This window comes from Protomyctophum parallelum (assembly GCF_964188405.1).
Source record: "Protomyctophum parallelum genome assembly, chromosome: 1".
NCBI classification, from domain to species: Eukaryota; Metazoa; Chordata; class Actinopteri; order Myctophiformes; family Myctophidae; genus Protomyctophum; species Protomyctophum parallelum.
This window is the reverse complement of record NC_139697.1, coordinates 68,677,185-68,749,273: the sequence shown is the minus strand read 5'-3', so window position 1 is coordinate 68,749,273 and position 72,089 is coordinate 68,677,185. Positions and strand designations below refer to the sequence as shown.

The 72,089-nt window shown below is 43.7% G+C and overlaps 2 protein-coding genes across 2 annotated transcripts; both read right to left on the bottom strand.

The window, feature by feature from the left end:
- Positions 1-20,552: 20,552 nt before the first annotated feature.
- LOC310865526 (RNA-binding protein Nova-1-like) lies at positions 20,553-56,633 on the bottom strand. Its single transcript, XM_083774673.1, has 4 exons — positions 56,170-56,633; positions 42,896-43,039; positions 29,288-29,454; positions 20,553-28,813 (listed from the first exon to the last, which is right to left on the bottom strand). The coding sequence occupies exons 1-4, from the start codon at positions 56,369-56,371 to the stop codon at positions 27,794-27,796; spliced, it is 1,533 nt and encodes a 510-aa protein (XP_083630799.1). The 5' UTR covers positions 56,372-56,633; the 3' UTR covers positions 20,553-27,793.
- A 2,056-nt stretch (positions 56,634-58,689) lies between these two features.
- On the bottom strand, positions 58,690-68,154 carry kptn (kaptin (actin binding protein)). Its single transcript, XM_083772096.1, has 12 exons — positions 67,860-68,154; positions 66,583-66,665; positions 66,346-66,430; positions 66,132-66,186; positions 64,557-64,635; positions 64,361-64,434; positions 63,824-63,930; positions 63,187-63,291; positions 63,033-63,096; positions 61,615-61,750; positions 60,918-61,094; positions 58,690-59,382 (listed from the first exon to the last, which is right to left on the bottom strand). The coding sequence occupies exons 1-12, from the start codon at positions 68,068-68,070 to the stop codon at positions 59,206-59,208; spliced, it is 1,353 nt and encodes a 450-aa protein (XP_083628222.1). The 5' UTR covers positions 68,071-68,154; the 3' UTR covers positions 58,690-59,205.
- Positions 68,155-72,089: the final 3,935 nt, after the last annotated feature.

Sequence of the window (72,089 nt, the reverse complement as noted above, 5' to 3'; positions counted from 1 at the left end):
AGTAATTTCACAATTGACATTGTAGGCAATAATTAATAACGGTATGGCACCAGGCCAAAGCCATGGGGATAGAGTATGTTTTGCACTCTGAGTGAGTGTGTGTGTGTGTGTGTGTCCGTCAGTTTGTTAACAGCTAATCTCCAGCACCATTAACCCGGTCGATGCCAAATTTTGCACACACACTCCCTGGATGCCAACGATGAACCTCTGTCCCAAATTTTCCAGAACGGCCTGTATAGCACCACACATTTTTGTATGCCCTCCGAGACTATGGACTATAGCCTTTCGCTTTTCCGCGATTTAACCTTTTTTCAAATCGTGAACAATGATGAAGAATCGCGCACTATAGCATGCCACTTAATGACCTTGGGGTCATCAAGGTCATTGATATTGATCAATAACCTTGAGCAGTATAAATGACCTTCAATAAGACTAGTAAATGACCTTGACCAGTATAAATGACCTTGACAAGTACAAATGACCTTGACCAGTATAAATGACCGTGACCAGTATATGACTGACCAGTATAAATTACCTTCATGAGACTAGTAAATTACCTTGACCAGTATAAATGACCTTTAGAAGACTAGTAAATGATCTTCACCAGTATAAATGACCTTTAGAAGACTAGTAAATGATCTTCACCAGTATAAATGACCTTGACCAGTATGCGGTCCGTGACCATGGACTATAGCCTTTTGCTTTTCCTTGATTTTCACCTTTAAAAAATCCTCAACAATGATGAAGAATCGCACACTATAGCGCGCCGCTCAATGACCTGAGACCATGGACCAATGAATGAAATACAACACATTGAGCAGGGCACTGCAGGGAGTTGAACCCCGTTCCGGTAAACCAGAAGTCCGACACCAGTGCCTTAGTTTTTGTGTTGTTGTTCATTTAAAGGTCCAGGTGTGCATACGCATGTGCCCCTGTGTGTGTAGGTGCATGTGTGCATGTGTGTGCACGCTTCAATGACCACTGTTGGACCCAATGGCGATCAAGGACCTCAGGGAGCCACCCATAATTCACAACGGTCACAGCGAACTCTGTTGCATCACAACTGGTGGCCAACAGTCGTAACCAACACCGCCACGACCCACAGGAGAATACCATCGCACAGTGGTATCAGACCAACCACAATCAGCCAGCCCTCAAACCAAACCCTTCGACCTAGAAGAACTCAAAACTGCAATGGGAAAGTTGAAACCCGGAAAAGCAGCAGGGATTGATGACATACTTGCAGAAATTATACAGCACCTGGAACCTAACGCAAAGACCTGGCTCGTGGGGATGCTGAACACATGCATGGCACAGAAAACCATCCCTTCTGTCTGGAGAAAAGCCAAAGTGGTTGCAATCCCCAAACCTGGCAAAGACCCATCATCCTCAAAGAGCTACCGACTCATTTCCCTCCTCTGCATCACCTACAAGAGAGGCTGCTACTCCAACGCCTCATACCACTCATAGACACCAAGCTGACTAAAGACCAAGCTGGTTTCCGTCCCGTCCTGTGCTGGACAGAGCTCAACCTCACCCAACACATTGAGGATGGGTTTGAGGGAAAACAAATAACTGGAGCAGCAACTGGAGGGCGAAGCAAGCACGCAGGCAGCTTGTGCCTGCCTGCGTGCCTGCCTGCCTTCCTCATGTGGAAGCTGCATAGTTGAGTTTGTGTGTGTGTTTCTTTTTCTGTCTTTCTTTCTTAGGACGAAGATCAAGGTAGACGCCGTTGGAAGGCTCAACACAAGCCGATGCCCCTAGAGATCCATCCCAAAGCTTCCCTCAGGGAGTCCAGCAAGCCAGCTAGCCAGCAAGCCCGCCCAGTCAGCCAACGCAGCCAGCCAGCTCCGCCAGTCAGCCAGTGTAGAAAGTCAGGCTGCCAAGCCAGCGCACATCAGCCCTTGCAGTCAACCATTGTAGCCATACCAGCCTTGCTCAGTCAGCTCAGCCAGGCCTCTCTCGAGGCCTGGCTCTCTGTCTGCCTGGCCCGGTCTGCCCCGCCCTGCCTTGCAGCAACAGAACCAGCCTTGCTGGCAAGCCAGCCAGCTCAGAATACGAGCTCAGCAAGCCAGCGCAGCTGGCAAGCACGCAGTTAGTCTAAACCAGTTTCAGACTGGCAGGCCAAGGCAGACAGACAGGAAGACCGAGGCGCCTAGGCAGGCAGACAGGCCAGGAAGGCAACAAAGTGCAGGCAGGGGGACTGTCCGGCCTAAGGCTGCGCTGCAAGGGTTGGAGCCTGGCCAGCTCCTGCTGGTCTAGACTGAGTGGCTGTGGCTGCACAGTAAGGCTGCGGTAACCTAGTCTGGGCTTGCTGCTGCACTGGCTTGCTCAGCTCGCATTCTGAGCTGGCTGGCTTTCCAGAAAGGCTGGTTCTGTTGCTGCAAGGCAGGGCAGGGCAGACCGGGCCAGGCAGACAGAGAGCCAGGCCTCAAGAGAGGCCTGGCTGAGCTGACTGAGCAAGGCTGGTATGGCTGCAATGGCTGACTGCAAGGGCTGATATGCTCTGGCTTGGCAGCCTGACTTTCTACACTGGCTGACTGGCGGAGCTGACTGGCTGCGTTGGCTGACTGGGCAGGCTTGCTGGCTAGCTGGCTTGCTGTGCTCCCTGAGGGAAGCTTTGGGATGGATCTCTAGGGGCATCGGCTAGTGTTGAGCCTTCCTATGGCGTCTACCTTGATCTCCGTCCTAAGAAAGAAAGACAGAAAAAGAAAGACACACAAACCCAACTATGCAGCTTCCACCTGAGGAACCGAGACGCGAGAAAAGAACTGAGCGTCACTTGGGATGGTCACAAACTCTCCAACCATACCCACCCCATGTATCTTGGAGTTACACTGGACAGGACACTCTTCTTCAAAAAAACACCTGGAGAACACAAAAGCCACGGTCAACACCCACAATAACATCCTGTGAAAACTAGTGAACTCCCAAGTGGGGCGCAGACCCACAAACAATCCGTGCAACTGCCATGGCCCTGTCTTTCTCTACAGCAGAGTATTCCTGCTCAAGCTGGAGCCGATCACGTCACACCAAATCGGTCGACACAGCCCTAAATGACACCTGTCGCATCATCACGGGATGGGTCAAGAAAACACCTGTCCCGTCCGTGCCTTTATGCGCTAGCCGGCACCTCCCCCCGCACATCAGACGACTGTGTAACGCTCAAGATGAATGGAAAACACAGGAGATAGACAGTGAAGTCTGGAATGAAATGATAGAGAACACCTCACACACACAGTTTCCTTTCGTGGCTGTTTACATTCGAGGGTCGCCGGTCCTCTCAAACGGAACAGTTTAACGTCATGCCCAGGACGAAAAGATATAGAGAACACCATAATGACAAATGACAAATAACAGCAGGAAGGCATGGGCCACAATCCACCGTCTTGGCAAAGACCACACCACCCATAATTCACAACGGTCACAGCAAATTCTGTTGCATCACAACTAGTGTAGGTATTGGATGGAGCCCGCACACCACAGGTATAAGAAAGACGTGATGCAGAGGAGGGAAATGGGTCGGTAGCTCTTCGGGGATAATGGGTCTTTGCCAGGTTTAGGGATTGCAACCACTTTGGCCTTTTTCCAGACAGAAGGGGTGGTTTTCTGTGCTGTGCATGTGTTCAGCATCCCCACAAGCCAGGGCCTTGAGTTAGGTCCCAGGTGCTGTATCATTTCTGCCAGTAGGTCATCAATCCCTGCTGCTTTTCCGGGTTTCAACTTTCCCATTGCAGTTTCAAGTTCTTCTAGGTCGAAGGGTTTGGTTTGAGTGATGGCTGATTATGGTTGGTCTGATACCACTGTGCGATGGTATTCTATGTGGGTCGGTGGCGGTGTTGGTTACAACTGTTGGCCACCAGTTGTGACCAAGACCGCCACCAACCCACAGGAGAATACCATCGCACAGTGGTATCAGACCAACCACAATCAGCCAGCCTTCAAACCAAACCCTTCGACCTAGAAGAACGTGAAACTGCAATGGGAAAGTTGAAACCCGGAAAAGCAGCAGGGATTGATGACCTACTAGCAGAAATGATACAGCACCTGGGACCTAACGGAAAGACCTGGCTTGTGGGGATGCTGAACACATGCATAGCACAGAAAACCATCCCTTCTGTCTGGAAAAAGGCCAAAGTGGTTGCAATCCCTAAACCTGGCAAAGACCCATTATCCCCAAAGAGCTACCGACCCATTTCCCTCCTCTGCATCACCTACAAGCCTATCCCGTCACACCAAATTGGTCGACACAGCCCTAAATGACACCTGTGGCATCATCATAGGATGCATCAAGACAACACCTGACCCTGTCCCAACACCTGTTTACATTCGAGGGTCGCCGGTCCTCTCGAACGGAACAGTTTAACGTCATGCCCAGGACGAAAAGATATAGAGAACACCAACATGACAAATAACAGCAGGAAGGCATGGGCCACAATCCACCGTCTTGGCAAAGACCACACCACCCATAATTCACAACGGTCACAGCAAACTCTATTGCATCACAACTGGTGTAGTTATTGGATGGAGCCCGCACACCACCAAAAAAAAGAAAAACAACATACTATAGTATGCCCTCCGTGACCATGGACTTTAGCCTTTCGCTTTTCTGCAATTTAACCTTTTTTCAAATCCTCAACAATGATGAAGAATCGTGCACTATAGCGTGCCACTTAATGACCTTGACCAATATCAATGACCTTGAGCAGTATAAATTACCTTCAATAAGACTAGTAAATGACCTTGACCAGTATAAATGACCTTGACAAGTACAAATGACCTTGACCAGTATAAATGACCTTCACCAGTAGAAATGACCGTGACCAGTATATGACTGTGACCAGTATAAATTACCTTCATGAGACTAGTAATTGACCTTGACCAGTATAAATGACCTTTAGAAGACTAGTAAATGATCTTCACCAGTATAAATGACCTTTAGAAGACTAGTAAATGATCTTCACCAGTATAAATGACTTTGACCAGTATGCGGTCCGTGACCATGGACTATAGCCTTTTGCTTTTCCTTGATTTTCACCTTTAAAAAATCCTCAACAATGATGAAGAATCGCACACTATAGCGCGCCGCTCAATGACCTGAGACCATGGACCAATGAATGAAATACAACACATTGAGCAGGGCACTGCAGGGAGTTGAACCCCGTTCCGGTAAACCAGAAGTCCGACACCAGTGCCTTAGTTTTTGTGTTGTTGTTCATTTAAAGGTCCAGGTGTGCATACGCATGTGCCCCTGTGTGTGTAGGTGCATGTGTGCATGCTTCAATGACCACTGTTGGACCCAATGGCGATCAAGGACCTCAGGGAGCCACCCATAATTCACAACGGTCACAGCGAACTCTGTTGCATCACAACTGGTGGCCAACAGTCGTAACCAACACCGCCACGACCCACAGGAGAATACCATCGCACAGTGGTATCAGACCAACCACAATCAGCCAGCCCTCAAACCAAACCCTTCGACCTAGAAGAACTCAAAACTGCAATGGGAAAGTTGAAACCCGGAAAAGCAGCAGGGATTGATGACATACTGGCAGAAATTATACAGCACCTGGAACCTAACGCAAAGACCTGGCTCGTGGGGATGCTGAACACATGCATGGCACAGAAAACCATCCCTTCTGTCTGGAGAAAAGCCAAAGTGGTTGCAATCCCCAAACCTGGCAAAGACCCATCATCCTCAAAGAGCTACCGACCCATTTCCCTCCTCTGCATCACCTACAAGAGAGGCTGCTACTCCAACGCCTCATACCACTCATAGACACCAAGCTGACTAAAGACCAAGCTGGTTTCCGTCCCGTCCTGTGCTGGACAGAGCTCAACCTCACCCAACACATTGAGGATGGGTTTGAGGGAAAACAAATAACTGGAGCAGCAACTGGAGGGCGAAGCAAGCACGCAGGCAGCTTGTGCCTGCCTGCGTGCCTGCCTGCCTTCCTCATGTGGAAGCTGCATAGTTGAGTTTGTGTGTGTGTTTCTTTTTCTGTCTTTCTTTCTTAGGACGAAGATCAAGGTAGACGCCGTTGGAAGGCTCAACACAAGCCGATGCCCCTAGAGATCCATCCCAAAGCTTCCCTCAGGGAGTCCAGCAAGCCAGCTAGCCAGCAAGCCCGCCCAGTCAGCCAACGCAGCCAGCCAGCTCCGCCAGTCAGCCAGTGTAGAAAGTCAGGCTGCCAAGCCAGCGCACATCAGCCCTTGCAGTCAACCATTGTAGCCATACCAGCCTTGCTCAGTCAGCTCAGCCAGGCCTCTCTCGAGGCCTGGCTCTCTGTCTGCCTGGCCCGGTCTGCCCCGCCCTGCCTTGCAGCAACAGAACCAGCCTTGCTGGCAAGCCAGCCAGCTCAGAATACGAGCTCAGCAAGCCAGCGCAGCTGGCAAGCACGCAGTTAGTCTAAACCAGTTTCAGACTGGCAGGCCAAGGCAGACAGACAGGAAGACCGAGGCGCCTAGGCAGGCAGACAGGCCAGGAAGGCAACAAAGTGCAGGCAGGGGGACTGTCCGGCCTAAGGCTGCGCTGCAAGGGTTGGAGCCTGGCCAGCTCCTGCTGGTCTAGACTGAGTGGCTGTGGCTGCACAGTAAGGCTGCGGTAACCTAGTCTGGGCTTGCTGCTGCACTGGCTTGCTCAGCTCGCATTCTGAGCTGGCTGGCTTTCCAGAAAGGCTGGTTCTGTTGCTGCAAGGCAGGGCAGGGCAGACCGGGCCAGGCAGACAGAGAGCCAGGCCTCAAGAGAGGCCTGGCTGAGCTGACTGAGCAAGGCTGGTATGGCTGCAATGGCTGACTGCAAGGGCTGATATGCTCTGGCTTGGCAGCCTGACTTTCTACACTGGCTGACTGGCGGAGCTGACTGGCTGCGTTGGCTGACTGGGCAGGCTTGCTGGCTAGCTGGCTTGCTGTGCTCCCTGAGGGAAGCTTTGGGATGGATCTCTAGGGGCATCGGCTAGTGTTGAGCCTTCCTATGGCGTCTACCTTGATCTCCGTCCTAAGAAAGAAAGACAGAAAAAGAAAGACACACAAACCCAACTATGCAGCTTCCACCTGAGGAACCGAGACGCGAGAAAAGAACTGAGCGTCACTTGGGATGGTCACAAACTCTCCAACCATACCCACCCCATGTATCTTGGAGTTACACTGGACAGGACACTCTTCTTCAAAAAAACACCTGGAGAACACAAAAGCCACGGTCAACACCCACAATAACATCCTGTGAAAACTAGTGAACTCCCAAGTGGGGCGCAGACCCACAAACAATCCGTGCAACTGCCATGGCCCTGTCTTTCTCTACAGCAGAGTATTCCTGCTCAAGCTGGAGCCGATCACGTCACACCAAATCGGTCGACACAGCCCTAAATGACACCTGTCGCATCATCACGGGATGGGTCAAGAAAACACCTGTCCCGTCCGTGCCTTTATGCGCTAGCCGGCACCTCCCCCCGCACATCAGACGACTGTGTAACGCTCAAGATGAATGGAAAACACAGGAGATAGACAGTGAAGTCTGGAATGAAATGATAGAGAACACCTCACACACACAGTTTCCTTTCGTGGCTGTTTACATTCGAGGGTCGCCGGTCCTCTCAAACGGAACAGTTTAACGTCATGCCCAGGACGAAAAGATATAGAGAACACCATAATGACAAATGACAAATAACAGCAGGAAGGCATGGGCCACAATCCACCGTCTTGGCAAAGACCACACCACCCATAATTCACAACGGTCACAGCAAATTCTGTTGCATCACAACTAGTGTAGGTATTGGATGGAGCCCGCACACCACAGGTATAAGAAAGACGTGATGCAGAGGAGGGAAATGGGTCGGTAGCTCTTCGGGGATAATGGGTCTTTGCCAGGTTTAGGGATTGCAACCACTTTGGCCTTTTTCCAGACAGAAGGGGTGGTTTTCTGTGCTGTGCATGTGTTCAGCATCCCCACAAGCCAGGGCCTTGAGTTAGGTCCCAGGTGCTGTATCATTTCTGCCAGTAGGTCATCAATCCCTGCTGCTTTTCCGGGTTTCAACTTTCCCATTGCAGTTTCAAGTTCTTCTAGGTCGAAGGGTTTGGTTTGAGTGATGGCTGATTATGGTTGGTCTGATACCACTGTGCGATGGTATTCTATGTGGGTCGGTGGCGGTGTTGGTTACAACTGTTGGCCACCAGTTGTGACCAAGACCGCCACCAACCCACAGGAGAATACCATCGCACAGTGGTATCAGACCAACCACAATCAGCCAGCCTTCAAACCAAACCCTTCGACCTAGAAGAACGTGAAACTGCAATGGGAAAGTTGAAACCCGGAAAAGCAGCAGGGATTGATGACCTACTAGCAGAAATGATACAGCACCTGGGACCTAACGGAAAGACCTGGCTTGTGGGGATGCTGAACACATGCATAGCACAGAAAACCATCCCTTCTGTCTGGAAAAAGGCCAAAGTGGTTGCAATCCCTAAACCTGGCAAAGACCCATTATCCCCAAAGAGCTACCGACCCATTTCCCTCCTCTGCATCACCTACAAGCCTATCCCGTCACACCAAATTGGTCGACACAGCCCTAAATGACACCTGTGGCATCATCATAGGATGCATCAAGACAACACCTGACCCTGTCCCAACACCTGTTTACATTCGAGGGTCGCCGGTCCTCTCGAACGGAACAGTTTAACGTCATGCCCAGGACGAAAAGATATAGAGAACACCAACATGACAAATAACAGCAGGAAGGCATGGGCCACAATCCACCGTCTTGGCAAAGACCACACCACCCATAATTCACAACGGTCACAGCAAACTCTATTGCATCACAACTGGTGTAGTTATTGGATGGAGCCCGCACACCACCAAAAAAAAGAAAAACAACATACTATAGTATGCCCTCCGTGACCATGGACTTTAGCCTTTCGCTTTTCTGCAATTTAACCTTTTTTCAAATCCTCAACAATGATGAAGAATCGCGCACTATAGCGTGCCACTTAATGACCTTGACCAATATCAATGACCTTGAGCAGTATAAATTACCTTCAATAAGACTAGTAAATGACCTTGACCAGTATAAATGACCTTGACAAGTACAAATGACCTTGACCAGTATAAATGACCTTCACCAGTAGAAATGACCGTGACCAGTATATGACTGTGACCAGTATAAATTACCTTCATGAGACTAGTAATTGACCTTGACCAGTATAAATGACCTTTAGAAGACTAGTAAATGATCTTCACCAGTATAAATGACCTTTAGAAGACTAGTAAATGATCTTCACCAGTATAAATGACCTTGACCAGTATGCGGTCCGTGACCATGGACTATAGCCTTTTGCTTTTCCTTGATTTTCACCTTTAAAAAATCCTCAACAATGATGAAGAATCGCACACTATAGCGCGCCGCTCAATGACCTGAGACCATGGACCAATGAATGAAATACAACACATTGAGCAGGGCACTGCAGGGAGTTGAACCCCGTTCCGGTAAACCAGAAGTCCGACACCAGTGCCTTAGTTTTTGTGTTGTTGTTCATTTAAAGGTCCAGGTGTGCATACGCATGTGCCCCTGTGTGTGTAGGTGCATGTGTGTGCACGCTTCAATGACCACTGTTGGACCCAATGGCGATCAAGGACCTCAGGGAGCCACCCATAATTCACAACGGTCACAGCGAACTCTGTTGCATCACAACTGGTGGCCAACAGTCGTAACCAACACCGCCACGACCCACAGGAGAATACCATCGCACAGTGGTATCAGACCAACCACAATCAGCCAGCCCTCAAACCAAACCCTTCGACTTAGAAGAACTCAAAACTGCAATGGGAAAGTTGAAACCCGGAAAAGCAGCAGGGATTGATGACATACTGGCAGAAAATATACAGCACCTGGAACCTAACGCAAAGACCTGGCTCGTGGGGATGCTGAACACATGCATGGCACAGAAAACCATCCCTTCTGTCTGGAGAAAAGCCAAAGTGGTTGCAATCCCCAAACCTGGCAAAGACCCATCATCCTCAAAGAGCTACCGACCCATTTCCCTCTGCATCACCTACAAGGCTATATGAGAAGCTGCTACTCCAACGCCTTGTTGCCACTCAGATACCAAGCTGACTAAAGACCAAGCTGGTTTCCGTCCCAGCCGCTCCTGTGCTGGACAGAGCTCAACCTCACCCAACACATTGAGGATGGGTTTGAGGGGAAACAAATAACTGGAGCAGCATTCAGAGATCTCTCTGCTGCCTACGACACTGTCCAACACCGCACAATGGTCAGGAAAAGCCTCCTCAACAACAGGCGCTTCTATGTCCAGTTAAATGACCAGAGGAGTAAATGGAAAGCCCAAAAGAACGGCCTCCAACAAGGTAGCGTGCTCGCCCCCCTCCTTTTCAATATCTACACAAACGACCAGCCACTACCCAATGCCTAATGCCAGCGTTTCATCTACGCCGACAACCTCTGCATTACGACCCAACAAGCAGACTTCCAGAAGATTGAGTCTGTCCTTGAAAGTGCCCTCCAAGAAATGTCAAGCTACTACAATACAACCACCTGAAACCCAACCTATAGAGAACACCTCACACACACATAATTTCCTTTCGCGGCCGTTTACATTCGAGGGTCGCTGGTCCTCTCGAACGGAACAGTTTAACGTCATGCCCAGGACGAAAAGATATAGAGAACACCAACATGTCAAATAACAGCAGGAAGGCATGGGCCACAATCCACCGTCTTGGCAAAAACCACACCACCCATAATTCACAACGGTCACAGCAAACTCTGTTGCATCACAACTGGTGTAGGTATTGGATGGAGCCCGCACACCACAGGTATAAGAAAGACGTTCTTTGTTGAAATACTGACAGCGTTTCGATCCATTTGATCTTCATCAGGTCATGTGTACACAAAACATACACTTTTATACTAAGGGAGTGCCCCCATTAAACAATCAAAATACCACATTTTGGTGCCCCTCCCATCACTGCAGGTGTGACACGTCAACCCTGAGTGAGTAGGTGGGGACCCAGACATATTGATGTAAATATAGTCTGTTCAGAAATTGTAGTGCCTCTCATAGAGCTTGTAGGTGATGCAGAGGAGGGAAATGGGTCGGTAGCTCTTCGGGGATGGGTCTTTGCCAGGTTTAGGGATTGCAACTACTCCAGCCTTTTTCCAAACAGAAGGGATGGTTTTCTGTGCTATGCATGTGTTCAGCATCCCCACAAGCCAGGTCCTTGCGATAGGTCCCAGGTGCTGTATCATTTCTGCCAGTATGCCATCAATCCCTGCTGCTTTTCCGGGTTTCAACTTTCCCATTGCAGTTTCACGTTCTTCTAAGTCGAAGGGTTTGGTTTGAGGGCTGGCTGATTGTGGTTGGTCTGATACCACTGTGCGATGGTATTCTATGTGGGTCGGTGGCGGTGTTGGTTACAACTGTTGGCCACCAGTTGTGACCAAGACCGCCACCGACCCACAGGAGAATACCATCGCACAGTGGTATCAGACCAACCACAATCAGCCAGCCCTCAAACCAAACCCTTCGACCTAGAAGAACTTGAAACTGCAATGGGAAAGTTGAAACCCGGAAAAGCAGCAGGGATTGATGACCTACTGGCAGAAATGTTACAGCACCTGGGACCCAACGCAAAGACCTGGCTTGTGGGGATGCTGAACACATGCATAGCACAGAAAACCATCCCTTCTGTCTGGGAAAAGGCCAAAGTGTTTGCAATCCCTAAACCTGGCAAAGACCCATTATCCACAAAGAGCTACCGACCCATTTCCCTCTGCATCACCTACAAGGCTATATGAGAAGCTGCTACTCCAACGCCTTGTTGCCACTCATAGATACCAAGCTGACTAAAGACCAAGCTGGTTTCCGTCCCAGCCGCTCCTGTGCTGGACAGAGCTCAACCTCACCCAACACATTGAGGATGGGTTTGAGGGGAAACAAATAACTGGAGCAGCATTCAGAGATCTCTCTGCTGCCTACGACACTGTCCAACACCGCACAATGGTCAGGAAAAGCCTCCTCAACAACAGGCGCTTCTATGTCCAGTTAAATGACCAGAGGAGTAAATGGAAAGCCCAAAAGAACGGCCTCCAACAAGGTAGCGTGCTCGCCCCCCTCCTTTTCAATATCTACACAAACGACCAGCCACTACCCAATGCCTAATGCCAGCGTTTCATCTACGCCGACAACCTCTGCATTACGACCCAACAAGCAGACTTCCAGAAGATTGAGTCTGTCCTTGAAAGTGCCCTCCAAGAAATGTCAAGCTACTACAATACAACCACCTGAAACCCAACCTATAGAGAACACCTCACACACACATAATTTCCTTTCGTGGCCGTTTACATTCGAGGGTCGCTGGTCCTCTCGAACGGAACAGTTTAACGTCATGCCCAGGACGAAAATATATAGAGAACACCAACATGTCAAATAACAGCAGGAAGGCATGGGCCACAATCCACCGTCTTGGCAAAAACCACACCACCCATAATTCACAACGGTCACAGCAAACTCTGTTGCATCACAACTGGTGTAGGTATTGGATGGAGCCCGCACACCACAGGTATAAGAAAGACGTTCTTTGTTGAAATACTGACAGCGTTTCGATCCATTTGATCTTCATCAGGTCATGTGTACACAAAACATACACTTTTATACTAAGGGAGTGCCCCCATTAAACAATCAAAATACCACATTTTGGTGCCCCTCCCATCACTGCAGGTGTGACAGGTCAACCCTGAGTGAGTAGGTGGGGACCCAGACATATTGATGTAAATATAGTCTGTTCAGAAATTGTAGTGCCTCTCATAGAGCTTGTAGGTGATGCAGAGGAGGGAAATGGGTCGGTAGCTCTTCGGGGATAATGGGTCTTTGCCAGGTTTAGGGATTGCAACTACTCCAGCCTTTTTCCAAACAGAAGAGATGGTTTTCTGTGCTATGCATGTGTTCAGCATCCCCACAAGCCAGGTCCTTGTGATAGGTCCCAGGTGCTGTATCATTTCTGCCAGTATGCCATCAATCCCTGCTGCTTTTCCGGGTTTCAACTTTCCCATTGCAGTTTCACGTTCTTCTAAGTCGAAGGGTTTGGTTTGAGGGCTGGCTGATTGTGGTTGGTCTGATACCACTGTGCGATGGTATTCTATGTGGGTCGGTGGCGGTGTTGGTTACAACTGTTGGCCACCAGTTGTGACCAAGACCGCCACCGACCCACAGGAGAATACCATCGCACAGTGGTATCAGACCAACCACAATCAGCCAGCCCTCAAACCAAACCCTTCGACCTAGAAGAACTTGAAACTGCAATGGGAAAGTTGAAACCCGGAAAAGCAGCAGGGATTGATGACCTACTGGCAGAAATGTTACAGCACCTGGGACCCAACGCAAAGACCTGGCTTGTGGGGATGCTGAACACATGCATAGCACAGAAAACCATCCCTTCTGTCTGGGAAAAGGCCAACGTGGTTGCAATCCCTAAACCTGGCATAGACCCATTATCCACAAAGAGCTACCGACCCATTTCCCTCTGCATCACCTACAAGGCTATATGAGAAGCTGCTACTCCAACGCCTTGTTGCCACTCATAGATACCAAGCTGACTAAAGACCAAGCTGGTTTCCGTCCCAGCCGCTCCTGTGCTGGACAGAGCTCAACCTCACCCAACACATTGAGGATGGGTTTGAGGGGAAACAAATAACTGGAGCAGCATTCAGAGATCTCTCTGCTGCCTACGACACTGTCCAACACCGCACAATGGTCAGGAAAAGCCTCCTCAACAACAGGCGCTTCTATGTTCAGTTAAATGACCAGAGGAGTAAATGGAAAGCCGAAAAGAACGGCCTCCCACAAGGTAGCGCGCTCGCCCCCCTCCTTTTCAATATCTAAACAAACGACCAGCCACTTGAAACCCAACCCATCAAAAACCCAACTATGCAGCTTCCACCTGAGGAACCGAGACACAAAAAAAGAACTGAGCATCACAAACTCTCAAACCATACCCACCCCATGTAACTTGGAGTTACACTGGACAGTTTAACGTCATGCCCAGGACGAAAAGTTATAGAGAACACCAACATGACAAACCCTACACTTAAACCCTCTATATTTAATAAAAAACTATTCTGGACAGGAATCCTGTATTGCAGGGGTGCCCAAAAGGTACATCGTGATCTACCAGTAATCACAAAGGCTGTGCAGGTAGACCATATGGCATGCCCCTGTATATAATCTATCACTTGAATTAAGGTGACTTGACACCAGCTCAAATGTTGCACACAAACATCAGTAGCAAAAGTACAAAGTTATTGTGACAGTAATAATTGCTATAGTGTGTGTTCAGTAACAGGAATATTCCTGTCTCTCCAGCTCTTTAATAAATAGAAAAGGGTTTAATCAGGAGTTGTAGTAGCCACAGGATAATCTAAGCGGTGGATATTGCTCTTTTCTTCATGTCTTTATGTATGTAAATTGTCTTGTTGTTTGTGTTATGTCAAATGCGTGTATATGTGTTCTGCATATACTTGGCTGCTGTGTTGCAAGTTACTGAACACACACTATAGCAATGATTACTGTCACACTATAGAGCTATTTAACACTGTTACTGAACACACACTATAGCAATGATTACTGTCACAATATAGAGCTATTTAACACTGTTACTGAACACACACTATAGCAATGATTACTGTCACAATATAGAGCTATTTAACACTGTTACTGAACACACACACTATAGCAATGATTACTGTCACAATATAGAGCTATTTAACACTGTTACTGAACACACACTATAGCAATGATTACTGTCACACTATAGAGCTATTTAACACTGTTACTGAACACACACTATAGCAATGATTACTGTCACAATACAGAGCAATTTAATTTAGGTAACCAAATTGACCCCAATAGTAGATCTTTACACTCTCAATAGTTCAATTGTTGTTAAGCATCTGCTTAATTTCCAAAAAAACTACACAATTAGAGAATGTAGAAGATTGCTACTTTTGATCCTTTGATTATATAATGCTGATTGTAGCATAGTGGTTAGTGACTGAGCTTTGTTAACATGAGTGCCCGGGATCGTTTCCCACCAATTTCAAAGAATGTTTGTTGCTTCGTGCCAATTTTCACAGAACGTTTGTCCTTTTACCTACCAAACAATACTATTTTCACCTCTAGTCGATTATTTATTCAGCGTTTGAGCCACGGACCACCATTTGAGGCCATCTAGTCTCTCAGACCCATTTGAGCCACTGACCACCATTGTGAGAGTCTATTAATGTGAAATGGTGGTCCGTGGCTCAAACATGTTATCACTTTTGAAGTTACTTGTTGTGTTTAGATATGTAAATACTACTCTTTAAAGCCGTGTTTCGGTAGTCGAGTGGGTACTGTCGACGGTTAGTAAACATTGAGGCCGGGCATAGTTGTTTATAAACCTTCGACACTAACCATTCGGCTACTGAAACACTGTTTTACAGTTTCGTACAAACATCATATATAAACATCATAACAAGTAACTTCAAGTGATAGACGTTTGAACACACAAACAACAACAGCGTTAAGTATTAAATAACATTTAATCACTTACTTGCTCCGAAGACGGACCCGCGATGGTGACGTGGCACGTTCCAAACAAACACTGACCAAACCTACCTCCACGCGTCTCTTCCGTATTTGAGGGCGGCGGCACTTCCTTCCGGTGTGAGGCCACGCCCGCGAGATTTAACCGCGAATCTATTGTAGTCCTCTTACGTTACATCCGGGTCCCTTGGTCCCATCCGCTTCTAATGCAAAATAGCTACATATGAACGCATGAATCTTTTTTTTTTTTACAATAACGTTATTTGTCAGAAAGGAAGCCATTGAGGGTTAAAATGGGTCTTAATGCTTCCAACTCATATAACTGTCACCAACAACACTTTTAATGATATTACATGAAGCAGACAGCCCTGTGATGAAACCTTTAGCATTACACTGTGGTTAATAGGTTTTTATTCACAATGGAATGTTATTGTACTCTTAATATATCATGGTGTAGCACAGCACAGTAGATTCATATTTCAATCGATCTGGCCAGGGATGTTAAAATTGTGCAAAACTCTGTTCAATGAATGGCCTCTTCTGCTACATTAAACATTACTAAACATTAAACGTTACTTAGGCCTATACCTGTTATTGAGACTCCTATAGATAGAGCATGTTGACATGGATAGCTTGGTTAGTAGTATCTCTGTTAGTTAATGCAGTTTGATTGATTAAATTAATAGCCTATTTTATTAGACAAAAATGTAGAACAGTAGTGTCATAGAGTGGAAAATGCCATTTGGTTTAATGTCACAGAATGCAGTGCCACGTAGAGCAGCATGATAAATGGTTAACTTTATAGTGTGTTCAAAAATGGCAGATCTGCAAGTTCAGTGTCTTGAATGAGATGTGCTGTGAGTTTGCATATCTGCTATTGTCCAGCATAGGACCGTTGCACAGTGAAGTATAAACAAGGCTTTAGGATTTATAAGTCGTTTTTAGAATATAATAGAATATTCACTCCAGTGAATAGCATTTATCCATTTAGATAACTTTTTGATGTTATTTAATTACTTATTTTTACACAGAAACATAATGTGTGTCTTTACAATAACTGTAATGTAATAATAATACTAATAATGTAATGTAATAATTATTAATTAAATAACCTTATTTTATTCTGAAGGCAACCGGATGTCTTAAATTAGCTAGCTCTCAGACAGGAAGTTCTAAATTAGCTCAAAAGACGGAGCCCCCACCCCAGAGGACTGGCTCCTTCTTCTGCTCTGCACTATGCAAACACAATGCGCCCCCTCCTGAGTCGGAGGGTGTAGTATCCATTTTACGGGTCCACTTGGTTCCATACTGTACAACAACTCACAATCACATATTTCTTCTTCTTAGTTTAGCTGATCAAAAGTATCACTAATAAATTACCATCACCATAAACAACAACAAAATCCACATTTCTTGTGAATTTTACCCATGTCCCTCACAGCCTCACTCACCAGTCAGCAGTCACCGTCAAATCGATTGATTGATTGATTGATTGATTGATTGATTGATTGATTGATTGATTGATTGAAGTATTTATTAACAGTTTGCAGAATTACAGTACATTTCAAGTACAACTCAATACAAAAACTGTCAACTGTGAGTGGACGACACCATAAAGTATTACACTTGTTTACAATAGGGCCCACCATTTTCAATTCATCATAACATATAGGCCTACACTTCTAGCCAATAACAGAACATCGATGTTCAATCTTCTGCTGAAAATAGAAACACATGCATTATTCTATTTTAACCTATTGCAGATAAAAATACATACATACAATACAAATTCTATACAGCAAGTTTAAAATTAGGTTTCTCATTTTGTTTGTACACATGTGTATTATGTCTTGTATATTATTGGCAATAAATATTGCATATATAAGGCTATAGGGCTAGGCTATATCTTTAAATGTCTCAATGATTTAATATATAGGACCTCGATGGAAACACACCCTTTGGGCTTTGTGTACCACTGTACTACTATCTGCAAACTATTAATAATATATTCAATCAATCAAGATTGACCCCTTATACATGATTTATACATTATGGATAATTAGTGTGACTGTTATTCATCTCAACTGCTCAAATGATCTATGCATTTATTTATATGCACTTATGCAGTCCATTTTATATATATGGATGCATATTTGTTGCAAATTTGAAGTCCAGATTGTGTGTGTGTGTGTGTGTGTGTGTGTGTGTGTGTGTGTGTGTGTGTGTGTGTGTGTGTGTGTGTGTGTGTGTGTGTGTGTGTGTGTGTGCGTGCGTGCGTGCGTGCGTGCGTGCGTGCGTGCGTATGTGTGTGTGTGTGTGTGTGTGTGTGTGTGTGTGTGTGTGTGTGTGTGTGTGTGTGTGTGTGTGTGTGTGTGTGTGTGTGTGTGTGTGTGTGCGTACAGGGCACAAACACACAGTGTACACACGCACACACGCTCATTGTACTACATATAAATTGCTAACTCATTTTAGGACTCACCTTATGGGGATGTATATAAATATATGCATACATTTAAAAAGTATATGTCAGGCTCTGTATAGAAACAGATATCTTCCCTTCAAATTACACTCCAGCTAAAATGAACTCAACCATGAAATAGAGGTATCCATGGTTACATCAGCCATGTTATATGTGGTGCCTCTGTGCCTGATATTCTCCACTAAGTTCCACCTTCTCTCTCTCCTCCATCATTTGCGAGCATTTGATTGCATTTGGCCTGCATGCACGGAACCACCATTTGAAAAGACTTTGTGCCAGAAACCTATATAAGAGATTTGTGTCAAATGTTTCAGAATTATTTCAAATTACCATAGATTCTTCAAAATGTTTTAGCCTTTTGGAAATAACAGATCTATACACAAGTGTATGTATATACAGTGTGTGCAGAGTTACCAAGGCTGCAGGTCGAGTCTTTGTATAGGAGCATCCCCAATATGACATATTTGCAGTCTCCAGAACATCCTGTTACCTTGACAACGCAGTTTTATCATTCAAGCCCATTGCTACCTTCTCCCACAGTAGGAATCAAATGGGCCTTAAACTGCTGCAGGCGTCCGTACGTACACCAGCCAGGCCAAGATAGAAATGAGAAATTGGATCAACTCAAATAATTTAACATTAGAGATCACTGACTCGCATTATTGATGTTAACTAAGGTACAAATGGTCCTTCACTCAAAATTGACATTGTAATGTTGCTAAAAACCTTGTATACACCTGCATATTTAATGGTTCTAAAAAAAAAAACCTGTAGGCTACACGCCTGCTAAACATCTGTTCTAAACATAATGTGACCTGCTATCACGTACACTATCTGTATGGTTTAACTATTTCTCACTCTACGTCTATGCTCTACACAATACTACACAATGAGTGCGCACAAAAGAAATTCACCCACCTCTTTACACAAATAAAACTGATCGATTCTAATTCTGATACTGATGAGGCACATGTTACAACGTTAAAATTGTTTCAACTATATTGTTCATCACATGAATGTGTACATTTTATTGTTCAAGTGAAAAATACTCATATTTTAATGCCCTGTTCTTAATATTGCATGAATCCATATATTTTCCCACTGGTGGAACAAGGAAATACAAGGAAATTAAAGCCATGACTTAAAACTTAAAATTGGCAATATGTAAACCACAATTAGAGATGATGCCAGTGACTTGCACATACATTTACATGTCTTGTCGTCAGCCAGCTTTGCTTATCAATTTGTAAATACGTTGCTACTTGAAAACTTTACACAGTGAGCCTTTCTAATATGTGTCTCCTTCTTTTATCTTGTTTCAGAAAACTATAGTATATTAGTAAGACTAAGATATAGTGTCCTATATTGACTCCCAATTGATCCAGTTTTATCTGTTGCCTATTACAGATTGTATTTTATTATTGAATGCCACAAGAATATAAATGGGAAAAAATGGCACAGTCAGTCCTCTGGATCTCTGCAAGTTTACAAACAAATCGTGCAGTGATTGACACAAACCTGAACCTCTGCTGACAACAATGTGAGGGACACGCCTTGGAGTGAGGAAGCAGGTGTCACAATATGTTTTATCCCTTATTATGAGCGATACTCCAACCCTTTCCCTCATGCCTGAGAACCAACACATCTGGGAATAAAATAAATAAATAAAGATATCAGAGCAACAGCAAAGAATGGCAGAATTTTACTCAACATTGTTCACTTCATTATTTGTTGTTGTTTTTAATATTGTATTATTTGCTATTTGTATTAAAGCTAAGAGTTAAAACTTCAAATTGGCAACGTTTCCTCCAGTTTAAAAAGAATACCACTGACTTGCATGTATAGGCCATGTTGTTGGCCATGCAGCCTTGCGTATCAACATTTGTAAATAAGCGTCATGCAAGCTACATGGTAACTTTAGACACAGTCAGTGACCCTATTTGATGTGACTCTTTCATAAATTGGTTCAGCCTATAATCTGCTTAATTAGACATGGCTTTATTTGAAAAGAACATTTGGAGATTTCTTCTTCTTTTTTTACCTTCTGAAAAATGAGAAAATGTGAAAAGGTGTATAGGTAGGAGGAATGTTTCTGTGCTTAATGCACATGGATCAGTCAACTTAAAAGCATGGCAGTCTATAACATGTCTTAAAACACTGGTGCATTGTATGTATGCACTCACTAAATATAGCACTACTTGAAGGGTCAGAAATGAAAGGAACCGTGCACAGAGCTCGTGCAGAGCATGCATGGTAAAATGAATTATTTTGATGGAAGAGTGCTTTTTATCGTTCACAGACTATTCAGTGTGTGCTACGATTCAGCACTCTATAGGAAATTGATCGACTACTAGTGTGTTGGTCGTGATAACAGTATGAACATATGACCATTTGCTCAAATGAGACATAGTAGAGGGAAGAGGTGAAGAATAAAAGGAACGCAAGACAAGTGATGTTAAAATGAACATTTATAATGACTTTTTGTTGCCGTCGCAAAAATAATCTTTAAAAAACAATTCCATTATTAACACTGAAATGCTGACTTCACTGGTTGTCCACGAGTCATAAAACACAACTCACTGAATTTCTTTTACAAACACAGTACTACAGTTACATTAAATAGTCATTACCCTTAAATCTATTAATGAATGATGCTTGAAAAAAAACTAATAGAAACACAAATGACACTTAAAGTTCTCTCAGTCCCTCGCCATAGTTGCTGTTGTTTTTTGTTTTTGTTTTTCATCAACAGTGTATCATTTGGAAGAGAAACGTCTGCTTCCGAGAGGTTTCTCTGACAAAAGCAGAAAACAGACTGGCAGCATAACAATAAAGTTACATGAGCTAAAATGTCATACAATTAGGGTGATCTTTTGGGTGCGGTGGATGGAAACCATTTCAGTGATCCAACACTTAGAATGAAGGCTGGCTGCCTTTGGCTCAGTATGGAACTATTTGGCACGCTCGCTTGCTGACAACTATTTGCCATGAAAAGCTTAATCATTAGCACTATTCAATGTAATGGCACTAGACACTGTTCTCTCATTATTTATATTCAGAGGATATCATTTTAAAATACATAAAAATGCTGTCCTAGAAAGCCCTTGGGTTAGTTAACGTCGGACTTTCACAAATTCTCCTTGTCACAAACAGACAGAACAGTGATGATTACTGATATCAAAGAGAAATGTTTCTAATCCAAAAAAAAACATATTCCATACTCATATTCGAAAATATGATTTTATGCTGTCAGTCCATTTTTTTAGATGGAAAAACAGACAAAGAAAAATATAATCCCCAAAAGATATTTACAATGAAGCAAAACAAACTTTGCAAGGTGTTGTCAAGCTATTTCTTTTCTTCCTGTTTAACACTTTTTCAAGTTGTCAACCCTGCAGAACTGACTGAAAAACAATAACGTAAGAACAGTCTCATGAAATTCGACAGTAAGGTGGTGTAGAATATTCAACATTTTGAATGAGTTCTTGAGGATGGAAAAGGTCAACTATGTTCAGGGAGATTCAGAGGGTCAAAGACAAAAATGGCCTCAAGTCTGGTTGGCAAAAAAATCCTGTATTTCTCAGACAAAAGGGCTCAGATTATCTCAATCCATTTAAAGGGTGAATTCAGTAGCAGTCGCATATAACATTTAGGAATACAAATCATGATAGTGTATATAGGCTGAGAAAAAAAAAGACTTGGGTAGAAGAGGTTTTATGAAAGGCGCTTCAAGCCGTTTGTAACGTTTAAAGTCAGTCCTATAGCCTTCTTGTGAAAGGGCTCCAAAGGGGTTCGATGAATATCCACAAAACATTTGAGGTGGAAAAAAGAAAAGGCTTCTGGAATGATATCGTTTTTGTTTGACATTCAAACAAGAATTTGTTGTTGAGCAGGGACAACAGTGACAGGGGGTTGCAACACTAAATAATGAAACACAAATATTGCCTCATAGCAATATACTTTTGACATTTTCCTGTACTCAAATTTTATAATACCTTGACATGGCAGAGGCAAACATAATTTTGCTGGTGCCATTTTTGTCTCAGATATATTAGTAAGACCTATAGATTCTATGACTCCCAGCATTATGCAGTGAATCTATTGTGTTATTCGTTGCTTATATACCAATTGTATTTTATTATTAAAAGCACAAGAATATAAAAAGGGCGAAATGACACAGTCAGACCTCTTAGACTCTCTTAGCTTTTCCTCTTTTATCCTAAAAGATTTAACAATGAAGATACCTTGTCCTTGGACCTGTGCATATTTATTTACAAATATTTTGTGCAATAATTGACACAATCCTCTGCTGACAGGAATGTGAGGGAGGGGCGTTCGAGTTGAGGATGCAATGTATTATCTGTTATTGTGAGTGATATCCCAACCCTTTCCATCATTCATGAGACCCAAATAATCAGGGAATAAATAATAAAAAAGCAATACGAAAACATCAGAGCAACAGCAAAGAATGGCAGAAACTGTAGAAATTCAACATGGTTCGCTTCGTTTCACAGCAGATAAGGAGATGTTATTTGTAAAAAGATAGGACCCATTGATCAGTAAAGTGCATTTATGCAACACCAAAACAAACAGGATAATGTTGACAGCGAATCGGAAGTTGGTTTAAAACACATCTGGGTTATGACCGTGGCCCTGTTTGGCCTACCTGACTATAGCTGAAAAATTGTTATTGACATAGATATTTACTCTACATGTAGTTGACATTCCTGCCCTGAATTTACATTAAAAGACCAATAACATTCAACAGAAGAGTATATGGGTACATTCATAGATTAGATCTGGGCTTTCAAAGCTGTGGTATAAATAATATCCGAAAGAAAATGATGCCACAGGTTATATGCAATAAGGTTCAACCTGACTTTGACTAAATGCGTGTCTGATGCCTATAATAAAGCAAAACACATGGAGCCAATGCACTGAATAACATTTTCACGTTTGCTTGTTTCACATTTGTAGTAATGTTCCTCACTTTACCTAAATATTTAAGTATTTCTTTCTGATAAAAAAAAACAAAAAACAAAAAACGACTTGATTGATGGAAATTGAGGTGTTTTTTTTTTAGGGCCAACATGACAATAATGAGCTCCCTCCCAACGTACAAGAAACAACTTTTTTTTATATGAGGTGAGTAAACTTAAGTGCTTTTACAATTGACTGCATGCAGCGTTAATGTCTTTGAATGTTACGAGAGACATCTCGCAAATTTTAGTAACTTTTTTCCCCCCCATAATTCACTTTGATACCATGCAATAGAAGACGTGCAAAAAGATAACACCTAACTCCACAAACACATTTTTTTGATTGTTAATGGCTATGTTATGAATGCTTATAACATGTTATGCTTAGTCCATGCTGGCCTATAGAGACATTTGTGAAAAAACAGCAGTACTTAAGCCACAGGTCAAACAAACACACAAGGGATGCATGGAGTGTAAAACATGAATCCATAAAAATCACAATCTTTAACTCTTAATCTATGTACCTATGGGGTAAAACAATGCACAAAAAGGTATTTGTCCTTTGTTTTCTTAAGTAATGTATTTGATTATCTTTTCTTAACTTAAAAGACAGTGTTTGATTGGCACTTGATCAGCACTTCTAAACAAGTTATTGATATCTAACATTTGATCGCACATCTACAATTTCAGAAGCTGCAGAGGTCTAGTTTGGCTATGGTGTCTATTATTACTTTTACTATCTTATCGATACTGTATAGTATTCTATACACCTCGTTTTATGCTCCAACCTTTTAGAGCATGTTTCTAATCAACAGACCAGACATCTTTTCAACTAAAATATTTTGTATAGTTTACTTTACTTATCAAATAGCAGCATTTTCATAACTTACAAAAAGTACATGTAAACCTATTCATTCAAAATCTTAGTAATTTCAAAGGTTCATACAACAGACATAAAACACAAAACAGGACAACATGCTACTATATTGCTTCCAATATTCTTTACATTTTCTTACTGTCAAACTAAATCATCAATGACAGAAATATGGACACCACCTGTTGATGATGAGTCATCATAATGCACAAACAAATTGCGAAGCTAATCTTAATCAGGCTTAGTTGGCACTCTCATCATCCACACAAATATAACATAGTTCACATTGTATCAACAACGCTGGACTGCATTTGGACTACAAACTAGAATAGCTACAATAAAGTACATATAGATCATATGACATGACATATTGTATTCCACAGAAATGAATTCTTGTCATTTTTCAGATAAGAGGATATGCATAAAGGATGTCATTAGTTCGGCTTGAGGTCACAAACAAGTTCCTACCTTTCTCTCACTCTCTTATGCATTCTGTCTTTGCTATGTTTTGTTTAGAGGCCGAAGTACAAGCTAAGTTTGTTCAGCCAACAGACCAATAGTCGTTCAACTATTGTTTGCCTTCATGTTTCATCTTCTGTCAGGAAAGAAAGGACTCTTTCCCTTCCCTAAAAGGCCATAGTTCATGGTATAAACCAACCTTTCTAAATCCTACTTGTTCTTCTTATAGAGGGAATTTGATACTGTGAGCTAATGTTGCTGGTTGGTCTTGTGGGTGTCACAGTTTTGGGGGCAGGTGTTGTCTGCGCATTGTGGCCTTTTAAACTCTATGGCCTGGGTAAATATTTTTGTACCCTTTTGACCTATAGTGCATAACTCATATCAGCACAGCCCGCACCCCACACATTGGCAACCATGAGAAGACAAGACAGGAGGAAGGAGAAAGAGGGGGAGAGCTGAGTGTAGGAAGAAACACAGACAGAGATTGGGACATAAAATGGATCGTAAGAATTGTGGAAAAACAGTACATGCAGGGGAATCAAATGCTGAGAGGAGAAACATTAATGGAGGGCAGAGAGAAACAGTATTTGGCACAGCATATTGATCAGACTGCTTTGAAGGAGGATTCTCTGTAGTCAAGCAGTCTGGTTGCATCGATAAACTTCATGTTGTTTTGTGCTTGTATCTTAACATATGCTAAAATGTTGGGCAGTGAAACGTTATCTTTTCACTAGTGGCCAGATTTCATTTATGGGGCCATTCTGAAACCCTTTCAGATATATTGTGAAAGGAACATCTTCAATTAGGAAGCAAGGGTAACTGTTGCAATGCACAATGTTCGGACACAAATAATTAATTCCAACAATTTAACATTGTTTTCCTTGTGAATCATGAATTACAGCAATAGCTACTCCTTCAACTTCTCATAGAAAGTGTGGTTCTGATTTCAGATCTCTTGAACATTTTCAGCACCAACCCTCACAGCCATTTGTTTTGAAGGCTGATCATAGAGCTTGGGTTGATGGGGACAATTGGAGAGATGACTTTGGAGTGGGGAGAGGACCAGAATAAGATTATTGGACAATGCAAGTGCGGGGAAATGTGAGTATCTGGGATTTATATGATTATAGAACTGATCAGAAACGTCCATTTATATAAGTAGGTATAGCAGCTTTCTGCAGTGCAATATTAGTAAACAAATACATCTCAAGACATTAGAATATAAATGCTCTTGTGGAGATATTTGTTCTTTTTAATACTGGAAGATGTTGTGGGCATGTGCCTATATCAAGTATAGGTCAAATAGATAGGTGTATAGAAATGCACACATCCCACCAGGGACAGCCACACCTTACGTTGGGTATTCGTCATATCTCACAGTGCAGTCTTCTGAGACTCAGTGTACTCAGGGTGAAAACCATGGATAGCAGCATAGAAGCAAGCCAGGGTTAAATCTTTGAAAATGTGTTTTTGAAAATGTGTTCTGCGCAAATTAGCAACCCTGCGTTTGAAAAAAACTGTCCATAGATACAACGGCAAAACAGTTTTGCGATGGTTTTTTTATTGTGGTGTACATCCAATATATATACGTGAGTGTAAATGTTTGTTTCAGGGGAGATAGAACAGGCTGTCTGTAACAACAGCAGAATCCCTTTGTTTTAATGCAAATTAGAAAGGATGGTTCACAGACATCTGTGCCCATATCTTCTTCCAAGTGTCACTCTATTTCCCTCTCATTATCATATTAGTCTCCCAAGTATTGTTATGTCCTTAATGTAAAGGCAATAGTTTCTTTTGTTCACAGATATTGGTTCGTACAGCGTCGTTCTTTCATCAAAACATTTTTTTGAAATACTTTGTTCCTTTGGGAACTGTAGCTGTTAGATGTCGCTTTCAGCTGAAAAGCAGTCTGAACTACCTCTAGCTGTTTGCTATCTCAGGGGGCTTTACATATAACTCTCCAAGGTCAATTACTATAGAAAACCAATTCAAGAAAATTCCGTGATTTCTAGCGACAGGAACGTCAGGAAATAGAAGGGAATTGACATATCGTGACACGATTAAGTATTGACCATATTCGGGCAGCCATTTCACTCTTACATCATATTCAGAGGGGTAGGGATTGTGTATGATATGAGAGCAAAATTGCCACCGTGTGAATATAGTAAATTTAAGAATGGATTGATCACCATCACAAAATGTTGAAATCAAACCCATTTTATCAGTTGGAGGAGTTTAGTTACAAAATGCTTGGTCAACATTAGAATTTTTGGATCACATATAGGGAGTAATTGCCAAAAGGATTTTGATCTAGCCATTTATTTTCAAGGCGATAAAAACCTAAATCCCATAGCACCAAGAAAAGGGTTAAGCAGTGTTTTTTTTAATGTGGCTGTGTTTGAGTGATTATGCTAGCATGTTTCATAGTATCTGTGCGTTTGTGGGAGGATTTTCAATGTGTGTTAATGTAAAATATATTTGTACATTCCTGTGTGTCTCCGCTATCCTCTCACATTGATTATTTTAACCCCTGAACTTTACTCGCAGACAGTAACTGTGCAGTTCAGCCTGGGTTTGAATTATACATTTCTTTCACTGCAACACAATAGTTGATCCCTGTAAATAAAAAATAGCAATAGGCTAATATTGTTTTTACATTCAGATCAACCCGAATTTCACAGGTTTAAATAATCTACTTATGTTCGAATGAGATCATGTCAATAAATAATGGATGAAAATATAAAATACCCAAATTTTGGAACTTCAATTATGATATGAGCCAGAATTCAACATAAGTCAAAATAGATCATTAAAGAAATTAAATTCAGATTGCTCCCCCATAGTCTGAGATGAACTCAGGTGCTCATCAGAGAACTTTTCCCCTGTGAACAAAGCCTTTTGCATTGAATACAAAGAGCAAGGCTTGCGAAACAGCTCTGTTAGCTGAACTGGAACTTCAACTGACACTCAACTCACCGGGAGCTGAGGTTTGCAACTGAAAGATTTTAACAAAATAATACAATATAGAAGAAAAATAAAAATAATAAAACAGCTATGAGGTTTTGGAGGAGGGTGAAAACTTGAAACCTCACCCTTGAATCTGCAGCTTGGCAGTGGACCAGTTCAGCTTACTCTGATCACCGTCATCAAAAGGACTTGACACAAACTTTTAAAAAACATCAGGACGTCAGCCCTAAAAACACATTCACATATCACACACACTCATCTTGGTTGTCTCCCCCACCTCCTCCTTTTTGTGACTCTCTCACTTGATACTGAAATATTGAACAGATTTTTGGACGTTTCTTTCTTTTTTTTTTTTTTTAATTCGTCGGTGACCCTCTCTTGATTCCCAATCCACCTCTGTCTTCATCCTTTCTTTCTTTCTTTCCTCCTCTTTTTTTTTCTTCCTTTTTAGCCCACCTTTTGTGGATTGGTAGCACGCACGCCCTGCTCGTATGTGATCCGCTGGCTGATCAGATACTGGGCTGCTTGCGTAGCGGCCGGCGACCCTGTTATGGTAACTTTACGGTTCCGCGTACCAGGGATGAACTCTCCCTTTTTGGAGATCTGGATGCGGGCTCCCGTGAGCTCCTGATACTCTACCAGCGTTTTCCCTCCTTTTCCCAAGATGGCGCCGACCAGGTTCTCGGGCACGGCGATCTCGACCACGTCCTTGGCCCCGTCGCCCAGCTTTTCCGTCGCCAGCAGAGACGAGGCCATCAGTGGGGATGAGGCGTTTAGGTAACCATTGGAAGCCCCTGTGGCGGCAGCCAGAGAACCTAGAGAGAACCCGCCAAGACTCGCGGCGTGGTGGCCGGCACCGCTGGAAGCATCGCTAGCGTAGGAGGCTAGGAGGTTAGCCGCGGCGGCAGCAGCTGGGTTAGCACTGGCTGCTACGGCAGCGAGGACTCCAGAAGCGGCCGCGGGGTTGAGACCCAGGCCCAGGGTGTTAGTGTTGTAGCCGTAGCTGGCCAGCGTGTTGAGGGCTGAGGTGATGGCCAGCAGGTCGTTGCCAGAGAAACTGGCCATGGTGGCGGGGAAGCCACCCATTCCCGTCAAGCCGGCCTGGCCCAGGAGGCTGGAGGCAGTGGCGGCAGCGGCGGCCGCATTGGGCAGCACTTCAGCGGAGTTGGCGTATGGGGAGCCGGTGGGGTTGGAGTTAGCTACGGGGCCGGAGATGTTGGAATAGCTGATGTTGAGGCAGCTGCTGCTCTGGGGGTCCTCCTGGATCTTCTGCACGATGATCTCCACGGCCTTGCGGTTCTGCTCGGGCTCGCCACTGATGGTGACCACGCGCTCCTGCAGGTTGATGCCTTCCGGTTTCTGGGAGAGCTGCACCCAAGCCCCGGACTGCTCCATCACAGCTTTGACTGTGGCCCCGCCCTTGCCAATGATCAGCCCAGCGGTGCTGTTTGGCACGATCAATTTAGCCTGCAGAGAAATACAAGGATTCAAAACGGAGAGCGGAAAAGACAGAGAGGTTGAAGAGTAGGTAGAGAGAGAAAGAGAGAGAGAGAAAGAAAGAGATAAAGATGTCTTTCACTCATTCAGTCTACTATACTAGCCCTTACCCTACTCAGCGGTTTGCTAATCCCAGGGGTTTAGGCTGCAGCTGCCACCCAGCTCTGTCTAGCTATGAAAGACTGGAGGTAAAAATAACCCCATACCCTCACATTTTCCTGACCCCTGCCAGGCCTTTGGGTCATGGCCCACAGAACCAGATAGAGTGGTAACTAATAGACTAACATGCATTTTCATAATGTAGTAGTGACTGCACCCTCTCTCCTAAGCCTTACGTCAACACCGACATAAGTCAAACATTAACATACAGCGCACAATTTACCTTTAAAAAAAAACCCAAACATTGTCAGTGTCAGTCTTGCAACCACAGTGACGAAGTCTTACCTGTTTGACGCGGTCAGGGTTAACAGTGGTCTGGGGTTGTAGTATGCTGACTGGCTCCGTTTTCTGGGCACTCTGAGGCATCTCACGGACCTTCTCTGCGATGAAGTTGTGGACGCCATTGAGTGCCTCAACCGTCCCCTGTATCAGACAAACACGCTCTGTCGTTCCTACATGTCCAGAGAGGGAGAGAACACATAGCATCACACCTCAGATCAGTTAAAGTAACACGTCCCACATTGTACCGCTATCATCACACAGTAAAACCCTATGTTGGACACTGACCTGAGATCAGATTAAAAAAATGTCCGTTTGAAAATGACAGTTTTCCGAAAAAGCCATGTTTCTATGTCAGTCGTTTTTAAATCTTTCAAAAATAGCAGACCTACAAGCTCGTAGCGCGCCACCTGTAGATCTGCTATTCTTCAATAGCTAAAGCATGACATAATGCTAACACCAAAAGGGGTTCCCGCCCAAAATGTGTTAACACTTTTACCGTACAGGGGACAGACTAGCTCAGCCTTTTTCTTTTACTCAAGATCAATCAATCAAATCGATCAATCAATCATGATCTGTATTATATTCATATTATTAACGTTTTTTGGGCACACCAAAAAAAAAAGTCTCAACATTCTTTTACAAAGAGGCCCACAACTGCTCAGCTTATCCCCTTGCTTCGTCCATTTACACAATCAATGGGGGGAAAACAGCTGAAAGAAAAAGACAAGCTTGGGTTAGCAAGCCACTGGGGGGGATAAAGCATTCTTCTTCAATGACGTAACTCTTTCAGCGCTTTAGAACACTGAGCCTGTCCTCGCCTTGACTACACACATTTGTTCCTCTTCGTTCTGCGGCCACATTGACAGCCCTACTAACATTCCGTTGCCATGGTTAAGTGGCCATGCCATAGAAACAGGTGATCGAATGATCGTTGATGCAAAAAAACCTTGTATGTCCCAACATTGTTACTTTATAAGGAAAATGCTGTCATTACAAGCTCTTATTAATACTTTTATTTGGTTCAATATTCATAGAAACACACAAGACACACTGTCACTTTCACTCGAAAACATTTCAAAATTGCTACTTTTGTGTGACACTGTAGAATGACAAAGTGGGGCATTAATTTGCGAGGGGGTGTTTCATAAGGTTTCTCTCCGACGGTGACGTAATGCAACAGAGAGACCTTTTTTTGGTTGCATGTATGCTTCCTTTGTTTACTACCCCTCTTTCATAGCGCCGTCTCCCACCTTCTTATCCATTTCATTAAAATATGATATACTTGTGTGCCGTCTGACGACCACAGCCCTTCCGTTTCTTTCTCTTTTTTGCATTTGCAATTAGTAACGTTTTTGTTAACTTTTAACCCATTCTGGGAATGTGTTATACCTTCTATCTACAAGCTCATAGCTCATTACGAGGGGGGGGGGTCCCTGGAACAACATATTTTCAGATGGGGTTCCGTGGCCAAATAGCCTACATATAATTCTGGGGCTCCTTGACATGAAATAGTTTGAGAACCCCTGACATGGAAACACACAAAGACATTATTTAAATTTCGACGTCAGGCCTAAATGGGTTAAGTCAACATGGATCTCGTTGAACCTAATGAACCTGCGAGAGAAAAGTGTCACGCTGGCAATGTTTCCCATTAGTAAAGCAACTCATATAGGGAACCACCAGCTGATTCTGGCTTGCCAGATGGTTTCCAGCAACCCTGCATTTCTTCAGCTTGAGAATTTATCACCAGAATGAGGCTACATACATCTCCACTTACAGGATTAGGTAACATATATACACATGTATATCTGCCTTATAACCAGCTGCTTGTTTACATCTAAAAAAACTATTGAAATAACACCTCCTATAGTTCCCAAATGGACTAACATCACCAAAGAGATCATGTTGAACAAAGAGTGGCCGCATGGAATGAGAAAAAAACCAGAATGTAGAAATTCTGCTCTTTGACAGTCTGGAACGGTACATTTTGATTTTAGCCATAGTCTCTTGAATAGTTTTCATTTAGTTTTAGTCACATTTTAGTCACCTGAGATGTTTTAGTGTTAGTCTAGTTTTAGTCGACTAAATATCATAAGATTATACAGCATATGGGCGGTAAAAGGGACTCCATATACAGTATATGGGCGGTAAAAGGGACTCCATATACAGCATATGGGTGGTAAAGGGGACTCCATATACAGCATATGGGTGGTAAAGGGGACTCCATATACAGTATATGGGCGGTAAAATGGACTCCATATACAGTATATGGGCAGTAAAAGGGACTCCATATACAGTATATGGGCGGTAAAAGGGACTCCATATACAGTATATGGGCGGTAAAAGGGACTCCATATACAGTATATGGGCGGTAAAAGGGACTCCATATACAGTATATGGGCAGTAAAAGGGACTCCATATACAGTATATGGGCGGTAAAAGGGACTCCATATACAGTATATGGGTGGTAAAAGGGACTCCATATACAGTATATGGGCGGTAAAAGGGACTCCATATACAGTATATGGGCGGTAAAAGGGACTCCATATACAGTATATGGGTGGTAAAAGGGACTCCATATACAGTATATGGGTGGTAAAAGGGACTCCATATACAGTATATGGGCGGTAAAACGGACTCCATATACAGTATATGGGCGGTAAAGGGGACACGGACTGACAGTCAGTTTTGCCTCCTAAAATGTCATGCAAAAACATATTAACGTCAGCTGTATAAACTGGGCTTTTGTGTTACAAAAGACGAATTTGAGCGGACATAGAATACGCACATCGACAGGCTGGGTTCTGGGTTAAAGAAACGTCAGCAGATGATGGATTGGAGCCCCGTTTCACACCACATGGTACAAGAAAGAACGTCTTTCCTGTACCTGTGGGTGTGCGGGCTCCAATCCATCATCTACAAAAGAAACATTTGAAAACGTCCTTTGCAGCTACTGTATATGTACAACGTATGTACGTATGTTTTATAACATTGACAAAATGTGGCTGCAAAGACATCGATCGGCCCATCTCTGCTATATCGCACACCTTGATGAAGTCTAATACTTTGTTGCATGACAGTGTCAATTTCACCCTAGTCTCGTGCAGAGTAATATAGCAAGAGAGTGGCGACACTAGCGTTGACTCCCATTGTAACAATGGAATGCGGAAGTGCTCATTCTATCTCAATGGGATAGTTCCAGCCATAGGAGCAATGTTTGGAACTATAGCCCATAGGGCACCCGCTTTGCGGTGAGATCAAAGCGTGCCGCTACTCTCCTACTCTCCTACTCTCTACACTACGTCTTGTGTAGGCAGACAACTATTCCACAATCTACGAATGCGAATATAGAGTCTGGAACTACAGCTCCCGAAATCCGAGTAAGGAAAGCTGCCATTTCCGTTCACGAAAATACATTTTAAAATATCTTCAGAGCTTTTTTTTAATTTATTTCCTTTTCTGCTAAGCAGCAGGCAATATATACTATTTCTATTTATAATAGGATAAACGTGCGCGTCTGCGCGACTGTAAAGACGAAGGCTCCACTTCCGCTTTATGGTTTAACTCATGACAGCTCTTCCGTTGCTCCAGACTGTATGATGAAAGCATTTGGAAATTGCGAGAGGCAACAGTCTGGTGAAACGCGAGACAAATCTTGCCCAAATAACTGATTTTCCTGTCATGCAACAAAATATGCCATTTTGTTCATATTATTGGTACAATGGCGGGACAATGAATTTGTACAACAAATATAGGCAAAGGAAGAAAGCAGTCGGGGGTTAAATGCAAGCCACGTGACTCGAGTCAACTTGACCTACATAATTATTCAGTAAGAATTTAGAAATATTTATCAATGCATTTTTTCCAAGAGATGACATACAGGCCTACTACTTTTACAGAAGGACACGGGGTGATACTCTATATCTGTACTGCCTGCCAGCCATTCAGCCCAACGACCCATTTAATTAACTGAATGACTCAGCTGACCTAATAACGAGGTCTCTATTCAATGGCTATTGTGTGCGGCAAGTCAACGTTCTTCATTATACATCAGCCAAAGCACCTGTATACGCTTTACTGCAGCCTACAGGCTGTTGTTTATTCAGGTCTTAACTCCCTGGAAAACTCTATCATTTGTAAGATTTATCAGACAAGATCAATTGGCTGGTCTGTTCCTACTTAAGGAGCCTCGCCGTGGCCACGTTGAGGGAAATTCTTCCTCGAGAACAAGATATTAATTCCCGCTCTTGGAACTGCCATTACAACGTCGTGTATGATCTACTGTACATACTAGCATGCATTGCAAAACGCAAGACATGCACTCAAGTTGCAGCCACTACGTGTTTGTGTGCACAAAAACACGAGAGCTCCGTTTAGCAAAAGTGGCACACGTTTTAGGAAAGCTTATCCGTTAACATACCAAAAAAAAATGAATTGAACATGAATCATTCATCGCCTCACATGTCTACTATGTAATGTAAGGTTCAAGTTGCGGGTATGATGTCAGACCAGGGAGGGGGGAGGGGGGTGGTAAGAGAGAACAAACTAGAGAGAGAGGGAAAGCGAGGTAGAGGAAGAGAGAGGGAGAGTGAGAGAGAGGGAAAGCGAGGTAGAGGAAGAGAGAGGGAGAGTGAGAGAGAGGGAAAGCAATGTAGAGGAAGAGAGGGAGAGTGAGAGAGAGGGAAAGCGAGGTAGAGGAAGAGAGAGGGAGAGTGAGAGAGAGGGAAAGCGAGGTAGAGGAAGAGAGGGAGAGTGAGAGGGGAAATGGAGAGACAGAGACCATTTCATCCATGCAATGACCTGCATGGCCAATGCTGGCCAACCAGGACATCAACCAGGCAATCTGTGATAACTTGGTGCAAATGGCAAGTTAATTATATAAAGACATGAAAACCCTCATAATCTACTTTCTAGAATCTGTTCAGAAAAGAGACACCTTTAGGGGGCATTGTCCACAAAATCTATTGTTGTCCTGCCAGCCCCTTTCTTGGCACTCGGTATAGCCTATTATACCCAGTTTGTTGTTAAGTCACAAGTGCAGATTTAAAACCTGTGACTTAAGTCATTACCGAAATGAGAAATTAACCTACTATTTATTGCCCAATGTCAAGGCTGTGCCACTCCTACCTGTCCAGCAGATGTCCCTCTCGCCCCATGATATTCCCCGTCATCTATATGCCATAGAGAGCACCTAAGTCTACCTGGGTTGAGTTTTTCCCCCATTCTGAATTCCCATAGACTTGTTAAATACCGTCAAATAAGAACTGGGTTCCAAAAATAAATGATTAAGCCCGACGGTTTGACTCATATGCATATTAGGCATTTATAACTGACGGCGGGGGAAAACGCTAATGTTACTGCTGCCGAATTAGTAAAATTTTCCCCATAAACGGACTGTGTCAATATGAGTGACTATCGTAAACGATACAGAGCCACCTCCCTGATGATATCGCCGGGGACAAATTGTTAATTAAAAATCTTTTATATGAGATGATTCTAAGATGACCCGATGTTATTCTCCATAGAGAAATCACTTTGTGACTTCGGTACTCCATTATGTCTTGTTGTTAGCCTTAGTGTGTGAGAGCCTCGTCTACTGTGATCCGATGGTCCAGTCTTCCTGGTCTTGTCTGTACCCGTCCCTATATGTGTCCTGTTCCTGTATTCAGCCTGCATACTTTTACCACACAATTCAGTTTCATGGGTCTCGCTTAAAACATGACGGAAGAGGTTTTTTGGTTATGTTTTTTCATTTTTGTTAAATCACAATGCCACGAGTTTGGAGCAACCTGTGGAGGTTATCTGCCACACACAGCTCACTGTTTGTTCAACGGACTCCAGGCTGCAGTTTCCCCATCAAGGAGCTTTCCTCGATCCGCCTCATCCTGAGTCAACTGACACCTTTATCAACCAGGGTCAGGGGTGTTTTTCAAAGATCGGGCCCCTGCCTGGCCGTTACATGAGGTCCATGCTCCTGGGCAGGCCCTGTCCTGTAACGAACTGCCCACCATCTCAGAACTCAAGTTGCCCTACAGTACATCACAGAACGCAAGGACCCAAACAACTCATACCCCGAGCTGCCCAGCACCCCCCAGGACCCAAACAACTCATACCCCGAGCTGCCCAGCGCCCCCAGGACCCCAACAACTCATACCCCGAGCTGCCCAGTGCCCCCAGGACCCCAACAACTCATACCCCGAGCTGCCCAGTGCCCCCAGGACCCCAACAACTCATACCCCGAGCTGCCCAGTGCCCCCAGGACCCCAACAACTCATACCCCGAGCTGCCCAGCGCCCCCCAGGACCCCAACAACTCATACCTGAGCTGCCCAGTGCCCCCAAGACCCCAACAACTCATACCCGAGATGCCCAGTGCCCCCAAGACCCCAACAACTCATACCCGAGCTGCCCAGTGCCCCCAGGACCCCAACAACTCATACCCGAGCTGCCCAGTGCCCCCCAGGACCCCAACAACTCATACCCCGAGCTGCCCAGCGCCCCTCAGGACCCCAACAACTCATACCCCGAGCTGCCCAGCACCCCCCAGGACCCCAACAACTCATACCCCGAGCTGCCCAGCGCCCCCAGGACCCCAACAACTCATACCCCGAGCTGCCCAGCATCTCAGGACCCCAACAACTCATACCCCGAGCTGCCCAGCGCCCCCCAGGACCCCAACAACTCATTGTTAGCATCATACCCGTATTACCCATACCCGTATTACCCATCTGTCTGTCTTTTTTATGCCCGTATAAGGAGAGACTGTATCTGTCTGTCTCTCTGCCTGTCTGCAGATGTCATGGGCATATCGGTCCGTTGACGGTTCTGGACAACCAGACCTCCGTATACGCCTGTATGGGCATATCGGATCATCACCCCGGACACTACACTCCCTCGGGGGTCCTTGTCGCAATACATGTGCTCGGTCGTACATTTCTTGCGCTACGCAAAGGACAGTTACACTGAGATTTGCATAATTTATAGAAGTACTTAAGGAGTCCCTTGAAGGACGTACTGAATCTCTGTGTGTGTGTGTATGTGTGTGTGTGTGTGTGTGTGTGTGTGTGTGTGTGTGTGTGTGTGTGTGTGTGTGCGTGTCTGTTGATCTGAACATGCACTGGCTTCTCTGATCGGCTTCACGGATCTGATCGGCTTCAATTGGACAGACACGTGCGCGTCTGTCCTACACTGGACTCTCTCTTCTGGTGTTTCACTCGTGGTTTGGAGGTTAGGTTTAGGCATAGTGTGTGTGAGGTTAAGTTTAGGCATATAACTATATGCCCACCTGGGCGATACAAAGAAAGGGAGTCCCGTCCCACGCATACATCGAGCACAGCCCCGACCCGAACTGGTGTGAACCTGGCGTCTATAATCGCCGAAGCATGTTATGCAGAGATTACGCAGTTATCGGTGTATGAATGTGTGTGTGAATGGGTGAATGTGATGCACAATCTATGTAAAGCGCCTTGGATAAAGGCGCTATATAAACGCAACCATTTATATAAGTGGATAAATAGGAAATATATGCCTCTATATAGCTTATGCAATTCATATTTCCATGTGGGGGGGAGGGGGGGGGAGGTGCGTCAGCTAGGTCAGGAGGTAACAGGGGGGTGCATGTCCAAAAAGGCTTGGGAGCCGCTGGTCTAGGAGTTTTGTCGGTCTGTCTGCTTGTCTGTTAGTCCCTTGTTTGTCTGCCTGGCCATTAAGTGTGTCACCTCACCTGACTGCCTGTCTAGTAATACCTCACCTGCTGTCCTGTTACGTCTTGCTGTGCTCCAGTCATTACCTGTTCTGTCCAGTGCCTTTAATTCGGCCTGTCCGTTCTGTCCGGCGTTGCGCTGTTCTGTCCAGTGTTCTATAGACCCGCCCTGAGCTCCTGTCTGGTCAACACAATCCATAGTGCTCAGTCCCCCCACTCCTAGTCCTAACCACCAAGTCCAGGGCCCTGACATGATGACACCCCCACCCTTTTAGGGTGTCAACAGACGTCTCCCTGGGGGAGAGCTTTCTGTCACGGCCGTGCTGCTCCACCTGTCCCTGTAGATGTCGCACTCCCCCTCGTTATTTGCACCCTCATCTATGTCACGTCACCTGTGTTGGTTGTCCATTGTGCCAATTGTACTATAGTCTGTCTTGTTAGCACGGCCATTTTGTTAGCCCGTGCCTTATCGTTAAAAACCTTTAATTCCTATCCGAGTTGATCAGATTGAGATTTGGGGTAGTTACGATCTGCACTGGGATCACTTTTATACAGAGGGGTTAGGGTTAATAGTATATTTATATCCATGCTAACTTTATATTTCAATAAGTAAGTTTGAGTAATTAAATAATATCTTTAACACCCAAAATTCAAATCGGCGCCTGTGTCCTGTTCCTGTATTCAGCCTGTTCCAACTCTTTCCTGTGCTTGGGTCCATAACCGCAAGCACGGAGCAGCGCATGTTCGCCAACCTTAACGCATTTTCGCCAACCTAAACGCATGTTCGCCAACCGTAACACATGTTCGCCAACCTAAATGCATGTTCGCCAACCGTAACACATGTTCGCCAACCTAAACGCATGTTCGCCAACCTTAATGCATGTTCGCCAACCTAAACGCATGTTGGCCAACCTAAACGCATGTTCGCCAACCCAAACGCATGTTCGCCAACCCAAACGCATGTTCGCCAACTCAAATGCATGTTCGCCAACCGTAACACATGTTCGGCAACCTAAACGCATGTTCGCCAACCGTAACACATGTTCGCCAACCTAAAAAGCATGTTCGCCAACCCAAATGCATGTTCGCCAACACAAACGCATGTTCGCCAACCCAAACGCATGTTCGCCAACCCAAACGCATGTTCGCCAACCCAAACGCATGTTCGCCAACCCAAACGCATGTTCGCCAACCCAAACGCATGTTCGCCAACCTTAACGCATGTTCGCCAACCTAAACGCATGTTCGCCAACCTTAACGCATGATCGCCATTTTCACAATTTTTCAAATAATAGCAGACCTACAAGCGCGGCACTCGGTGCCGCGCTTGTAGGTCTGCTTTTTCAATAGCTTTTTTCAATAGCTTTTTCAATAGCTATAAAAGTATAACATAATGCTTTAAAAACACCGAAAGGGTTCCCAAAATGGGCTAAAACTATGACAACCAAATATAGTCAATTGTGGTTATCTAAATTGTACGCTGGTTGAAGTACTGTACAGCTGTGTGACAGGTGACAGATAGTGTGTCGATCCATGTGTGTGCTGTGAAATGAAGACAGAAAGGGGCAGAAACGGGACCCGAGGTTATTAATCTCTCCATCGACAGCGTTTTCGGGACTGAACGAAAAATGAACTCCATTCAGGAGCTTTTTTTGACTACAATTCCTTCAGGTGATATTCTTCCGTTGTTGGGTAATTTCCACTTTAACGGGGCGGGAACCCTTTCTTGGTGTTTTAAGCATTACGTTATACTTTAGCTATTGCAAAATAGCAGACCTACAAGCTCGTGGCGCGCCACTCTGTGGCTATTTTTGAAGAATCGTGAAAATGCGGCACAAATCTTTGAAAATTTTACATTATTCTTTCAGAAGACTTTTTCGACGTCAGCCCTAAATGGGTTAAAGAAGTGCATAAACTTCTGGAGGGTGTTTAGCAGTGTAAAACACTGTGGAGCAGAAATCTGCAGTAATTTAATTGGGAAAAAACCAAGGCCATTTGACCTTGTAACATTGTAACAAGGAAAGGGAAAGGGAAATTCATATATCCATTTTGTGCCTCAGACACAAAAGCTCAAAGCTGTTAACGTTGAGAGCTACACGGTAAGTAGCCTCGGAAACCCAGGCGTTGGCATTTGATGTTGTCCAGCAGTAGCAGAAGACCCCCCCCCCCCCCCCCAGAAGCAAAGATTTGAGTTTAAAAAACGTTCACTCTGAAAGAATATATATTCAAAGATTTGCGCCACATTTTCACGATTTAAAAAAAATAGCAGATCTACAAGCTTGTAGATCTGCTATTTTTCAATAGCTGAAGTATAACATAACGCTTAAAACACCAAAAGGGGTTCCTGTATAAAATGGTTTAACATAGTTTACAGGATTTCTCTAAACTTCTTGGATTTCTTGCGAATAATAATAATAATAATATCTACTTGACAGACTGCAGATTTGATTAAACAATAACAGCGCAACCTGTTGGCCATGTGTTCAATGATACAATGGACCACGAAACACATTTGAATAACCTGAGAACCTTTAAAACCTTTGGACCAATATTTCTATGACATCACAACTTGTTCATTTGTCAGGGGGCCGTACAAACATGGGTAACACAATACACCGGCTGGGCCAACAGCCAACAGCACAAAGCAAAGGGTTTGGGAGTTTTGTTTCCAAGACTTGAGCTTAAATCATGAACTCACAGCTTTCTTTGCAGCTGCTGAACAGTGTGCGCGTGTGCGTGCGTGTGCGTGTGTGTGCGCGCGCGCGTGGTGCGTGTGTGTGAATGATAGAGTGAGAGCTAGTGCACATTCATAAGTCTGTCTCTGTCACATGCGTTCGTGGATTTGCGTATGCAGTGTGAATGTGCAGCGTGAATATTGTGAATGCAAAGCATTCCAAAAGTGTGGGGGACTGGGGGGGTTTGTTATGAAACGGTTCCAAAAAGGTACGATTTTCACTGAAAAACAAACAATGTCTAGATGTTGTTGCATAAGAGCGATGCGTATACTGTACGCACGAGACTTTTTGCTCTATAACTCTCCGTGCTATCAGGAAGAGAATCTAACCGAAACTATGAGCACCGAAGAGGAAACTTGGCTTATGTTGGAGCAGCTTGAGTACAGCTGGGGAAGGGTCACGTCCATGGAGAGAGATTGAAACAGGCTATTTCTGGGGCCGCCCCGCGCCCCCGCCGCTGTCCTGTCCCCTCCCTCACACACAATCATGCATCATCCACACCCTTCACTATCTCCATGCACATCCATCTCAGTCTGCCACGGCACAGACCAGTCGTACAGCTCCCCATCAAGACCTTCAGATTCATGGTATCTCCACTTTACTCTGACGGATGGCGCGGCCACAGCGGTGGGTGGGCTTATTCTCCCGAGTGAGCCGTCACGGAACGGAAACCGAGGCGCCGCTGTGGAGGAAAATGGCTGCCGTTGGGCCTGTTGTTGTTGTTGTCACCCTGATCGGTCGCTGGGAGCGTGCCCCAGCCTGCTGCTGGATAAGTTGATCGGGGCACAAATTACATACACAGTACAAATCCAGAGAGTTTTGTTTTGTTTCACTCTGAAAGTGTAAAAGAAATAAATTGACTTATTTTGCATAATATATGAAAAGAAATCACACTGAAGGAAGGTGAGGTAATGGATACACACTGTCAATAAACATTGCGATTGTTATTTGGACTTTTCAAAAGTCATCAAGAGACATCGATATCACTAGGCCTCCCCTTCTCTGGAACCCAGTGCCTTAATACAGACCATTGTGCAGTGCATCGTAACAGTAACAGAACCCAGTGCCTTAATACAGACCATTGTGCAGTGCATCGTAACAGTCGCTTCAGTTTACTTTTGGTGGGCCCGTGTATACACCCAATCAAATCCTTGCCAGCAGCCTCGCTCTCCGAACCCCTTCTCACTCATCACGATAATGAGTAGGGGGTTGGGCATAGCAGGTGGTTGCCTATGAACACATACATCCACGAGCCAAGGAGAGAAAGTAAGGATACAACATCTAACTCCTTCCACATGTACCCTATGCCAGCAAAGTAGCTATAATTCACTCTCTCTCAGACACCCCTGGGCAATAGTGCAGGGATTTTTTTAGGTGTCCTCATATTGATGCGCATCTGGGCTTTCATCCTTGCAAACAAGAACGTTGTTGGAGAGGGGGCACGGGAGAAGATATCGGGAATACCCATAAACACGCTTTATACTTCTTCCACGGTTTGCCAGCAGTTCAGTCACGCTGCAATATATCATGAGTAACTCCCACAAAAAAAGGTCAGATTGAGAAAAATGCTGCTCAGTTTCCTCCTGCTGGTATAATGCTTCCTTTTTGTCATTAAAAAAAAAAAAACCTTAGAAATAATGACAGATTTCTTTCCACTATGACTCTGAGCCCATCTCGAGAAAAATATTTGAACAAGGCAATCGGCAACTTAACTGGTGCTAAATCACATTGCTTTATTCAAGTCAACGTAGGCTACTAGTACTGCACATTTCCCATACGTGCAGAAATGTAAATATAAACCTGCGTGGCGTCGGCCCAAATAGATCATTTGGTTCCAGCAGTTATCAAAGAAGACATCTGGACCTAATCAACAGCGAGACGCCCAGCAACTGTTATTTTTTTCAGCAGGTTGAAGCCTCCACTGAGCCATGAAGGACAAACACCCCAGACTTGTCTGCGACTCTCAGGCATTCCTCCTTTTCAGGGGACGGTGCTTCTGCATCAACCCAGGAGAGCCGTGACCTCCATCGGATGGGGTTCACTGAAATGGGCATGAGCATCGTTTCCAGGCTGCAGGTCTCTCTCTCTCTCTCTCTCTCTCTCTCTCTCTCTCTCTCATCTCTCTCTCTCTCTCTCTCTCTCTCTCTCTCTCTCTCTCTCTCTCTCTCTCTCTCTCTCTCTCTCTCTCTCTCTCTCTTCTCTCTCTCTCTCTCTCTCTCTCTCTCTCTCTCTCTCTCTCTCTCTCTCTCTCTCTCTCTCTCTCTCTCTCTCTCTCTCTCTCTCTCTCTCTCTCTCTCTCTCTCTCTCTCTCTCTCTCTCTCTCTCTCTCTCTCTGTTATCACAGAAGTATAGTTCCCCCCCCCCCCGAATGAAATGGTTTCAGTATAAATTGTAATTGTGTAATGCACCAAAAAGGACTACAAATGAACAGTGTACCAAAATGAACACGGCTATTATTTAAAGTTGGCATCGTGCCACAAGGACAGCCAAATTGAAAGTGGTATTGCCTGCGGATTTCAATGCTGCATCAGACAGCTGCAACAGCTAGAGATGCACGTTTACTCCGTCCAAGGGCACTATATGATAATCTACTTTAAAGAGTTAAGAATTACTCTGTGACTGAAATCTAACTGTAATAATTCCCCCCCTCCCCAAGTTAGGAAACGTGATGCCTCCTTATGCCATGGTGCTGGCCTTTGAACTAAGCAATAACTTAACCCATTTTTGGGGCGGGAACCCCTTTTGGTGTTTTAAGCACTATGTTATGCTTTAGCTATTTAGCTAATAGCAGATCTACAAGCTCATAGCGCGGCACTGAGTGCCGTGCTACGAGCTTGTAGGTCTGCTCCTTTTGAAAAATCGTGAAAATGTGGCCCAAATGTTTGAATATATTCTTTCAGAGCGTTCGTTTTTAGCTCAAATCTTTGCGTCCCTGAAACAGCATATTTTCAGACGGGGGTCGGCGGCCAAATACATATAATTCTGGGGTCCTTGACATTAAATAGTTTGAGAACCACCGACATAGAAACATAGGGTTTTTCAGAAAACCGTCAGGATTTAGAAGGCAATTTTGTAGAATCGTTCCCGGGTCAAAATGGGTTAATTTATAATTATAAAGTACAGTACATGTTTCAAACAATTTGGTAATTTGCGATTGTTGTTGGTTCTTTCTCACCTGGGTAGAAGTCTTTGGATTTGGACAGCTTGATGGTGGCACCCGTCTCTTTCTGCAGTTGTACGATGGTCTGGCCGCCCTTGCCAATTATAGAGCCGGCGGCATAGCTGGGGATCAGCACCTTCAGGAAGTACTCGCCCTCCTCTGGGGGAAACACACACGTAGAATAGAACAGGAGAGGGTCATACACACACGTAGAATAGAACAGGAGAGGGTCATACACACACATAGAATAGAACAGGAGAGGAAACACACACATAGAATAGAACAGGAGAGGAAACACACACATAGAATAGAACAGGAGAGGAAACACACACGTAGAATAGAACAGGAGAGGAAACACACACATAGAATAGAACAGGAGGGGAAACACACACATAGAATAGAACAGGAGAGGGTCATACACACACATAGAATAGAACAGGAGAGGGTCATACACACACATAGAATAGAACAGGAGAGGAAACACACACATAGAATAGAACAGGAGAGGAAACACACACATAGAATAGAACAGGAGAGGAAACACATACATAGAATAGAACAGGAGAGGAAACACATACATAGAATAGAACAGGAGAGGGTCATACACACACATAGAATAGAACAGGAGAGGGTCATACACACACATAGAATAGAACAGGAGAGGAAACACATACATAGAATAGAACAGGAGAGGAAACACACACGTAGAATAGAACAGGAGAGGAAACACACACATAGAATAGAACAGGAGAGGAAACACACACATAGAATAGAACAGGAGAGGAAACACACACATAGAATAGACCAGGAGAGGAAACACACACACACGTAGAATAGACCAGGAGAGGAAACACATACACGTAGAATAGACCAGGAGAGGAAACACACACACGTAGAATAGACCAGGAGAGGAAACACACACACGTAGAATAGACCAGGAGAGGAAACACACACACACGTAGAATAGACCAGGAGAGGAAACACACACACGTAGAATAGACCAGGAGAGGAAACACACACACGTAGAATAGACCAGGAGAGGAAACACACACACGTAGAATAGACCAGGAGAGGAAACACACACACGTAGAATAGACCAGGAGAGGAAACACACACGTAGAATAGAACAGGAGAGGAAACACACACGTAGAATAGAACAGGAGAGGAAACACACACATAGAATAGAACAGGAGAGGGTCATACACACACATAGAATAGAACAGGAGAGGAAACACACACATAGAATAGAACAGGAGAGGAAACACACACATAGAATAGAACAGGAGAGGAAACACACACGTAGAATAGAACAGGAGAGGAAACACACACATAGAATAGAACAGGAGAGGAAACACACACATAGAATAGAACAGGAGAGGAAACACACACACATAGAATAGAACAGGAGAGGAAACACACACACATAGAATAGAACAGGAGAGGAAACACACACATAGAATAGAACAGGAGAGGAAACACACACATAGAATAGAACAGGAGAGGAAACACACACATAGAATAGAACAGGAGAGGAAACACATACATAGAATAGACCAGGAGAGGAAACACACACACATAGAATAGAACAGGAGAGGAAACACACACACATAGAATAGACCAGGAGAGGAAACACACACGTATTAGAACAGGAGAGGGTCACACACACATAGAATAGAACAGGAGAGGGTCATACACACATAGAATAGAACAGGAGAGGAAACACACACGTAGAATAGAACAGGAGAGGGTCATACACACACGTAGAATAGAACAGGAGAGGAAACACACATGTAGAATAGAACAGGAGAGGGTCATACACACACGTAGAATAGAACAGGAGAGGAAACACACACGTAGAATAGAACAGGAGAGGAAACACACACATAGAATAGAACAGGAGAGGAAACACACACATAGAATAGAACAGGAGAGGAAACACACATGTAGAATAGAACAGGAGAGGGTCATACACACACGTAGAATAGAACAGGAGAGGGTCATGCCTCGAAAGTGGCTCCACACATCATAAATACTCTCTCTAAGGGTACTGGGTAGCGACATACATTGGTTGTGCAGTCGACGCGCTGTGATTGACAGCCTAAACCTAACCCTAACCGGGGCGTGGTTATAAACACAACGTGTAGGAATTAGTATGTAGCGTAAGGGTACCTATCCTATCCTGCTAAACCTGAAACAAGCAGAAAAATTCTCAATGGAAGCACGATATGATATACAGTCAGTTATGTCTTCCACGTGCAGAAGACAGACAGGCAGCTAATACACTGCTTGTTTCTGTATCCTTAGGGTGGGTAATATAGGGTCTGACGATTGTATATTCATGAACATTTGTGGGGTGGGGGTTCAAATGTGATTCTTTGCAGTCTTCACAGTGCCACATTTTTTTTATCACAGATTGGTGACATGTTCTGTATTCTGTCCCAGATTTTTTTTAGTGGAGTAAACGATGACCTCCTTTTCCAGCTTGCAGAGGTCTAATTTTAACTGTTTTCAAGGAGGCTTAGCAACCTCTGACAAAATACCAGGCGTTTGAGAAACAACCCAAGTCCCAACGAAATTAATATTTAAGAAAAATATGCCTAAAATCTTTCTATTATTCTGACCTGAGATCAGATTCTACAAATGTCTTCTACATCCTGACAGTTTTCTGAAAAAGCTATGTTTCTGTCAGTCGTTCTTCGATTTTTCAAAAATAGCAGACCTACAAGCTCGTAGCGTGCCACTCGGTGGCGCGCTATGAGCTTGTAGATCTGCTATTTTTCAATAGCTAAAGCATAACGTAATGCTAACACCAAAACGGGTTCCCACCCCAAAATGGGTTAAACTACACACTGAGTGACGGGGCCAAGTTCAAAACATACGACACATCTATCCAGTCCACAAATGACACTTGCATGAGAGATGGCAGAGTGTTATCCTGAGTGAATGGAATTAAGCGAGCACAGCATACGGGGATACGATCCCACAGATTTGTTAAAAAGAGTACGCTGCCAAGACAGTGTATAGTCCATTTTGAAAAGGGGCTTCAATGGCTTTACAAGGCTGCTAGCAGGCTTGTACTAATCAAGTGACTATGACAGCATGTCAAAAGAAATTGCGGCCGAACCGGTTTCTTCTTCCTTTCATTTGGGGAAAGTTCCCGTCCTCGTCCCGCAATGCTAATCAAGACGCAATCAGCGGCCAAGGTGAGCCACGACACCGTCCAAGAAAGCCCAATCGAAGTGAGCGTGCCCAGGCAAAGCTATCGGTGTCTTGTCTGGTCATGGTCATGTCAAACATGTCAAATGAATAGATCAAACCTATTCACGCACTATGACTCTTATTGAATGGAAAATATCGTACCCGTTGTATAAATTGTATGCCTTTGTATTGCTTGTATCGCACTTTAAAATGGACTATAGTAACCGTGGATGTCAAATATTTTCTTCTGCAAAGGTGCACAGATGCAATGACGTCACATTTTGGATCTCTTCAGCCAAGCCTGAAGGGGTGATGTCATTCCGCTGAGCTAAAACGTTAACGGAATTGTCCCGTCCCTTTTCCTTGTGTGTGCGAGGAGCTTTCTCAAATGACGGATGAGACCAATTCTGGTGTCGGACCGGTGTACTGCCAGAGCCACAGGGTCTGTGAATGTGCTGCCGCAACGCAAACCTCCGAGTCTCATGTAGGGTAATGAATGTGGGGGGCTTGTCCAGAGTCGTAGGGGAGGGAAGATGGATGGAGGAAGGTATAGACCGACCCCCGCGCTGAGGACTAACCTGTTGCCCGAGTGATGTACTCGTTAGATGCAGATCATGATGAACATGAGCACGTCGGCGACATGTGGGGATTTCACAGCTCACACGTTGAACTCATGCTCATGCCCTGTATTTCACTAATATGCCCATTTGTGTGGTGTATTTGTAGTACCTGCGGGTCTGCTTTGGCAAACAAAAGACATTATCAGTGTGGTCCTCCTGATATTGCACGATGGGCTTGTCTGTTTTCATGGGATTTCAGTTTTGATTGACATTCATTGACATGCCATTGTCATAAGAGACCTTACTGAATGCTTAATCTAACTCACACTACAATACAACACATGCTGATGATACACAGCATGTGTGTGTGTGTGTGTGTGTGTGTGTGTGTGTGTGTGTGTGTGTGTGTGTGTGTGTGTGTGTGTGTGTGTGTGTGTGTGTGTGTGTGTGTGTGCACGCGTGCTCGTGCGTGTGTGTGAACAGCTCAATATGGCAGTATTTCAAAGAACAATCTAGAAACTAGAATGGGAGCTAAACCATTCCAATCAATTCCACCTGTTATGTTCATATGAGGCCTTTATCTTCTTGCTGGATGTATGTGGTGTACTGCAGGCATCTCGTTATTTAACTAGCAATGAAAGACAATAAAATGACCTTGGTGAAAAAAATAAAGTACATGCCTGTTTGACAGAATCACCATAGAGCCTTTGAGTCCTTATTTGCTGTCAGAAGACATGTGAAACCAAAGGCTCCTTATAAAGAACGATAATTCATGGAAAATGGTGATCAAAAGAGTTCAACTGCAAACACAATATTCCAAGACTTGTTGGACAGACAAGGCAAACCCAAAACCCCACTGCGTAACTTTCTACCTCTCTCTACATTCCATTTCCAACCAGAACCGAGCAGAGCCAGCATGAGAGCAAGACACAGAGAATCCCCTCCATCACCCCTCGCAGCGGCGCGTGCTGTCATTAGTCAATAATTAATTCTGTCCTAGTGTCTGAAATCACAGTAACAGGTTTTAATGGCGTCATGTGGTAGAGTAAACATGGCAATCTGTTGCTGCAAGCCGCCAGGGAATAGGGAGCAATGGGGGGAAGCTGAGTGGGGGTGTTAGTTCAAACCCCTGTTTGCAACACTGGAGGGATGACTTGGAGGAGAGAGACTATGGACACGGAGCCAAGCGTGTTTAGTTAAGTCACTCAAGGGGGGTGGGTCAGAAGGAAATGCCTTGTGACCGTCCTCCCTCCCTCCCTCCTCCTCCTTCTCCTCCTCCCCACTACCCCTCCAAGTACCCTCTCTGCATTTCAATAGACCAACCTGATGCTGACAGGCGGCAAGGACGATGGAACAAAAAAAATGAGCAGTAATGAATGAACCGAGGAGTATTATTAGGTGCACGAAATTGCCAAAGAGTTTTAGCACAATACGCAATAAATTCAACAAGTCAAGTCAAGAACAAAAAGAGTTTCAGCCTCTCTCTTACCCATTCTGAGATCTCCTGGTTCAAAGCTCCGTCTGTCAGATCGCCATCAATGCCGGGTACGGTATACAATCTCTAAAGGGTATCTTAACGTCGGGGCTAGGCATAGGTGCAATGGTGGTGTTGAGGAATGCGGCCGGTCGACCTTTTTTCACCGAGGTCTAATTCATCAGCGGGTGTAGCGACCAAAAAAAAAGGAAAAAAGCGATTTCACCGCAGCATCCGAGCCATGCCTGCAGCTGGCCCGAGCCTCAATTGTCTGAGAAAATGCTAATGCAGGCTCTGAGTGTTTTCAGTGAAAGACGGCACGCATTGTTCGAGCCTGCATCGGTTTGAAGGGGGGGGGGTCTTCCCTGCCGCATCACCCTTTTCATTGCTCTCATCCATATTCATCGAGTGGCCTGTCCGTCTGCAGCAGCGCGGAGGACTGACACCACGCCAGGCCAATCAGCAGCCTCCTCTCCGACGCCGCGTCACGTCCCCACCCCCCCCACCCCACCCGATGCCGGTCCCCCCCCCCCCAAAAAATTGAATTTTCTCCCCTACCACCCCCCCCTCCCTCCCTTACTCCGCCTCTTTTGACGCAGCACTATAAAGTATGGCGGTCCATTCACTCCCAAGATTTTCGTTGCGAGGAAAAAAAGCGACAAAAAGGTGAATCAGGCCGGAGGAGGAGACGCGGGTTCGACCGGTGAATGGGAAAGCATGTCGGGTGACCTTCAGCGGCGGCTGAAGAGGTGTGTAGTTAACATGACCAGATGAGGAAAGGAGGTGGAGGAGGAGTGATCAGGAAGAGCGTGCCTTTTACACCCACCCCCCTCCACCCCACCGCTTTTCTTTCCCCTCCTCCTTTCCCCCACCCCCAATCCCTTAGACGGCCATGTTTGAGAGGGCGGTGGGGCTCATCAACCATTGCAAATGGCAGTGCCGCAGAATGGTGGACGGGGGTGATGAAGCCAATCACTACGCCTATAAATCTTATACAAGAGGTATCCTGTATGAGTCTGTGCGTGTGTGCAAAATCTGCAACGCGTGCGTGCGTGTGTTGCGTGCGCATGTCGATGAGGGGCAGTCAGCTCCACTCAGTAGTGCTTCCTATATAGATTGTCTGAGGGAAACGCTGACTCCCATTTTGTGAGCCAATTTTATTTTCGGCGTCAATTTCAAGAGGTCTTTAAAAAAATGAAGAACTATATTATTATTGTGCGCCGAAAACAGTGTTTGGGGGGTTGAACGTGTTCCCATAGAGTGACGCGCTAATGAGTCCGTCTTATCCATTGTCAGGTTCTCCAATATATACTGTATATAAGGGACGTGGTCTCCCTCTCTGGGCGCCACTCCCCTCTCTGTCTATCTCCCTTTCTGGCTGCCGCCTGGCCCCTTCTTCATCTATATCTCTTTTCCTCCCATTCTCTCTTTCACTGCCACCTGGCAAATTCACAGTCTACTCACGTCACATCGCTCTACAAGGGCACCTGTGTCCTTCTCTCTCTCTCTCTCTCTCTGTGTCTGTGTCTCTCTCTCTCTCGCACACGCACACACACACGCACACGCACACACGCACACACACACACACACACACACACACACACACACACACACACACACACACACACACACACAGTGTCCAAAAAACACCAGCTCCACATTATTATCCAACTCAATCCTCAATATTTAAGCTTTCGGAAGCACTGACTTCCCCACTATAGCACCGTGGGGGCTCAGAATATGGGTAATTACAGGTTAAATTAGCATCAGACAACATGAATGAAAGAGATGTTCATTTTTTGAGGAAGAAAAGGAGGACGCTGATGATAATAAAAAAGGAGAGAATTCCACTCTCAATTGTCCAGCTGGCCGTAAAATGCAACAACAAGGGACTCCGCTTTGAAAAGAGCACCGTCTCTCCTCTCTTTGTTGTTGCTGTCAGTCATGTTAATGATCAATTCAGAAGGAATAGTGTGATCAATATCAGACACACCGTCCAGGGGTTGGCGATTACAGGGATGGGGAGGATTTACCACTGCTACCTCCAGACCAAATACTGGGAACATTATGAACATATGCTGCTGTATAACCCATTTTGTGCGGGAACCCCTTTTGGTGTTTTAAAGCATTATGTTATACTTTTGAAAAAATAGCAGATCTACAAGCTCATAGTGCAGCACTGAGTGCCACGCTACGAGCTTGGTAGGTCTGCTATTTTTGAAAAACAAATTGAAAATGTGGCGCAAATCTTTGAATATATATTCTTTCAGAGCTAAAGTTTTTAACTCGAATCTTTGCTTCTGGGGGGTCTCTGGACCAACATATTATCAGATGGGGGTCGGCTAATCTTGGGGGTCCTTGACATGAAAACGTTTGAGAACCAACTGACATAGTGAACAACTTTTTTTCAGATCATGGTCATGATTTAGAAGACATTTGTAGAATCGTTCCCAGGTCAAAATGGGATATGTCAAGAATCATAAAATGAAAGGTTACTAGTGATAATGATGGAACATATAAGCCCACATTGCCGTAAAACATACGGCTTTATGTGGTTGTGTCAGTATTGTATCTCTATACTATGTATCCAGGGAGGGTCTATTGGTAGGTTTGTCTCATAAACTATTTACTGTGTTGCAAACAAGAACACTGGTTGCCATTTCACTTCTCTGTCTTCTTCTTCGCTATATCTTGTGTGTGCTGGACTGTGTGCACGCGTCATGGTGCTGTGTGTGTGTGTGTGTGTGTGTGTGTGTGTGTGTGTGTGTGTGTGTGTGTGCTGGACTGTGTGCACGCGTCATGGTGCACAGTAAGGCTTTTGAGAAGATGCTCTGGATACCCACAGGATGCTAAATTGCAGCAGAGGCGTGCATGCGCAGACACACATTCGCATCATGCACGCACGCACACACACACACACACACACACACACACACACACACACACACACACGCACATTCGCATCATGCGCACGCACAGGCACACACACACACACACACACACACACAATTGCATCATGCGCGCACACACACACACACACACACACATATTCGCATCATGCGTGCACACACGCACATTCGCATCATGCGAGCACACACACACACACACATTCGCATCATGCATGCACACACACACACACACACTCGCATCATGCGCACAGACACACACACACACACACACATTCGCATCATGCGCGCACACACACGCACATTCGCATCATGCACGCACACACATTCGCATCATGCGCGCACACACGCACAGTCGCATCATGCGCGCACACGCACATTCGCATCATGCGCGCGCACACACACACAGCAAATTTGGTAAACGTTAAATTTGCAGTCGAAAATATAACACACCAACCTTAATATCATCATGCTCAAAGAGCCGTAAAGCAAGGTTTCCTTAAAACCTACAGTATGTATCTATTCATTATATTATATTCATAAATCTACAGTATGTATCTATTCATTTAAAATCTACAGTATCTATCTCATCAATGCCTAAATGACAAATGTGCCTGGAAATCCAGGTGGGCTCATACTGTACATGTGAAACAAGCTTGTGTTTGTTATTAATACCTATATAATAATTGACGTTGAACGTTGGGGCTATACAATCATGTGGAGCGCACAATTTCATGGTTAACCCATTTAGACCTCGATTCTACAAATGTCTTCTAAATCCTGACAGTTTTCTGAAAAACCTCATGTTTCTATGTCGGTCGTTCTCAAACATTATCATGTCAAGGACCCCCAAAAATATCAGTAATTGGCCGCCGACCTCCATCTGAAAATATGTCATTCCAGAAGTAAAGATTTTAGTTAAAAACGTTTGCGCCACATTTTCATGATTTTTCAAAAATAGCAGATCTACAAGCTCGTAGCACGGCACTCGGTGCCGCGCTATAAGCTTGTAGATGTGTTATTTTTCAAGAGCATAATAACATAATGCTTAAAAAGGGGTTCCCGTTCAGAATGGGTTACAGTAGGCTACAATTCAGTGCTGCACAGACAGACACCCAAGGCTCTCAATCTCTGAGATATATTCAATTCAAAAATAAATGTAGCATTAAAAATGAAAGCAATAACATCAATAACAACAAGGTTCACACTGCTACTTCAATGTATTCAGGCTGGTCCCAGTGGACATTTTGTGCAAACACCAATGACACAACATTTCGGGCTGAATGTGTGAAGACAGCATTCCAAAAAGTAAACAAAAATGGCCAAATATTAGGCTACATTTTACCAATTCTCCTGTCCTGAACAACTTAAGGATAACAAGTTTTCCAAATACTTAATCATGAGCATGTTGACTAATAATATATTATTTAAATTAGCAAAAATCTAGAATTTGTATAGTAAAATAATACCTAATTGATTCAGGACGATTAATATACAGGCTCTTCTACTCAATTCATATTGCAGATTTGATATTTTTCCAAATCAGCTGTTGTACACCTGCATTATTCTCATACATTTCTGAAATGTATGGAACCAATAAGATGCTAATACTTCATGTGTACAGTATGAATATAATGATTAACTGATTGATTGATTGATTGATTGACTGACTGATTGACAGAATGATTGAATGATTCATAATATATCAGTCAGTCAATTCACATATTATGTGAATCACCATGACATTTTCTTGGGAGTTGGAAATTGAACTGGTCAATGTTACTTTTTCATTCATCGTGCAGTGAAATCGTAGACATACTGTGTGACTGCAGTACTCCTAGATGCCATGTCAAAAAGGGCCAGAGGTTCTGGTTCCGAACAAGGTTATGAAAATTATATAGGATATATAATATTTTTTTGCAATTTTACTATTTTCTGTATACTACTACTACTAGTACCCGGCTGAAGAGCAACGAGTCGGTAACGATGGAAGTTGGAGATCCATGCCCCATCCGGCTATGCAATACCACTGTACCCGCGTCAGAGTACCCGTTCCACCCCATCTGTCTGCGTCACGTATGGAGATTTCTGATCCGTCTCTCTGTGTCCCTTTATTCCTATATGTATTTATAGTTCTGTGTTCAGGCATGCCCAAATATGAAGTGATGTGATGTCAGGCCAGCTCCATATATGGTTGAGAGCCCGGGCAGAGGCCTTTTGTGGCGGTTCTGGACTACTGTGGGTCCGACCGACCGACTCTGACTGAACTCCCTGTGGGTGTGTGGAACGGATGTGTCGAATTTGAAGTCGTTCTCGAGTTACGTGGATTACAGACGTACACACATACGTACAGAGACATGGTGCATTCATAAAGATAATAGATATCATAGTAATCTGTAATTTGTGCATAAACCAGTCGCATTAAACCAGTCGCATACACCAGTCGTGTGTATATATACATACATCTCTATGCAAATAAAGAATCAAATTTTCTCTAGAAACAAGGAAACCATCTTCTATGCTTTACAGATTTTCAGTGGTTCTAAAGAAGCACAATTTTGCACAAAGTAAAATGAATGATCTTGTTTACATTGCTTCTGCAGGGCTATTAGCTGTAAACTATAATGCTGTTATGGTCCAGTTACTTACTGATTGTGCTTGGTGCAAAGATAGCCAATCAGTAAGTAAAAGCATTCAGGATGGTGACTTAACTGCCAACTCTACTTGGACATTCAATTAGTATTACAAAAAAAACTAATCAAATAAGTGTTTCCTATAAGCTGGCCTAGCAGTCTTTTCCTTGTGATACCAAAATAATCAAATTCTGGAGAAAAGACTAGACAAGGACTAATATATCTGCCATCACTCTTTGTGACTGTTCTCCAAGTTGATACTAATGAGTCACACAGTAGTCAAGGTAAAGCAGTGGTTCCCACACTCGTTTATGTCAAGGACCCCCAAATTGACACGTATTAGCCTGCGGACCCCCATTAGAAATAATATGCCAGGGACCCCCATGAGACTCTAGCAGTGACTCTCAACCCGTTTAATTTCAAGGACCCCCCCCATTTACAATTTAGTACAATTTTGATGTATTTTTTACTTTACTGAAGTATTTCCAGTTTTCAGTAAGCTACTTCTACAAGCTCACAGTGCGTTGCACATTATGTTACGAGCTAGTATAGATCTGCCATTTTCAAAAGATTAATATAAAAATGTTTGAAAACTTGTGAAATGCATAATGAGTACATTCCACTTTTGGTACATTTTGATATACCAATACATTTTACTATCAATACTTGATGCCACTGCAAAGGGTCCTCGTCTCATAGCTTTCTATGCTTGTGGTTTCTGTTATTAATAGCTATAAAGCTAATGTATTCATTTATTATTTATAATTAATAACTATAGATATCGACTATAATTCTATTTGTCCAAAATTTGAATCTTAAAGACAGGATTCTCATTTGTTATCACACATTTCTTCCCAATCCAAGAGACAATTAAGTTAACATTCCAATACCTATACACTATACAGAAAGATGTCACCCTAAAATGTAGCCTACTTGATACGGGGGAGAATATTTGAGTGTAAAGGGTGTCTAGTATGTTTTCCCACATGCACATATATAGGCCTACTACTCAGGCACGTGCACACATAGACATCAAATGGGGCTTCAGCCCCTGCCCTTTTACCCGTCTTACTGTAAAACAACTGCCCTCTCCAGACCACGAATGCAGCATTTACTACACGGTGAAAGAAATGCAAATGGCCTTCCTCTCCTTTCCATGCCATACCGGAAGGCAGCATTCAAGGACAATTGTTTTTTTTCTCCAAAGTCTCCTGAACTAATTTGTTTCGAAATCCATGTTGTTACACCGCATCTCTCCAGTAGTTAAAGAGTGCAAGGTTACGCCCCAAAAATAGCTGATGTACAAGCTCTCAACGCGTCTCAGCGTGACGCGTTGTGAGCTTGTAGCTCTGCTATTTTTGCTATTTCGGGCCAAAAGTGCCCTCTTATGGGATGACATCCCAGGGATGTCAGCCCCTGCCTCTCTAGCACTCTCTGCACGTGCCTGACTCTACCATATAGTCCCATGTCTCCTACCTTTCCACAATGAATTGCAGGCTGATTTGTGCACTTTGTGAACATTGCTTTGCTTTGTAATTGCAATGGGTTTGGTTATTAATTAAACAATGCTTTTGTATGTGTCAACAATCCCATAAACATCGTGTTGGGTATTGTCGGAAAAACAAATTCCATCTCCCTCTCATAAAACTTAAGCCTACTTGACATCATATTTATGGTTATTACAAAAGCACGTACCACATTATAGCTCAGATTATTCTCTGTACTATATTTCACAAAAGAAAAACCTTATTGATATGTGCCGTTATACTTCCAAATGAAAACAGGCCTGCATACATGGGCTACACACTACACGCAGGCCTACATAATATGGCAACATGCTCAGAGTTGATTTGGTAAACAAGGAGTACGTTGCTACAGCAATTGCTCCCCACGGTCCTCTCTGGTAAGACTAACACCCCAGGCTGACTGTACACTGTACAGTATTGTGTAACCTCAGAAGTCCCAACTGAACTCCCATCACACCACGCCACTCCCTCCCTCCATACCAAACCCCAGATGTAAAACACAAAAAGGTGACAAGGGGTCAAGATGATTCAACCTGCATCGGTCGGACCGATACAAGTTTGCTGGTAGCCTATACACTTTCTGTTTCATGCATGGTCTCTGGGTTTATTATTATTCAGTTCACGCGCCCTACAACGTTAGATGCCATTACATAACCGACGCGGACTATATAGCCTATATAAATATAATATATATATTTTTAAACTGAAAGTGCACACAGGTGTATATGTTGTTGGCCGGGCCCGGTGATCATGTGTGACCAAACAATGAGCTGTGCACGTTTTGCATGCGGAGAAATACTAATCAGTGAACCATTTTAGTCCAGATGTGTTAAATGACAGCATTATAATGTTAGTAGGAAAATTACATTTGAATAAATAAAACAAAAAAGAAAATATTACAAAAGGTTTGATGATACAGTGTCTTCTGTGCTGTGGATGAAGTAATAAGTAGGCTAGTCCTGGGTCATTCTGATCTGATCTCTCAGTCCTACCTCCCGTGTTGGTGCGCTTGGTGGTGCAGCCTGCACCGGCCTCTTCAGCCGGAGTTTCTTCCAGTGGTCGTTTGCGAGAGTCGGGGGAATCAGACTGATCCTCCATGTGGGTCTGCTGCTGGTTGTTGTTGTGGAGGTTAGGATCGGAGGAGGAGGAGAAGATCCCGTTGTGTTCCAGTAGTGCTCCACCGGCCATCATCATTTTTCCCGAGCGGTATTAAATCAAATAAAAAAATGTGCGCTATATATTCCAACAGCAGCAAGGCAGCGTCCTCACCAAACCAACCACCACCAGTCACCACATAACACACACCACGACCACACGCACACACATATTACACACTCATTCACACACGCACACACACGGCGAAAGAAGCGAGTTTTCCGCGAAAACGACAAGTTTTTGGCCCGTTTTAATCTTCAAAATGTTTCTCCCCCAAAAAAAACTGCAGAATGACAGACAAGCCCCGCAATTCGCTCCCGCTGTGTTCCTGCTCTCCTCGAGTGTTGGCAGATCGAGCGTCACACACACACACACACACACACACACACACACACAAAGCTAAATATAAAAATCCATTGAGTGAAATGCATTCATTATAGCAGCGCACTCATATCAGTGTGACACTTCAAAAGCATGGTCTTTACGGTCAATTCTTCACGCACAGCACAGCCCCAGTGCCTTAAAATAACGCTGTCTGCTGCCGCTGTACTCGGCGTGGTGGTGCGATCATAAACTATGATGAAACACAGAAAATGTTCATAGTATCAAGGCAATGGAAAATATGTTGGTCATCTCCCAGAACATGTTCTGCTTGAGTCCTCTCTAGCCAGGTCGGTTAGTGAATGATAAGTGCAGCTGTTGTTATTGTTGCCTTTTGTAATGCAAGACTAGGGAAGACTCCAGAGGGAAATGTTTCTTTCAAAGCTTCGAGGGAGGGTAGACCACACTGCCACTGACCGGCCAAAGAGGGAGGGTGGACCACAGTGCCACTGACCGGCCAAAGAGGGAGGGTGGACCACAGTGCCACACTGCCACTGACCGGCCAAAGAGGAGGCCGACCAGAGCATCCTACAAGTGTACATCCTGTACAAGTACATCCTACAAGTCAAGTGAATCAGCATCTTACCTTATAGTCAGTTAGTTGTAGTGTTTTTTTAGTAGTTGAGATTGACATGTTTTGGAACGTGGAAACATGAACATACATGTTCATGTTTCCACGTTCCAAAACATGTCAATCAAAACACTACAATCTCAATCTACCAATATGCAAGCTCTTGTGAACTCAAAGTATTGCATTTTATAATTACAGAAATATTGTTTTAGTCATAAAAAGAGAAACCAATCTACCGTAGTCAGTTCACTGATGTTCATGTTTCCACGTTCCAAAACATGTCAATCTCAACTACAAAAAAAAAAACCCAACTACAATCTCAATCTACCAATATGCAAGCTCAAAGTATGAACTCAAAGTATAGCATTTTATAATTACAGAAATATTCTGTTTTAGCCAGAAAACTCATGGACATTTTTTATTATCATTATTTACAGAACATTTCTGTACACACTCCAGTCCCAACGGTATTTAAATTCACGCAGACTGTGACATAACATTAACACATTAGCTTTAGGACACTCTATTAAAGTCAAGCCATGGAATGTATTCATTGCCATTTGGTTCAATCGTCGATTTAAACTATCTTCCTGAAGCTATCTGCTCTTTCTTTCGTTCTATTTGATCTCATAAAAAATGTCCCTGGTGACATTTTTCATGGACAATCCTTTCTGAGAACCTGAGAAGTCCCATTTTTCTGACGGCCTATACCAGTGGTTCCCAAAGTGGGGTCCGGGGACCCCCAGGGATCCTTGAGGGAGTTCCAGGGGGTCCCCAGCTAAATGATAGTTTGGAACCAAATGGCCCCTTATGGGTCTGTAACTCTGAGTGCACAAATGGAACCAAATGGACCGTTAACTCTCAGAGTTACATTAACATTGATTTTATGAATATAAATTGGGGGTCCCAGAGATAGAAATGCCATTAAATGGGGGTCCGTAGACTAAAGCATGTCAAACTGGGGGTCCTTGAAATTAAACTGGTTGAGAATCACAGCTAGAGCCGTAAAAATCTTCTCTTATGGGGGTCCCTGGCATATCTTTTCAAACGGGGGTCCGCGGGGCGAATTAGTGTCAATTTGGGGGTCCTTGACATGAAAAAGTTTGGGAACCAGTGGCCTATACAAACACATGCAGTATACCAGTGGGTCTCAATATGATGTCTAAGGACCCCCAGTGGCCATTTGTGTGTCTCTCCAGGGGGTACCAAGCTAAATGATTGACAGTTAACCCATTTAGACCTAAGTTCGATTCTACAAATGTCTTCTACTGTACATCCTGACAGTTTTCTGAAAAAGCTGTGTTTCTATGTCAGTCGTTCTTCGATTTTTCAAAAATAGCAGACCTACAAGCTCGTAGCGCGCCACCGAGTGGCGCGCTACGAGCTTGTTCTTAACCCCGCCGCCGACCCTTATCTGAAAATAATGTTGTTCCAGGGACCCCCCCCAGAAGCAAAGATTTGATTTAAAAACGTTCACTCTGAAAGAATACATTCAAAGCTTTGCAACACATTTTCACGATTTTTCAAAAATAGCAGACCTACAAGCTCGTAGCTAAAGTATAACATAATGCTTAAAAAAGGGGTTCCCGCCCAAAATGGGTTAATAAATGACTATGGCCAATAGACTAAAAATAGAAAATGTAAATATTTACATGTCATTTTGATTGAACTAGTGTAGCCTACCATGCCTGCGCTACCCCATGTTGTTTCTGGCCTCTTTGTATTGCATCTCCAGGCAAATCAAACTAACAAATTAGATTACATTAGATGATAACTATACTACTTGTAAATACACACGGTTTTGTCATTTATGTGTCATCGCCTCTAATTTTAACTACTGAGTGCTATGTAATCATTCACACTGACTGCACTTTAAATAATTGTCTCTGGCACAGGTAAACAAAAAGTTCAGAGTTGTGTTTTAACTCAACAGTGGCTGGGGAGCAGTACGCTCTTCTGCGTCGGCCAGATATTCCTTCTCTTCACTCTGTTGACGTTTGGCTGACTGTTGCTCAGAGGCAGAGTCCGTCGGCGGCGACGACGACACTCTGTTTGCCAGTCGTTCAAGGACCAGGTCAGCGGTGCTGGTCAAACTATGCTGAAAATTCAAAGGGAGTCAAAGAGTTAATTTAATTTCGGGAGTGTACAAATGTAACAAAATGGACCCGTAAGGGTCATTCTCAAGAGTTACAAATGGATCCAATAACACTGAGGAATTTATTGTGTACAGTAAAACCATCAGAATAAAATTAAACAGCACACGTCCTCCGATCTTGGTGCTGAGCCAAACTGTTAAACTAACAGATATCATGACGAAAAGCAAGGGCTCGCAACTCACTTTGTAATGCTCCAAGTATTTATTCACAATCACAGCAGGCAGGACGTTTCGACCGGTATTGGTCTTTCTCAACTACGAGAAAAACCATAACATTGTTCACGTGGTCACTTAGTCTTTGAAAGTATTGTAGTGAATGTGAGAAAGAGTTATGAAGAAGTATGTTGAACTGATTGCTTTGGTAGAAATGGTAGACTTGGAAGAACAATTTCTGGACAAAAGCCTGGCTCTGAGAGGAATATTTTGTCCTTTTGTGAGAAAATTATACTTATAATATTGTTGCCTACTTATTATTAGTTTACATAGCTTAGTTCTCCTAGCCTGGCCACACTAATATCACAGCATTTCTTTGCACTGGCAAATTCATCTGGTTTCCAGGCTACAGTTCTCCAGCTGGGGTCGCTGTTGTGCTGTGAGTTGATGCAGTTTACAGGCTAAAATAAATACACTCCTCCATTATGAATATTCTTTGGTGTATTGGTAGTCTATCTTGTTTAAAAGACATTATTACATTACATTATACCCACAATAACTGCCTGGTTCGCCCTGCAGCGTGTATACATATACCGGGACCTCTGCATGTATTTATTTTTAATGAAGATCTATATTTAACTAGGGTAAAACCACGTTGAGATTTTCATCTTTTTCGAGTGGGCCTTGGCTGAAATTCATGTAGCTTTTTCACATAAACAAAATAACAAAAATATATAATCCACAACATAATGCAAGTGCACAATATCTGAAAAGTAGAGACAATTATAAAACATGAGCATTCCTTGGCAGTTCCTTCCTTTAGTTATAGAATAGATTTTAAGATTTTACTTTTAAAGCTGTAAATGGACAGGCTCCGCAGCATGTCTCTGGCATGCTGGCTACATAATATAAGCTATACACATTCACTCAGGTCCTCAGACAAAGCCCTCCTTGAGACCCCCACAGCCCAGCTCATCACAAAAGGATGGCAGGGCATTTGCAATTCGGGCCCTACCTATTAATTTAAGACTTGCAAAATCTCAGATTCAGTCAGTTGGCGAATAAAATTGAACTTTTCCGATGTACATTTCAGAAGAGTACATTTGTGAATGTATTTAGTATGTATGGTGGCACAATTTCACGGCACAGGATTCGTAACCCCGTGAAAGACTCGTCCTGAGGAAAAGCCATTTGTCTTGGTTTTTTCAGAAAGAACTAGAGGGCAAGACAAGTGACCACTTACAAACCAGAGCATATCTGTGGTCGTAGCACAAATCCCCTTGGATCCCAAATGACACCCGTGCTGCATATTACACTTACTGTACCTGCAAAATGTGCAGTCCCTTTAGTGTCAGGATAGCCAGCTCTCTCAAGCCGTCCCCCGTCAAATCTAAGTAGATGATGGACAGCAGGGGGCTCTTGAAACTCCGCCTCCACAGCAGCTGAAACCGCCCATCTCCCCCACGCGCAGCTGGCTGCTCCAGCTTATAACAAAGCAGTTCCTTTTTTTGGCAGAAAGACGAGACAATGTGGTAATAACTCCATTAGAGCCGTACTAAATAAAACCAGTCCTTTTTTGTTGTCGTCTAGAGACTCTAGAAAGTTGGGTCGGAAAATATTAGCGAACAATGGACACATCTATCAATTCACACACTTCATGAATACCATTTACAATTTAGGCATTTAGCAGACTTAATCCAGAGCGATTTACATTAAGCAAGAACAAAAAGCATGGCAATACATCACATACATAAAAAGTAGTTATCATGAAACATGCGTAAACTAAGAACGTAACAGTGGAATATCTATATAATGAAACTATACATATAAACTATACTATGCTATACATAAGTACTATGAAGTGCTATGACTACATACAATACAATTCTAGTGCTATCTACATAACATGCTATAAGTCTGTATCAAATGCTATCTACGTCTACAAAAAGTGCTATCTAAGTGCTATCTGAATAAAGCTAGTGGTTTCATTAGCCCCCCCCCCCCCCCCCCCTCGGCACTGACCTGTCCATAGGTACCCAACAGCACCTCCTTGTGTCCGTCAAAGTCCAAATCGATGACTAAAGCACAAAGTACTGCATCAAACTGGTCACTCTCTGAAAGACACACTGGATGGGACATACCATGCTCCTGCACATCTCTGAGAACACACAAAACCTAATCTCAAGCAGCTGCCATGTTCTATAGAGCGTTGCAGTCCCGCACCCTCGAGAGACCTGGAAAAGAATTCCCCCTTAATTCTCCTCATACTTTTCAAAAAGTCTTTGTAATTATTTGTTTGGTCCAAAATATTGTGTTTGTTGTCATGAGTTGTCACAACTCGAGTTGGCTTTGTATGACGCTTAAACGGTCTTTAAATAAATACTTTTTGAAATGTCTATGAGGAAAATGCATTCGGAATTATTTCCTGGGCCTGGCGTCGTCATGAAAGGGGGCGGAACTGCGACGCTCTATAGACCGATTCCGTACCGGTTTCATGGTCGCAGCCTACGTATTTCCTGTAGGCGGACTCGACGTAGCTGCGGGGGTAAAACCCTCACCAGGCGCATCTCTTCCACTACAGTGAACGGCAGAGTGACTGATGTTAGTTTGCCTCAAACTTTACTCCTTTACCTGCTTTTTTACTAACACTAACATTACAAATATGCCCAGAACATCGAGATGAACCTGTGTAGTTTATGGCTGCTCCAACAGTAGTGGCAACATAACAAATAAAATAAAACGGAATGTCTAATATCCACCGCGATGGCTGAGACCAGAGCCATTGAGTAATGGTTGAGACAAAGCAGTGAAGAATCCTGCAAGATACATAATTTCAGTCTCACCCAATACCCAATCTTTCTGTTTTATGAACACAAGGCTGCTGTATTTTATACCTCATACTAAGCATTTAAAGTATGAGGTATAAAGTACAGCAGCCTTGTGTTAATAAAACAGAAATATTTGGTATTGGGTAAGACTGGCGTTATGTATCTTTCACTGCTTTGTCTCAACCATTACTCAATGGCTCTGGTCTCCGCCATCGCGGTGGATATTAGACATTCCGTTTTTATTTTATTTTTATGTTGCCACTACTGTTGGAGCAGCCATAAACTACAAAGGTTCATCTCGATGTTCTGGGCATCTTTGTAATGTTAGTGTTAGTAAAAAATCAGGTAAAGGAGTAAAGTTTGAGGCAAACTAACATCAGTCACTCTGCCGTTCACTGTAGTGGAAGAGGTGCGCCTGGTGAGGGTTTTGCTCCCGCAGCTATGTCGAGTCCGCCTACAGGAAATACGTAGGCTGCGACCATGAAACCGGTACGGAATCGGTCTATAGGAGAGAGTGGAACTCTGAACAGTGTTGCAGCAAGATGACCAAATTAAATGGTTATTATTATTACACCAATGAATGGAATCTATAGAGAGCTACTTAAGGCTGACCTGTAGACGACCGCCATCTCTATAGCACTGGTTACCAGAAGATTGTAGCCTTCCAGTGCCACACCTGAAAAAAGAAACAATCGTCACCCAATCATGCCAAATTAAAAAATTGTAAAGGCTTAAACTAAAGAGGCACAAGCAGCACATCACATACTTCTCTCTCCTGGGGTTTGGGTGGACTCGGTTTGGCAGCTCAGTGGGAAAAGTAGCACTGAAGAGATGGGGCTGTCCAGTTGTACCCGCCAACTCTGCAACACCGCTGAGATGGAATACACACACAACATCCTTATGAGAAACATGTTCCTACCAATTATAAATACAACACCGACGTCAAAATTGAAACATGAAAGAATGGCAGCCTAATGAATTTAAAGTCCTGTCTTGTCTCAAAAAATATCTTTTCACACCAGTGTAGCATCCCATAGGAGAAAGTACAGAGGCTCATTGTCAAAAGATGCTTTGGTAGAGAGGCAATGTGATACATTTTCCATTATGGCTAACGGAAAAGATCCCCCTATAAAGGGTCATCTTAGAGGGAAGGATAGGGACATACATGTGGTGTTGTGTACAGTATGTAATGCATATGTACTGTTATTATGTGTATGTATTTTAAAGTATTGTTCCGTTCAGTGTGAGAGGACCTCAGTGGAAATAAGTCTTTGGACTTTACAGTGAAATCCTTGAATCGCTGATTATAATGTTGCATTATGATTGCTTTGAAATCAGAGCCCTGACAAATATCGCTGAGCCATGACTGTCATAAATTGTGTTTGGTTGTCTACTAGCTCTACCTGGTTCGGTCTGGTTGACCACAGCCAGACCGACACAGCCATTCTGACAGCCAAATGCAGAGAGACGCCGTCCTCCAGGAATGCTCAGCATATCCAGCCATATTACACTATAAAGAAGAGGGACAAGCCATATTACACTAGACAGCCATATTACACTAGAAAGAAGAGGGACAAGCCATATTACACTAGACACTAGACAGCCATATTACACTAGAAAGAAGAGGGACAAGCCATATTACACTAGACAGCCATATTACACTAGAAAGAAGAGGGACAAGCCATATTACACTAGACACTAGACAGCCATATTACACTAGAAAGAAGAGGGACAAGCCATATTACACTAGACACTACACACTAGACAGCCATATTACACTAGAAAGAAGAGGGACAAGAAAATACAAAATGTTGACGACTAGCAGCATTCTCAAGCTGGTTCCAAACAATTGTTTGTCAATAACAAAAGGGCAAAACAAAGTTCCACACGCGCATGCATGTGCCTTGCGCATCACGCAAAATTAAAGCAGATCAACTAACTTGCTAGGCAATTCTTGTAGCTCAGGAAAGAGTATTTCCACTGGCTGCTCTTCAAACTGATGAAGAGAGGCATTCTGTTGAAGAAAAAAGGAAAAAAGAGACAATTTGAATAATGGATCAACGTGAATGGAGGTTTCCTATGGTTACACACATTATGACTTTTATTGACCTGCCATAGATATTCACTTCAACTTGCCTCTTTGTAGAGGTGGATCCTCTGATCGTGACCACTCAACAGAAACACTGTCTCGCTGCCTTTCTCTCCACACTGAACACTAAAGGACAAAGACATGGCAGAGATTAAAATAGGGTGCATTTTGCATCCGAAAACGCAGTTTATAGTTAAGGGACGCAATAGCACAACGACCTCTGCATCCACGGGATGCAGAGGTACTACTGTTTTTTTATTCTAGTTTATTTTGCTAGCTTTAGTTATAATAATAATTTCTTCTTAATGTCTTTTCTACATGAATATAACCACATTATAACCATATAAAATGAAATGGGAGTTAAATACTGCAATTTGTAAAAATATGACTAACGTCGTTGAAGTGGGACTCATAAAATGTCCCTGGGACTCTAAAAGACCATCCCTGCGTCCCGGGACTCATTACATTGAAAACCTATTTACATCACTGAATTGTTTCCTTTGTTTCCCGCTATGAAAGCTAATCACTTAATCTATATACTGTATGTACTGTACTTACTTGCAAAATTCAAACAAAATAGCAAAACTAGCATATCTAGAAGCCCATAATGTGTGGCACGTTGTGAGCTGGTAAGACAGCTACTTTTGAGTTTGAGTTGAGTTTGATTGAAATGTTATATTTGTAATGGCATGTCCAGAATATTGTCGCCAGGTTGAAAGTGGGTAATAACATTGCAGAAACAATGCCTGTCTCCGCTCCTCCCCGACGGCCTCTGCTGCCGAAACGCTCATACACACCTCCATCTCATCCCAGCTGGACTATTGCAATAGCATCCTCTCTACCTCAAAAACCCTCAATAAACTCCAATACGTTCAAAACTCAACAGCAGTCCTTCATGACCTCCACTTCAAACAAAGAATTCACCCTTTGTCAAGTCCCGCCCGTGGTTCGCCCCCTCTTCGCACCCATTGGTTGCAGTCTCGTGGTTGGACAAAAATCCTCTCTCTCCATCCACTACCATTGAAATAACAGGTTTTCCCAGTTGCTTCGTATTGATATGCTGTGCATTCAATTCTTATTTTAAAATTGGTGTCGGTAAAAAGGAACACCACAGGTGCAGCATGGTGACTGGGCATATCATGTTTGTTTTGAGTTTCTTCCAAAAATGATGTTTTAGCAAATTCAACATAAACAAGGCGGAACCAGGGCGGAAAACAAGGCAGACGATCCTGCTGGTTAGTCAGTCAGGGACCAATCAGAAGGCTGACAAAGGGTGAATTAACTTCCAAATAATTCCTCACCCTCTACAAGGCATCGCACAACCTGCCCCCTCCCCCGACCTCTTCGCCCTCCTCGAGCCACATGTACCATCCCGTTCCCTCAGGTCCAGCGACCCTCCCTACCTTCAAATACCCATGTGTTTAGACTAGCCTTTCCAAGTTGACTTGATTTCCACTTGTTACTTTTATCGTTAAATTGCTTTTAATTCTTTTTTTTCTTTTTCTTTTTCTTCCTAATACAGTTGTCATTTTCTATGTTCTCTCCCCTGTTCCACACAGATGTAAGATATTATTATTATTATGAGGGTAATGTTTGTGTGTCGTCTGTGTGGGATGACTTACACAGTGTGGTAAAGTTGGAAGGGAGTGAACTGCAACTCCAGGTTCAGGCAGCTCTCTGTCCATGACATGAAGCAGTAAAATCACATTCATGCAAGAAAAATCAATTAAGCGCTGTGCCACATTGTGAGCAGTTATTTTCAGCACGACACTAGCACATAATTGGGCACGAATCAGGCTTTATAAGGAGCTGAACATTGTATATGGAGTGTCTTACGTGCAATGGACTCCAGATTGAACTCTGAGCCAGGTTCATAATCACAGTAGATATTAAGGAAAGGGGTGGCTTTGTCTCCTGAGTCCTGAGGGATGAGAGGTTCAAATATGCAGTTTTTAATAATAATTATAATGTATTAGTAGTATTATTACAAAGGACAGCATCAGCATCTGTAGAAAATAAAACAGCATGCCTATGTATGTAGTTTTTGACGTTGTGATTTTTGCATCAAAATACCTTTATAAATGTGATCCCCACTACTAGACCTCGGTTGGGGGGAGTTTTGTTGAAAGCATCGATTGATACAATCTCTGCATCGACTGAGAAAAAGAGGATGTACAGTTTGTAGTACCAAGACATTTAATATCCAAATTATGTTAACACATTATGTGCCCTTTCAAAATGGCGACCCAGGGTGCCCACTTGTTAGACCCACTTTTTGACATTTCTTTAAGAAAAACAAAACAAGACGTCCACAGACGTCCTGGGCACTACATGGGGTAATTAGGACGTCTGTGGACATCTTGGGCACAAAATGTTTAACTTGAATTTCAATTAAGATGTATGAGACAACATTGGGGAGTTTTAGGAATACTAGAGGAGCCTGATTATAAACTGATTAAAAAAAAACATGATCAGAATATAAAACAGCATATCGTTGCTGTCGGGAGGAAATTATTAGCACAAATCAGAGCTAATGAACATCCTTTACGTTATATAAGTTGTTTTCAAAAATATTGAACCAATGAAAAGTAGTAGCCAGTCTGGCAGTGTGCCGCGGGTTCGACTCCCTGACATGACATCATATTGTTATATTTAAGTTAAAAAGGACAGCAATATTTCCTAAAAAATAAGTGTCAGTCTGTGACATCTCTCTAGTCTGTACATACCAAAAGCTGTGACTGACAGCTTCTTCCTTTTATTCTATGCTAAGAAATAAACAAATAAACAATAACAAATATATAAATAAAAAATGTACAACTTGTTGGTTATTTGATATTTTGCTTGGTTTTGATCAGATGAAACATTCTCCTTCAATGTGTAACTTGCTAAAGATTTACTTACTGACTGTAAGAAGTAATTCCGACACATCTTTACTTAGCCCTAGACTTTCTAGCGCTAATATGTTCTGCTAATATTTTAACTGTATTACTTGGACAGCCTCTGTACAGTAAACTTGCCGATTGATTGATTAAAGGAAAGGTACTATGTTTACCCAGGGTACCTGGACTATTGAAATATTTATTAACAGTTTGCAGAATTACAGTACATTTCAAGCACAACTCAATACAAAGACTGTTAACTGTGAGTGGACACCAATAAAGCATTACAGTTGTTTACAAGAGGGTCCACCTTGTTCAATTCAACATTAGAAACATCATGACACAGAAACACTTAGCACCGCGAGCCAGAACCCAATGGTACGTAAAGTTTCTGACATTTGGATATGAGCTGACCCAGGGGTCCCGAGAGGGGCTAAGAAACACTCAACTGAAGCCTCGTCCGCTGCTCACCTGGTATGTAGGCAAACTGCACCTCCTTGGCCACCGGTCTGATCTTGTGCTGTAGATCTTGGTACCTGAAACAGACAACCTTTCCTTTGAGGGTGGCAGCCAGCAGCTCCTGGTCCCCAGCTTGGCACAGGCCGTAGATGTTGCTCTGCGACATGAAACGGCTGAAGCTGTCCTCAACGAAGGAGAAGGTCTCCCTCGACTCGCGGAGCATGGCTACAAATCGTTAAAAAGTCACCGTTTCCATGAAGAAATTAGATTTTGCCGTAGCCATGCCATTCGCAGGGAAAACTGTAAGCAAAACATCCGGGTGTAGGAGGAGCTTCCAGGCCTATCGTCGGCCAATCAGCGGCCAATGGGAAACGGAACGTCCTACTTGACAAGGCGAGACAAGGCGTCTCCAATGTATTGCTGCCCTCTACTGGAAAGGCGAATATTCTCACTTTATCACAAGAAAATGACTAAAACTTCATGAACTTCAACTCTGACTCTGAGAGTGTACAAATGGAATGTGTTCACTCTGCCCAAACCACAAACAGGACCCTTACAGTTAAATTGATTGATTGATTGATTGATTGGAGAATTACAGTACATTTCAAGCACAACTCAATACAAAACTGTTAAACTGTGGACGACACCATAAAGCATTACACCAGTTTACAATAGGGTCCACCATGTTCAATTCATCATAACATTTAGAGACGTACAAATATACACTTCTATATAGCCAAAGAACAGAACAGGAATTCATCATAGAGGAGGTAAAAAGGGGGGGGGGGATCAGATTTTACGGGGGCCAGATTCGAATTGCAGCCGTCCGTAGGTGCCCTTTGAGAGCGCATTTGAAGGAGTCAAGAGATTTGCATGTCTTAATGACTGTTGGTAGGGCGTTCCACATTTTGGTGGCATAGGAGCGAAATTAATTTAGTCCCTTAATTGTTTGTGCCGAATCTGGGTTGCACAGCATGGTTAGTTGAACTCCCTCTGCAGGTACATGGGTATCTTGGTGGTGAATCGAATCTTGTGGACCAGACCCATTGCAAGATGCTGTACTCTGTTGTCAACCCTAAGCCATTCCAGCCTGTCAAAGTCAGCAGGGGTGAGGTGGGTTCGGGGAGTGAGGCCAAGTAGTAGCCTGACCAGTTTGTTTTGGGAAGTCTGGAGCCTAGTTTAAAGGGCCTTTAAGGTGCTGTCTGTGGTACAGGACCCTGTTAAGGGGTCCATTAGGAACCTAGCCACAATTTGCAACTCTAGATTGTTTTATAATGGGATGAATCTAGAGTTGCAATACCCTCCATTGACTCCCTACTCATCCACATTTCATCTGTGATCTGTTGTTATGTTATGAGCTACTTTCTGTCAAGAAATTCTGTGCAGGTGATATAGCCTATAAGTGCTGGAGTTTGTAAGCACTCGTCGTAAGTCACTGAACGGCCCTGCGTACCACCTGTTTTGCATTTGCACATAATGCAGGAGGCAGAAGCGCAACCCGTTAATAAAAACAAGTGCTTCCAAACTCCAACACTTGGAAAAAGAATCACCTGCACAGAATTTCTTGACAGAAAGTAAGTAGCTAAGTGTTGGAGTTTGGAAGCGCTCGTTTTATTAAGGGGTCGCGCTGCTGCCTCCTGCATTATGTGCACATGCGAAACAGATGGCATGTTCAGTGACTTAGGACGAGCGCTTCCAAACTCCAACACTTGGAAAAATAATCACTTGCAAAGAATTTCTTGACATAAAGTAGCTCATAACATGTCTACAAGCTCGGCAGATTGAAAGAGTTTAACGTTGTTTAAGACAAGCAGATCGCAAACGCAAATTGGATGAGTGGGGAGTCAATGGAGGGTATTGCAACTCTAGATTCATCCCATTATAAAAAAATCTAGAGTTGCTATTTGGAACCCCCAAATGGAACCCTGAGGGTTCCATTTTTACCATCATCTTTGGTTTCCCCATCATCTTTGGTAGGCCTACAGTTGGCATTAAATGTCCAACAGAAAATATATAAGCTTTTAATGAAAACCTTGAGCTGTGATTCTATGAAGTATTAATTTGTGACCACTGTCTAGCTTGTTGGTATTTAGCTGCTGGCTTTCATAAGGCGGTTAATTTATCCAAACATCACACAGCCTTTCATTCCAGGTGTGTTGCTCCAAATCTTTTAGAAAACAGCTAATGCAATGTGAATGCTTGATTAATGATCAATAGATCCCAGAAAGGGCTTTGTGCCTGAAACGTTACCACCTTTAAAAGTAAATAATTATTGGGAGCTGAAATTGGTGTGCAGACTTTTTTCATTCTTACTCTATGACTGTCTTTGATCCGGCAGCGTGTCTTTCGGCTGTTTGTTCAGCCTTTTTTTGCTACTTGGTCTTAAACCATCATTAAAAGAGTCTTTGACAAATCACAACCAGCACTCAATACATGTCCTTTTCGGCCTAGTGGGCCTTCCTCAGCGTGACAACTAGACCGAAACGCGTTCGCTGTCAGAGGTAAATAAATCATGCGAAAAGGACATGTAGGCTATTAAGTGCTCTATAGTGCTGGCATTTTCTTCATTCTATCATGCATCTTCGAGCCTTGCACCTAGAAGGGTTTTTTTCTCTAACCTGCAGTGTTGGAGGTTGTCTGCTTCGGCAGTACTTTTTCTTCACAAATCACAACCAAACACCTTGATACCTAAAATGGCGACCTCACTTCCTGTACTATTATAGATGTTCCTTCTGGTATACGTCACTTCCTGGAACTATTGCCAACATGCTTTTTTCCCCCCACAGCTCCCCCTACGATCAAACCTTTACACAACAAAATAATTAATGACCATGTTTAACTACACGAAACAAAACAATGAAAACACATTTTCTATTTTCCATCCCTTTTACCCGTCTGAAAAAAAAAAACTGCACTTTTACCGTCTGTAAGACAACATGCCAATTTTCAGACCACTAATGCAGCATTACATACATGCCACTCCTTCCATGCTTTTTCCCCCGATGTCTCCTGAACTTGAACACAGTATTTTTGCATAGAAATCCATGTCGTTACACACCTCATCCCCACTAGCTAAAGAGTGCTGGGTTGCCCCCCCCCCCCCCCCCCCCCCCCCCCCCGAAAAAGCTGATCTACAAGCTCTCAACTCGTCGCAGCGCACGCGTTGAGAGCTTGTAGATCTGCTATTCTTTATATTTTTGTCCAAAAGTGCCCTCTTAACGTGATTTCAGCCCCTGCCCCTCTCTAACACTCTCTGCAAGTCCCTGTGGTCACAACCCTGTTGTCAATATTTTGCAGTTCAGCAGTAGCTTCTTCGTACCACATCCCAGTTCTCTCATAATACCACCTGCTGCTAATCCTTCTACAGGATTACTGTCCACAGTAATCACTCAACCTCCACCTGGACACCTTCATGGTCCACCCTCAGACTGCAACTTCTGACTCATCACAAACGCACGCACGCACGCGCACACACACACACACACACACACACACACACACACACACACACACACACACACACACACACACACACACACACACACACACACACACACACACGCGCGCGCGCGCACACTGTATGTGCGTACGTACGCTGCACCACACACACTAGGGCTGGGCGATATAACTCCAATCAATATCACGATTATTCAACCTTTGCGTCAATTACGATGAATGAATGATTGTAAGAACAACAAACAATATTGAAAATTGCAGATCTACAGGCTGACAACGCATGGCAATGTGTCACGCTTGTGAGCTTGTAGATCAAATCATTTCACTATCATTGCACGTCACAACCGTTGTAACAACAAAGTATAATACAGGGTTAAAGGTAGTGTAAGTGATTTTCTTTAGTTAAAATAAGTGTTTAAAAATAAAAAAAAATAAACAAAGTGGGGTCTGTGAACCCCCAGGGGTCCTTGAGGGAGTTCCAGGGGGTCAAAAGGTGCACGCACATGACACATTTCAACGGGTGCAGAATCCAAAAGAATAACTAGAAAGGAAAGAGGAGATCCGCACACCGTTTAAAATCTCCCAAAAACAATTCATTGACAACAGAGCGGAAAACAATAAAATGTTTCGGCCTCAGGGCTGAGGCCTTTCTCAGGTCCAGGGGGTCCCAGCTAAAATGATAGTTTGGAACTAAATGGACCCTCATGGGGTCTGTAACTCTGTCAGTGTACAGAGTTACAGACCCATACGGGTAAGTCCATTTGTACAAATGGAAGTCCATTTCTC

What these genes read in the sequence shown, in the direction of transcription:
- kptn (XM_083772096.1), bottom strand. Translation starts at nt 68,070, where the DNA reads ATGCTCCGCGAGTCGAGGGAGACCTTCTCCTTCGTTGAGGACAGCTTC. An exon ending in TTCCAACTTTACCACACTGT is followed by an intron (nt 64,636 to 66,131) that starts GTAAGTCATCCC and finishes TTTGTCCTTTAG; the next exon opens with TGTTCAGTGTGGAGAGAAAG. An exon ending in GAGATGGCGGTCGTCTACAG is followed by an intron (nt 61,751 to 63,032) that starts GTCAGCCTTAAG and finishes GTGTGTTCTCAG; the next exon opens with AGATGTGCAGGAGCATGGTA.
- LOC310865526 (XM_083774673.1), bottom strand. Translation starts at nt 56,371, where the DNA reads ATGATGATGGCCGGTGGAGCACTACTGGAACACAACGGGATCTTCTCC. An exon ending in CAAGCGCACCAACACGGGAG is followed by an intron (nt 43,040 to 56,169) that starts GTAGGACTGAGA and finishes TGTTTCCCCCAG; the next exon opens with AGGAGGGCGAGTACTTCCTG. An exon ending in ATCCAAAGACTTCTACCCAG is followed by an intron (nt 29,455 to 42,895) that starts GTGAGAAAGAAC and finishes CTGGACATGTAG; the next exon opens with GAACGACAGAGCGTGTTTGT.